Here is a 65,407-nt window from a genome sequence, read left to right as displayed (position 1 = left end):
AAAAAATACCAGACGGCCACAATGTAGATTTCACTACTTTGATAGGCCGACTTCTTTGGGAGTGATTTTGGATCTTGGCTTTTTTTCACCATTAGGTTTGTTTTAAGGATTTCATGTACTTGAAATAATTCTTTTCAACTACTCAGCTATTTAAATACATTTTTAAAACTCAAATAAATCAACGACACAAGCACAATATATTCAAAGATGATTATAAAATTTCCAAAACCATTTCTTTACTATAATAGCATCAGTCGAAAAACACCAAAACAATCTGAAAAGAAATGTGATTGTATACATTATGAATGAATTTGTCCCCACGGATCAAAATATCCTCAGGGGACTATTTGATATTTTTGGAAAAACTTTTGTCTACTCAGCAAGTTAATAATTATTTTCAAAACAGATCAATATTTCTCCGAAACGATTAAATTATCCCTATCGTGATGCATTGGTTAAAATATTCCGTAAAACTGATCTAATTACATGTCATTCGAAATTTCGCAAAAAATCATCAAAATTAGAGATTTAATTTTCAAATTTTAAGAACCGATTTGCATTTATTTACAAAGTATTAGTGATGGTTCCAATTCAATCGGTCAACTTAGTTGGGCTACATGAAGTTAGCCCCCTCCCTCATCGAAACATGTTAATTGGAAATTGAGGGGGGATTTGCGAATTCTATAAATAAATTTGCAATTATTTGCTAAATATTGGCATAGGTTTCGAGTTTATTTATCAACTTGATGGGGTTACCTTCATGAAAGTAAAATAAGGTTCAATTTTTTGATGCTGATGACTTATTTTAGTCATCAACTTAGATTTAAAGAAGAAAATAAAAACATCGATAGATAATTTATATTATGTATATTATGATATACACGTTCACAATCAGTACTTTTATGGTATTTTAAAACCCGGGATAAATATCTTGTTGGTTGCTCTACCTTAGACCTCACCGTCGTTCCTGCGGACATTATAACCCTGAGGAGGACTACCCACATAATGTGTATGTAGACATTATCGGTTCTAGCTCCTTAAAGTTATTTATTTATTTTTTCATTGTTAGTTAATTACATCAGATCCCAAACGGCACCCGTCTATTGTTCGCGTATTCCCAAACGGCTCCCGTCCAAAAAGGTCTAACGAACAGGTAAATTCCTAAACGGCTCTGGTTTTGTACACCACAAGTTCCTTCCCACGGGAGCCGTTTGGGAATTGACCTTTTTGTAAAACGGGAGCCGAATGGGCTACGACCAGTTAATTACATTGTGCTGTCTACCAATGGCGTAGCCAGGATTTTTAAATGGGGGGGGGCTAACCACTTTTTTGGATAAGTAAGGTAAGAGAGGATATGAGAATTCACCCTTACTCCCCCCCCCCCCACTATCTACCACCAAGTTTCTAAACGTAATTCAAGCATTTTAGTATAGTTTTAAAAATATTTATTAATATATAATTTATAATAATAATAATAATTTTGGTTTCAGTGTTCAGTCACTTGCTCCACTCTGACAGCTGCATCCTCTTAGGCGAATTTCTGGCAAATTAAGTTATTATTTCATTTTCATCGAATTGCTCTTTTTTATTTATATTAGCCATAGCTAACCCATTCAGTCTGTTTTCCGACATGGTGCTTCTTAAAAAAAATTTTAAGCGATTAAGTGCTGAAAACGTTCTTTCCGGAGTGAAAGAGGTAACTGGTAACGTGGCGAATAATTGTGAAAGTATTTTAATGTTAGGTCGAAGATTGGTGGATGAGAGAGTGAATCAAGAGCAGAATTCGGTTTTGGAATAGTATTTTGACTCCATTGTTGCCCCCATATAAACAGGTCAGCTCTGATTGTAGATGAGGTATCATCATGGAGATCTTGGACATATATTTTAGCAGGTTTTATAATATTTTTATCGTCATACATATTTAAATTGGCCGGAATAAGTCCTTCAAGTGGCATAACATCAATAAACCTTTGATTAAAACGAGCATCTATTGATTCTATTAAATAGTCAAGATACATTATACATATAAACACGGCCCATGGGAGGCTATAGCCCCCTTAGCCCCCCCTTGACTACGCCACTGCTGTCTACTCTTGTGTTTACCGAACACACATAGTTTGTATATAGCTCTCGAAATTTAATTGTTTAGTTATTCAGATTCCCCGAAACACTGCATAAGTCAGCTGATTATGTACCACAAGCTAACACTTGTATTTTGCAGTACAATTCGTAATACGAATACGTATACGTATATTCAATTTTCTCAGTATTTTAAAGCAAAGTTGTGACATGGTAAATTGTCGTACTATATTATGTAATTATTATACATTTCTGTATAATACCGAAACAATAAAAATAATTTGTCAACTCGACTATTATATAAAAATTATACATGATAATGAAGTTAAAATAATTGCTTATAAAAAAGTGTACTAGAATCTTGTTCTACATAAGACTATATGGAAAGAGAAAAAGCACCGATAACAATGATATAATTTAATTAAATTGTGCAAACACAATTCTACCATCGCATATAATTTCTTGTTATTTGTTAATATCGAGGCTCATCAAACCTTCAACACAAAAGATGTTCCAGTGTTTCGCAATGTCTTGTATTATTTTATTCATTAATTTTAAACCGTGTTTTATGATAAAATTATATTATCAATATAGTACCGCCAAAATAGTGTTTTATTACTGAATCATTGTTCATTCAACTCTCAAAAGTCAAAATATGTCAGATGACAGCAAGTCATATTGAAGATTTTTAATATTAGCTTATAAACCTTATACAAATAAAGCTTAAAATACATATAGTTGTTTGATTTATGTTAGTTATTAAATAAAAGTTTCAGGTTTATTAGGAAGGATTTTACTTAGGAAGCTGGAAAATTGATGTATTGGAAATTATAGGTTAAGAATATGCTTCTACACCACCAGAATTAGACCCAATTTATGCCACTGTCTAGGATATCTGGCCTGTATCTTGATGAGTACAGAAAATAAGTTGGCGTTCCTGGCGGCAATGATTGAATAATCATTTTGTTGGAAATGGTTAAAAAGTTAATCCCAGAAGGGATGCTTCGAGTTTGGATCACCTGCTATTATTATGTTTTCTGCTCCATTTGTTAAAATATTTAAATCTTTTAAAAGCAAAGTTGCCCTGTGTGGTTTGCAGACTGAAGAAATGAGAGGGGTTTGGTTATTTATTTAAGTTAGGATTGATGAAGATTAGAGTTTTGTTTTTAGTGTAACTGGTTGATGCACTATGTTATGACGAATTAATATTGTAGTACCATGGGCTGGGTTGTTTGGTAGTATTAAATCGTTTCTGTATATAGTTTGGGATCTTGAGAATTTTTTAAGGTGAGTTTCGTTTATAAGAATTATGTCGACATTAATTTTTGATAATAATGCGCCGAGTTCATTTATTTTCTTTAGTATACCGCTGGCGTTCCAGGGTACGATTTTTAGACTGGAACTCATTATTGGCTTGTGTAGAGAGAAATGAGGAACTTTGTTTGTAGAAGAAGAGAAACTTGATTGTAGTTATTATTGTTTCTTAGGGATGCAAGATATCTCAGGAGCAAAAAGAGAAGAATGGAAAAATGTTGATGAAATATACCATGTGTTCACCAATTTAGGAAACACTGAATATCTCGGCCAGATTATGTTTTTTTTACAAGCTAGTGGTATATAAATACACATTTTCAGATAAATTTCAAATTTTTAATCTTCTCGGTACGCGCATGTGCAATGCAACTTATTTTTTTTAATAACAAACGATATTTTTGATACCAAATTCGGATAGACTGAATGAGAGCCATTTCAATTTTAATAAATAACACAATTCATTATAAAATGCATTAAATCATTTATAATTATTTATTATTGGTTACTTTTTGAATATTTTTACATATTTTTTTTTATAAATACATTTTATAAACAAGATTAACATAATATGGATATACAATTATTTAATTAAAATTGTTTACATGGTTTAATGTATTTTATAACCCGTATTTGTCTGTAGCTGTCTTTCTCTCTCTCTCTAAGGTAGTCTCGAAGTATTCGTGTCAGTTAAAAAGTTACATTTTTTTGAGTTCTTCTGATTTTTTCCCAGGGTGTGGTGTTAAAGGCATTAGCGACATCGATTGACATTAGAGCACAGAGCTCTCTTCGTCTCCAGGGTACAGAATTAATGGGATTAATTATAGCCAGCACTTTTTCAATGGCATCCATTGTAGACTTCCCTCTTCTGAAACCATACTGGTTCTCCAAGAGCCCCTCTAGCTCAAGGTGTACATCTAGTCATCTCTTCAAAATGCGCACAAACATTGTAAATAATAATTGTGTTGTTTATTTTATTTTTTGTTTATACTTATTCAATAACTATCAGAATTGTTAGGAATTCTGTTTAACACGGGTTTCACTAAATAGTAAATATTATATTTACTATTTAAACACTGTATTATTAAAAAACTATAAATACAAGTTATATTATAAAATAAAAATAAATCAAATTTTTAATGAAAAAAAATAAAAATAATACTCATTATACACAAACAATAAAAGAAAATATATCTAAATTTTTTTATTATACATCAAAATAAAAAAAAGTTAATATTTTACATTTGATTCTTATTTTTATAAAAAAAAAAAATATAAATATACATATAATAATAAATAAATATTTATTATCAGTCTCTGAAAAAAATTATAATTCGTAAATCAAGACAGTATTCATTTTAGTAATTTCATCCAGATGATATTTCCTTTCTTGATGAAGCAGTTGAAATCCTATAAATTAAGTTTAAAATAAATTAAAATTATTTTGAAAAAAATATATATACATAATTAAAATTTAATTTATTTTCAATATATAAGATCATTTAATGACCTTATATTGAAAACAATATAAATTTGAAAATACCTGTGAATGTCTTTAATAAATTCCAATAACTTCATAAAACCAATTAGTAAATCTCCTGACCCATCAACATTTGATTGTTGAGATCTTATTTCAAATGAAGTTATACGTTTATCTTCTACATCTTTGCTTATTGTTCTATAAAGAAGTAAACTCTAAAAAAAAAAAAAATAATGAAAGTGATAAACAAATAAATTAGCAACATATATAACAAGCTACCATGTTTTTGGCAATATCAGCTATTTCAGTTAGTTGTTGATTATTATCACTGTTTTGTGATACTTTCATTAAAAGTTGACTGGTAAATATATACACACAAAGTTCTAATGCATCGTTCAAACTTGCTAAATCTACATCTAATACATATCTTTCGTTGAGTGCTGATATCAATGATGTAGAAACCACTCCATGCTAGACAATTAAACAATATTCAATAATCATACAATATTATTAATTTTTATTTGTTTTAATATTAATTTCAACTTTTTAATTATTATACTGGGAATAAATTGTTGCCCTTAATCATATATATATGAAAAAAGAAGATTAATTTTACTCACTCTAGTTATTTTGTCAGAAAGGAATACAATCATTTCAATCAGTCCATCAACAGTAAAAAACGTACTGAATTTTGAATCAATAATTACTTCATTGCTCACAATGTTCCTAAATATATTAGCATTACTAATACCCAACTGAAGCAGCGATACAATTTCATAAGGAGGAACCATGATTCGTGCAAGAATTGAATTACAAGAATACAACATTTCAAAAAGACTGAAAACACAAAAACCAATAAAATAAGCTAATACAAACATAAATATCAAAAAAATAGCTATACATTTTTCTTGTTTTGTTAATTTTGATTAAATCTTTTTCTGTAAATATATCCTCCCTTGTTTTCCAACCAGGAAGATTTAATTGTACTTTCTCATTTTTAAATATACTCATGATTAAACTATCTGGATCATTTAATTGTAAATATGAACCATAAGCACAATCCCATATACTTATCTAAAAAATTTAAATGAATTTAATATAATCATTAAATATATAAATATAATATTTAAATTATAAACGTTATAATAAGTTACTCACAATAATTTTTTCAAGAACAATAAAACATGAACCACCAATAGATTGCCAATAATAATAATATTCTTTAGAAACTATTAAATTCATTAATTGAATAACTGATTGTACAAGATTTAAATGAGGATTTGATAATTTCATATTCTTTGGCTAGCAGTTAAAACAAATATTAGACACATTTTTGTAATGCTTAATTAAAATACTCACAAAATTTAGAATTATAGATAAATCTGAGAAAATTGAAGTTAGTTGTTGTATTGCTACTTTCTTTACACAACTGTCACAAATTACTATAAAATTTAATAGTATTTTAAAATAATTTTTATAGACACATAATCGTTTAGAATCATCAAATTTCAATTCGCATTCATTCTAAACAAAAAAATAGTTTTACATTTTACAAAACTCATATTTTAAGCATTTACTTACTGTATGAGTCACAAATTTGGCAGATAGTACAGCACATAAATGCTTTACAATATATGGCTGTGTACCAAATTGTAAACGAAAATGCTTTGATGAGGATAAATATAAAAGAAAATCAGCCACTTCAACAGTGACAGAATTAATTTGATTTTCCTAAATAAGACATAAAAGCAAATGTTATAATTTATACATTATTCAGTTTAAATATATACAGACTTTATTGCATTTATCCACATATTTAAGTATCTGATTAATTGTATTTGTCAAAAAATATGATTGATAGCAGTTATTAGACAGTCTAGTAATAATAGGGATAATTTTATAAAATAATTGGTTCGTAAGTTTTAAATTAATAAGAACAGATCGAAATTCTTGATCTGATTCATTGATGTTTTCCAACTGTTTTTCAGCAAGTTCACAAATAGTAATATACATTTCATTACTAATAATATCTGTAGTAAATAATAAAATTAATTAAAAATATATTAAAATAAACAGAAAAAATAAAAACCTTCAGGAATAGTAGTTGATGATTCATTATCAGAAAATATAATAGTTGTGATCTCGTTCACTACTATCAAAACAGTAGTTTTGGATGTTTGACTTTTTGATAAAGTTTCATTATGATTTAGTAATTTTAATATTAATTGTACATCATCAATAGTTGATTTTGAATCTTTTATACAGTTCCTATTGATACAAAAAAAAATAAAAAAACATAAGTTTACTTAGATTTAAATCTAACCTAGATTTTATTTAATAATAGATTATTTGATTTTAAATATATATATATGAGGTTATCAATAATGTTTAAAAATAATTTTAATTTTTAAAAATGTGTTGGAAACAATTTTCGCTTAAGAAAGTAGAAGTTTTTATAAATGCCAATATACCAATTCTTAGATTTTAAATAAAAACCTATGGAATTAGTCAGGCAATTTGTTTCAAAAATAAACAAAAATAAAATTATATATATTTTTTTTTTATAATATTATTTTATTATTTTATCTTACAGACTTAATTTGTTTTCCTTATAAATACTTCTATGTTTATTGGTTAATTTTTAATAAATATAAAATACTAAAGTACTAAATATTTACAATATAAAATAATTAAATACATTTAATATTAAATAATGATTTACACTTACTTCTTCCATATTTGTAACATAATCAATAAGGACTCTCCCAAGCTGACAATTGAACTAGTATCATTACCTTTAAGCTCAATGATAAATAATTTTAGAATATTATCAACTACTTGATATTTATTGGTTACAGCAGAATCATGGTTTTTTAATACTAATAATGTAAAAAACTTCCAGGAATAAATTAACTTCCTTTTTATATCAATAAAATTATCATTATTTTCTTCAAAATAATCTAAAAATCCCTAAAAATAAAATAAATAAAAAATAAATGTAAGCATAAAATATACATATACATAAAAACACAAAGATATTAATAGTTTTTTGTTTCAATAATAATAATTTTTAAAATGGTAGCAACTTTGTTATAATTATAATAGCTGTAATACCAAATAATATACTATTTTATGCGATGTAATGTCATAAACTAATTAATTGCTTCATAGTTACAGTTTTAGAACTTAAAAATAAGTTAATAACCAAATAATAATTTTGATTAGAATTTAAAACTTACTTTTAACATATTGTTTAATCTTGTTTTCAAAAAAATATCAATTTGTTCAGAAAATTCTTTATTGCTCTCAATAGGGCAGTAATGTGCTTGAAGTGACAAAATTGAAAATATTTCTGAATTTATTTCTGGTATCATTCTATAAAAAAATTAATTAATAAAAACAAAAAATCTATATTTTAAACTAACCAATTAAAAATAGTCAGGGTAGACATATAACAAAAATACTCAATATATTGTTTTAGATCACTATTCCACAAGATCTCTTTATGTTAATTGCAAAGTATATCAAATGATAACAATTCATTAATAGCATAATTTAAATGATATTATAACATAAATGAATTAGGAAATATTTTAAAATAAGTAATCTATTTTTACTATTTTTTTTATAGTTGAGATTAATCAAAATGCTGTGATCGAGGAAGGACATCTGATAAAAAGCTAACCAGCAATGTGAGTTGAATATTTATTTATTATTCATATTTCTTTACATAATATGTAATAAAGTATAATTTTAATTTAAAGTATCATGTCGATGTAATAAAAATTTAGAAACACTGATTGAAAGAAAAATCAACTCAAATACTTTAACCAGTAAGTTATTTACAATTATTATTCTAACACATAAAAATATATTTGCAGACCTTAGTTTGAAAAACACTGGTTTTGAGAATTCTATCTCATGGTATAAAACAATATTTTTGCATTATAACAATAGTAACAATTATTGTTTGAAACAAAACTAAATATACCAAAATTGATGAATAAATAATACCTTTAGTACAGGTAGGGCAGATGATTAACCTAAAAATCTTAATAAAAAAAAATTCTTTAAAACTTACTTGTTATGAAAAAGTGGTTTAAATATTAGGTTCCAAAAACTTTTATTTTGTTGTAAATAATTCATTGCTAAATTAAATCTGTTATACCACAAGGTGTGAATAATTCCTAAGGTTTCAAGATAAATATTATTTTCTTGTTCTTGTTTGAAATCCTATAAAACAATATTAAATATATTAGTTAGTTATTATGAAGAATCTTAATTACAATGTTACAAATGTTTGTATTTTGGTCAAGATTTATCAATATTCAAATGCTAAGAAAAAAAGTAGTAACAGAGGCATCATTTCAACTTTTAAAAAGGTAGAACAACTGATTAAATTTTCCGACTTAATAATATTTAAAAAATTATAGTTACCTATATATTTGAACATTTAATATTTATGAACTATCAATTAATAGACTATCAATAAAATATTTTTTCGGAACAAAACATATAAGGATTAGTGATATAATGATGTTATGATGATAAACTAAGAACATGAAACATTTCAATTTACCAAAACTAACCCAATTAAATAATAACATTTAATATAGTAAAACATTATTATTCTATAGGCTATAAGTTACCTATCAATAGGTTTAATGGAATAATAATATAAATATAATTAAATAAATACTTATAATTTTATTATTTGTATATTTAATACTTTACAGAACTTATTTATAAAAACATAAAATTGTATCTCAAATATAATGTACCATAGTTTGAGATGAATAGGAACAATTTTAACGGTTTTTTATAAATTATGAGCTCGATTTTGATGGCATCGATATCACAAAAACTGTTTTATAAAGATCACATATATAGAAATATATAATATATCAAAAAAGTTTATAAGGTTTGCGTAATAACGATTATCGTAAACTGGGGAGGAGCCAGTTTCCCAACTTTTAATAAACCGTGAACATGTATTTAAAAGAGAATATTATCTGATTTCTGAGTACAAAATAGTAAATAAAAATTTATTGTTTACCGATTTTAGCATTTGATAATCGGACAAAGAATTTCTGATTTTTTAAAATTTCTTAGAGTGGGTCGATTGCCATAGTCTACCCCCCCCCCCCCTATATGACGCACCTGGTAGTGACTACAAATATTCAATAATATTCTACACAAGAAAAAAAAACTTACAATGAACTTTGTATCAAGTTTTCAAGATTTATCGAATTAAAATTATTTTATTAATATTTTGAAGAAAAAAAAAGTAATTAAAATATTCAAAATATCACACGAAAAAAATCAAATTTTTTTATAATTATACTAATCATTGTCATGAATGGGAAAAAGAACCAGGGATTCATCTTCAACCCAACAATTCGGTGGAAAATAGATGTTTCAACCCAGGACGAAGACGTTAAAGCGGAAAAATAAGAACAAGGAGATATATGTTTCATACATACCAAACCTAAGACAACAATACCAAATCAATAATTAGGACGTAAAAGGCTTATGATTTGTTGCTAGAAGAACGGCATCACCTTTCCTTCCGATTTTTTTTTTTAAATCCATGGAATTTCTAAGTATATATTAGTAGAAATGTGTCTAATAATGTTAACAGACACATTAGGAATAATCTAGTATCAGTTATAGTCTTAACTTTTATAAATTAGTAATTATTTAGGTACATTATTTTTATACGTTCTGATTTTTATTCATATTACATTTTTTTTTTTTTTTACTAAAATCATTATTATTTAAACATATATTTACTTTGCCAAATATTATAAGTATATTTTTAAAATAGCTATATACATTGTACTAATAAGTGAACTTTGTCTTATAGGCAAATGACATAGTGAGTAATTCACTTTAAATGATTTAATAAGTTTTTACTACTATATATTAGTAATATTTATTCCAACATCAATTAATTAACCTATAAATATTACTGTTTTTTTTTTTTTACTCAATTATTTAGAAAATTATTAAGAAATTCAAAAATGTACTTCCTGAAAGTACCAAGAAGACAAAATCAGATTTTTTTTTATACGATGAAATATTAAAAATTGTATTAAATTAGTTCCCATTGAAATAAAATATCTATGTCTATAACTGAGAAGCAATGCAGAACCCTTATTCTTTAAGAAAAGTAAATAACTTTGGATAATCTTACTTACATCAGTTTCTAGTTCTACTTCAATAAACCATAAAATGCTATTATCATTATGTTCAATTTGTTTTTTTTCTTTAATACATTTTTCAAGTAATTCCACATTCAAAATAATTTCAAACATCTTACATTGATACGCAATAGCATTGTGTAAAAATTTTAACATTTTTACCTTAATAACAAAATTAAAATATATGAATATTCAAATTAATTCAATTTTATGTATACATTACATACAATATTAGTAGAATGTAGTCTATGTATTTTTAAATAAGATAACATTTCTGTCCTTGCTCTTTTATCATTGTCAAAACCCATTGAAAGACTGAAGGAGACAAATCGTTTCTGAATATAATGAAATAATTATTGATATATTACTTAATAATAATTGAGATTTTTACTTACTTCTGCAAGTGTACCAAGAATAGTAAGGGATAATGTACTTAATTTGTTATGAAATGCAGTCAATCTATATGACAATAAAACTGAGAGCCTCCTTTCGGGATCAAATAATGCATTATTCATTCCTTGTTTTACGTCAGACTAAAATATTAAAAGTATACAGTTTAAAACAAATAAATTCCAATGAAATATAATTTGTTACATACAATTGACTTAGTGTCAATGATATAATTTAATAAGGATAATGCAAATATTAAACATTGTATATTTCTTTTTCCAAGTCCAACAGTCCAACTGTGATAATTATGCATAATTTTAATAAAATCTTTTTCTCCTAAACATTAAAAACATAATATAAATTAATAAATTAATAATAATATAAATTTACATTAAATTATGCATGCTAAACCACAAGTTAAGCTATTATTAATGGAATTATAGATTACATAAACAAATTTTTACCTATAGAAGCTATGTTTAAAATCATTAATGATGCAATTGATGTAAGACTATGTGGTAGACATAAATCTATAACTTGTTTAATAAGTATTATTGAATCATCTTCATCACTTTCTGGTTCTAACTTAGAAACAACATAAATTAGGCGTATACAAGCCCAACCAAGATTCATTTTTTCTCTGGGTCCAACAAAAAAATCTGATACACTCAACAAGGGCATAATAGTTTTGAACACAAACATTATACCAGCTGTTGCACACTGATGTGTAAGCACATGTCTGACCTAAATTTAGTATTTTAAATATAAATTATAATATATATTCAATCAATTATAAACATTAATATTTTTAAATAGAACTTACTTTAAGTGAAGCTTCAACTAATTTAACATACTGTGTTAAAACTGAATAAATTTCAGATCCATACTTCAAAATCATTAATGCAATAGAATTTTGAGAAAAAGGATGTAAATTTACAACAGAATCTTCAACACTACTCATTAAAAAAGGAAAAAAATTATTGGCATTAAAGTAACACATTGTTTGTTCAGGAAAGTAAACAAGTATATATCTTGCCAATTTCAATATTTCAGATACTATTTCTGGATCAGTCGCATAATTTGAATCAATGTAGGAAACACTAAAAAACATATAATAATATGAAAAAAGTTAAAATATAAATTATATTCAAAACATTATACCTAGGTACAAGTGTTAACAATGTTTCACATGTTCCCATAATATCATCATTCAAAGATGTTGCAACATTTGCAATAGACTGAATAATTTTTATAGAATTTACAAGCATCTCTTTTGTAAGAATATAAGAACTAGACTTACGATCCTCATCACGACACTAAAATAAATGGTATTAATAAAGTCCAATTTTTAAAACAAAATTATTATTTACCATTCTAAAGTTGTTAATAGCAGAATTCAAAAAATAGAATACTGGCACTTTAATATTAAAGCAAACCATATCTCCATTAATAATAAATGTTGTGTCTTTAGGAATTTCAATGCTATAAATTGAGTTGTTTACATAATATTTATCAGTTAATGAAAAATTATCCATTTTCTGTTCATAAATATACTGTCCATCTGGTGGAGCAATAGCATAAAATGTGTCAATACTATTCATCAGTGTCCATACCTATAAAATACATATTGCATTAAAAATAAATCTTAATACTGTATAATAAAATAGTTACTTTATTCAAACTTTGTGGAGCTCCTTTGATAATACCAGTAAATAGTTCAAATAAGCTGCATAAATTAACAGGATACATTTCTATAAATTTGTTTACAAATAAACCAATACCGCTTTCTAAGTTGTTAATTGTTTCAATCGATAATCTTGGGTTTTTTTTTAATAAATATGACAAAAGTTTAATAAGAATTGGATCATAGTCAACCAATTCAAATATATCTAATTTAATACTTTCTATAATTAGGTTTTCAGATAGCAATCTTCCTAATTTGTCTATTATTGGGTGATCCTAAAGTTTAAATTTATAAGTCTGACATATAAGTAAATAAAACAGCAATTAATAATTATATATAAATAAAAAATATTCACTTTAATAGCTGATGATTGACACATTTCTAATAAAGATGGCCACATTTTTAATGCACTTATTGCTTCTGTATAAACTTCTAGTTTTTGATTACTTTTGATGCCAAATTTGCCTTTAAGATGAAGGAGTGTCCAAGCTAATAGGACAATACCATATTCACTACTAGGTTGAATCATACGAATTTTTTTATCGGCTTCGTTGAATTCTAAATTAGTTGACCATACATAATTTTCATTTCTAAGAAAAAACAAATAATAAGTAATATTATATGAATTCAAATATTTATTATTTAAGAAATATACAATGGACTCAAATTTGATTTAATCCAAAAGATACAATTTTCATTACATGCTAAAATGATCTTGATTTCAAAACAAATACAAATACAGTTTAATACAATAATATAATTTAATACTACTCACTCCCAAAATATTGCTATCATTTGTAATGTATGTAATGTTTCTAAACTAGAAATTTGATTCATTATTGGCAGATATGCAGTTTGTAAATTATTATAATCATATTCCAGAGTTTGATTTTTTCCAAAATTATTATCCTGTAACAAATAAAATATTATGATTTATATATACAGTGTGTAAACGGTAATCGAGAATACTCAATCTTTGCGTAGAGACCTGCTATTTAAATTCTGTATTTTGGCAGTTGTTATGACATAAAAATACATATTTTTATGGTCTTTGAATTCTTTTTACCTAACTTGTCACGTGCATGCGCATGTCAACTTTTTTTTTTCAAATGGCAAACCCCTGCTTTAACCACTAATTATTTTTTGCCTATTTTTTTTAATGAATTTTGGTAGTTGAATCAAATTTCTAAGTCCAAAATTGACCAAGTTAGAGCAATTAAAAAAAAAAAAAAAATTAGAAAAAAAATGCCCTCGATTTTCAGCTTTTTGATTGTAACTCTGAAAATAATTATTATAGGATTGTTAAAGATTGACATTTTTACAACTATTTATTACGGTGATATTCATACGTTATTTTAAGTTCAATTACTGAATAATTTTCTATTATAACGTTAAGTTAGATATGCGCATGCAAGTGACAAGTTAGGTAAAAAAAATTCAAAGACCATAAAAATGTGTATTTTTATGTCATAACAACTGCCAAAAAAACAGAATTTAAATAGCAGGTCTCTACGCAAAGATTGAGTGTTCTCGATTACCGTAATCAAGTGCATTTTTTTTCTAATTTTTTTTTTTTTTTTAAATGCCGAAACTTGGTCAATTTTGGACTTCGAAAGTTGATTCAACTACCAAAATTCATTAAAAAAATAGGCAAAAAATAATTAGTGGTTAAAGCAAGGGGTTGCCATTTTAAAAAAAAAAGTTGACATGCGCATGCGCATGACAAGTTAAGTAAAAAATTTCAAACCCCATAAAAATGTGTATTTTTATGTCATAACAACTGCCAAAAAAACAGAATTCAAATAGCAGGTCTCTACGCAAAAATATTGAGTGTTCTCGATTACCGTTTACACACTGTATATTTAATAAAAATAATTTTTAATAATTGTAAATTATTCTCATTTAATTTTAAAAATACTTACAATTAGATTAGTGACCCAAACATTAAAATCACTTTTTGAAATTTCAACCATTTTTAAAGAAATTAACACCATCAATTGTAAAATTTCAATTTGCTGGTTTAAAACAAATGTAAGCAATTGTTTATGTATCACTTTCTGAAGTGGTTTGTAAACAATAGTATCAAAAAAAGTTAATGAACGAACATATGACAATTGATCTCGAAGAGAAGTATACCATTCATTCCAAATTTGTTTATGTACAATTTTTTTACAAATTGTCTAAAAATAAAAAATATTGATTAGAAATTGTAGAAAAATAGATATATATTATACTTACAGAATAATGAGAGTTATGATTTTCTGCTGCAGTAAGAATGTATTTCAATGAACGAAATAAGAACAATATTTCTTCATTGTAAAAATTCCATACATTAACACATACATTATGTAATTCATTTTCAGTCATAGTTTTATTCAAATCATTTTGACACACAAACTTATTATATTTATTATATACAACTTTAGCATCTTCCTCATTAATAAACTAAACAAAGAAACTTGATTGAATAAATGCATAAATTTCTAATTAAATTAGATCAAAAATAAAATAATAATTACAAGTAGTTGGGATAAAATAGGATATAAGTAGTCTGTGTCTGATTTATCATTTTTATAAAACATCAGACGGGATGAAGCATGAGATTTAAATTTGAGCAGGCCTTTTTTCATGTCATCTAAACTATCATATATCATAGACTCAATTGATTCATCAGAATAGTTTACATTCAATTTATTTAGCTTGTAGTAGAATTCTTTCCAACAACTAAATATATATGTTTACAGTATTAAATATGCTTTATAAAGTTAAAAGTTTATGAATCGTTTTATAGTTTCGCGTTTAACTTACATGTGTTGCTTTGAGTTCATTTTAAAGTCTTGCAAAAGTATTGTGGAAAGAAAAGAAACCAAGTTTAATATATACTTAATAGGAAAAAGAAATATCAATATACTTTAATCTAAAAATTGATAAAAAAGAGTAGTAAAAATTTTTTATAAATATAAACAAATTTAATAAATAATAAATAGTGAATAAAATAAAACAGTTTGTACTTGTAAAGTTTGCAAAGGAAACATTATTATTTTTACACACATATAAGTAATAAAAAATCAAATTCTAACTACTTTTTATCTTTTATTACGGATATTTGAGGTTATATTATAATTTGATAGTGGTTATCATGAATTTATTGGTGGTCGTCACGGTCTTAGATCTTCTAAGACCGTGGTGGTAGCATAGAACGTATGTTCTATGGTGGTAGTTATTTTAATTTGAAATTAATTTGTTTATGAAGAACAATTATAGCTGTTGCATTATCTTGAGAAATTTTTGCACGATAATTTAGAAAAAATTTTTTTTGTTTTCTTTTATGAAACATCATTTATTTTTTATCAAATATTTTAGAATAAATTAAATTTTTATGGTTTCTATTTAAATAATTTTGGGAAGTCCTCAGGCAGCAGACATTCATAATTATATTATACAACCTGTGGATATTCTATTCAAAGTCTATGACTCAGGATGTCATAGCACGGGAAGTTCCCATAATTCCATATGGAATGTACTTAAGACGTTTATATAACTACAGATTAGATTAATCTATTCTGTGACAGAACTTCCTTATTTTATTTAGTAATAATTCGATAAATAATAACATATTACCTAATTCGCATATTCTGGAATTCATTTTAAAAAGTGTAAGATTTACTTATGCTTGCAACGCTTCAGCCTTTCATCTGACAAATACATTTTCAATTATTTATCTAACTGAATAAGAAAACCAATACAAAAAAGAATGGAAATCTTAGGTTGTGTGATATATAAAGATGGATGAATATATTGCTGTATTATTCTTTTAAATTTGAAACCAAAGTATCTACCATCAATGGCGCCCACGTAGAGTACCAAGTGGTATAATTGCACTTGTTTCTCGTGAGTCTCAGGGCCTACATACTCGTACATTTGGGAGCCCCATCCTGAAACAAACACTATAAATGCATAACTATTCATCTGGATCCTTAGATCATTGAATAAAACGTAAGGAGTTGGTAGTGCCAAATATGCAAATATCTAAATATAAATGTATAATAATTAATATAGATAGGTAACTATAATAATGTTGATTGTGTTGGTAGTTTGTGTCAGGGCTCAGGAAGCCACCCCAAGATTTATATGCTATTATGTTAATATATTATTGAACTACTACATAGAAATAAATTATGATGAAGTTACTTCATTGAAGTAATAGATATATTTTATAAAGCAAGTCAACACATAGGTATTCAACGTTTTAAATTAAATCACTGATAAAAATGACTAGGTATCTATGTAAGTACATATGTTGGCAAGGGAGGGACATGCCCCCCCCTGGAAAATGTCAAATATTTCGGAAAATTGTTTACTATGATCAGAAAATATTTATTTAAATAGAATTTAAAAATTTAATTTAGTAAATGAGAATCTATAATTTGTTTATGAAAAATCTATTTAGTTCGAAAAATTATGTTATCAGCTATAAATAACAATCCGCTTTTTCGTTTCTATTCTATGGATAATTGTCAATTCTTAAAATATTGTGTGTTATCAGAAATATGGTATGTATATGTGTGTGTGTACACAACCATATTTATGGAATATTTGTAAATTAATATTTTAATTAATATAACTAATGTTTTAAGTGTCCAATTTATATTAGTAATTAAATAAAAATTTCAATAAATTACTTTTATGGTAAATTGGTTAAATAATTATTATTTTATAGTCTTCCAGTTTGATATATATAATGTAAAATTGTAAGCCTCTTCCTATATCGTGCGTCATTCCTATTTATGAATAGATTAATTAATTAAAATGTTGTCCCCCCCCTTGAGAATTTTCCTTTGGGCGCCCTTGTAAATAGTATATGTTTCGAGTAATCAGGGCCACATTTAGGGGGGGGCACTGGCTACAACTGCCCCGGGCACCAGTTTTTTGGGGTGCCAACATTTTATGGTCGGAAATTATTTTTTGTTTTTTTGTTTTTAATAGTAGTATCATAAATTAGTGTTAATGTATTATGCTGTTTGGAATTTAAACAACTATGAACTAATGTATTTATAGCAATATAGCTATCAGCGATCCAGAATGTTATTAATATACCTACCTAATATCATGGGTTTAAGTTGGAAATGTATAAGGGGGGACAAAAATATAATTACATACCTAACGAAAAGGATGCCCGAAACTAAACGCCGCTTTAACCTACCTACATATTATTATATAAAATTCATTTTTTAACATTATGTTAGATAAGCGAAAATTTAAAATTAAGATTTAAAAAAAAAATGTTATAGTAATTACTATAACAAGTTATTTTGTACTTATTTTAAAATACTTAAAAATTAAGATACATCAAATATCAGAGGAGGCACTGTCCCTCCTAATTTATTTTAGGGGCAATTGCCCCTCCCCAGTTTACGCTTATGCCTAATATTAGTTTCCAAATTTGTTGGTTAGTTATTTGTAAGTTATTTATTTATTTATATATAAAATTATTTATTAATTATTTATTAATTTATACTATAATTAGTTATTTATAAGTTATTTATTTTATTTATATAAAAAATTATTTATTAATTTATATTTATTTAAAAGTTATTTATTATAATAAGGCCTATTATGTTATCGCGTGCGGTGGCGTGCCTACTACACAAAAATAGCATTGATTCTAGATTATCTAAAAGGTTCATGAGAATCTATCTCCTGTATTTTCTGTGGGTAGGCCCCTTATAGGGGCGCCAATTTTTTTTTTTTTTGCACCGGGGTGTAAATAATTACCGAATAACTAGTATCGTATCATTGAAATTCACTGAATTACTGAAAATTATTATAAGTGTGTGTTTAATCCTGCCTTTCTCAAGAAAAAAATGTTTATGTGACCTACTAATGTTGATAATCTTTTATTGCGATTTTCATTACTTGAATTACACAAAGTTTCAAATGAGTATGCTATTTTAATTCAATATTATTAATACATATTTAAATAATATACAGATTGTATTTAAAAAAAAATTTTAAATCGTTCCTGTAATTTTGATAGTATATTAATTTAATTTTTAGCGTCTAGTTCTAACTATTCTTCAAGAATAATATTGGGCTTGCGTGACATTCTTTCGAAAATGGAACGACGTCATCGTGAAACATTTCGTTTGTTCGATGCGGACAACTGAGACCTATACTTATTCGAACCACACATGTGCAAGTATGCCTGAAGGTAAAACTTTACCACAGGTAAAAATATAATCTTTTTAATTAAGTTCAGATCATCAGTGCAGGAGATACCTGAATAGGTATACTTGTCAAGTATAACAATGGATGTATGGCTGATTTTAAGACTTTACAAATAGGGCTCATTGACTATCTTCTACATCACTGATACCTACTTAAGATGCATTTCATAATTTAAATTACATTAGCATTTAACAATATCTTATAAATAAAAATGTTATCCTAAACTATTTATTCAAAAAACATTTTTTTATTAATATAATGAAATTCTAGGAAAAATAAATTATTACAGTAAATAATTTGACATTGTTGTATTAATGGTTTATAATTATCAAATAACAGTACAACCATTCTTAATAATTAGTATCTTATTAAATAATCCTTAAATTCTAGTAAATAAATATTCAAGAATGTTTATGTTTCAATAATTAGATAAATTATTTAAAAATCTTACAAAAATAGTAAGTAGGTTAGTAAGCATACAAATATTTATGTTACAGCAACAATATGTGTAACTTTTATGACTCACGAATAACAAACAAAATAAAGAATATTTTTAGAAACTTCCCACATTATACCATCATCAATAACTAAGGTCAACCGACAAACACTAATTTTAAAATGAATAAAAATAAACTTGAAAATATTGGCGAGTATTATATATACAGAACATAACGTATTTATTACATAAATACTATTTCCATCACAAATTCTAAAACAGTTCTTCGTGAAAAACCATTAAGAAACCTTAATATTTTTCTACATAAAAATAATCAATTATTTACCAACTTAATTTTAGTAAGCTTTTGTTTGTTTATATCATTTACAATGCTGATATTTTAAATACATTTTGTTTGTATTTTTTTAACGATAATGAGATAACTTTATTACTTTATAGAAATGTCTTTAGTGCCGTTGTTTTTCCGAGATTGGTGGGAAGATTTTGAACGTGAGCGCTTACCTAGAAGATTACTGGATCAACATTTCGGTTTGGGGTTACACAGAGATGATCTATCGAATTTGACATCAGCTTTGTCCACACCTTCCATGAGGTCAGGAACATATTATAGACCATGGCAAGGTATACTTAACAGGCAAAATAGTGGTACCTCAAATCTTAAATCTGATGATACACAAGTGCAAGTTATATTGGATGTTCAACAATTTGGACCGGGTGAAATCACAGTTAAAACGTCAGAAGGAGCAGTGATTGTAGAAGGAAAACATGAAGAAAAACAAGATGAGCATGGTTTTATATCCAGACATTTTAAAAGAAGATATTTATTACCAAAAGATGTTGATTTAGACAAGGTAGTTTCAAGCTTATCATCAGATGGCATACTTACCGTCAGCGTGCCTAAAAAGGTAATTTAAAGATAAAATATTAGTTAAACTTATTTTGAAATAGGTAGGGTCGGTCGTTTTGATAAACACATGTAAATTATTTTAAATACCTACAAATTGTTATACTTTAGATTTTGAGTGAACTGGAAAGCAAAAAATGTTTTGCAACAATTTCTAATTCCATTAGTCTTATTTCTTTATTTTAATTCAATTTACTGGGTAGTTCAATAGTTATATAATAAAAGATTTTAAATTATTCAGTTACAACTCATTTATCTGTTTGAACAGTAGTGGAACAAATTTAAACTTTTTTGTAAAGTATTCATTTCCTTTTTTCAAATAGAAAAATGTCTTTTGATAATATAAGTAATTTTGTGTTTTAAGACCAATTGTAATTACTAAAAAAAAATTTTATAAAGAATAAAACTTTTTTACTCTTGAGCCCAATCATTTTTGATTAAGATAAAAATATTCATTAAATATTTTAATTTAATTTTTAATATACTTTGGTGTGATTGTTGTAATAATCAATTAACTACTTTGTTGTATAAGCGGTTTTCATTTTGCTCCTTCATATAAAATCAGTTCAAAATGAAATGAAAATATTTTGATTAATCTGAATTACTTTATGTACGTTAATATATTTTAACTGATTTATTTTTTATTTAATCTGTGATAATACTCTATACTTGTATTTCTAAGATTTAATTAATACTTATTATTGAAATTTCAGGTATGAGTACTCCGTTACAAAATCATATTTTCAATAATTTTAGAATATAATTATTATATTATTATATTATTATATATTATTATTATATTATATATTATATTATATATTATTATATTATTATTATTATTAATAGTACTTAGGATTTTTTTTTCCAAATTCAGTTTGAACATTAAGTTAAACAAAACTTAAAATTAAAAACAAAATATAGTACAGTCAATAATTTTAATTATAATTTAACATTATAAAAAAAAAAAAGAAATGAAAAAAGTTAATTATATATTAATTTATATTTTTATTAAATATATAACTGCTAAATAATATTAATTTTATATATTTAATTTTTTAACTAAATTGTTTATTTATTTATTTTTTTTTTTTTTTGTTAGGAAATACAGCTGTCAGGTGAACGTAGTGTACCAATTATTCAAACAGGAATACCTGCAGTAAAAGCAAATGAAGCCCAGAAAAATGATGAAACTCCCATAGTAACAGAAATTAAAGTTGAACACCAATAATTTCTTTTTCTTAAATATATTTTTAATAATGTTTATTAAAAATATTTGTTAAAATTACTGCTAATCATTTTTAATGTATTCCATAAAAAAATGTAACATTTGTATCCATTGAAGGAGATTTTACTTTATGATCTAGCAAAGGTTACAATTATAAAAAATAAATCCATAATAGTGATTGAAAGTAGCTTAAAGTATTTTCATGCTTGATGTTAATAAGATACTTCAAAAGTTTAAAGAAGAAATACATTTTAAATTTTATACTTGAAAAATAAATAATGCAAAACCTTTGAATTAGTTTAATATATATTATTAAACTAAAATCAAAAAAAAACTTCTAAAATCAATACATATTAAATATTTATTTTAAAAATATAAGTTATTTTAAATGTATAACATTTTATCAATATACTAAATAGATAATAAGAAAAATTATTATATTAATAATAATAAAACGAAAATTTAATATCTAAAAATTCAGTCAGGAATCAGAATATCTTCTAAAAATGAACAACTGATTGAATAATAATCTTCATCATCTAAATTTTTCACAACAGTAAATTCACAATCAGTATTTTCGTACTTTTGCAATAATTGTAATTTATTTGTTTGTATTGGTTTAGTGCTATCTAAAAATAAAATATTCATAATACTATAAAATTGAATTTACTACTATAATAATAATAAAAAAAAAAAATTGTACCTAAAATACATCGAAAAACATGGCTTGGATGAAATAATAACTCTGCAGGTAGTTTTTTGATATGTCTAAAACTTAAGAAGGCAACGATTCCTAAGTCTATGGAATATACTTCTGCCAATTCACCAGCTTTAACATTTTCACATTTAATTCTGTACCACATACCATCTAAAATTAAATAAATAAATATAATTTTTTTTAAATATTTACAAAGTATCTAAAAATAATAAATACCTGGAAATTGGCCAAGACATACTTCCCCATTGTGTGGTAAATATGGATTTAAGCTTAAACTACAATATTCTTTAATCATACTAGATAACAATGAAAACGATTTCCCAAACAACTTATCTCTCATGTAAAATATTCCTTCATGATACATAACAAATTTCATGTTGACAATAGATTTTTCGACCAATTTGTTATGTTTTACATGAATATCCTTACAGTAATTACTTGATGCTTCCACTATTTTATATTAAAATATTTCACATTAAAATCTTTATAATAGAATTCAAAAATCACATCCATTTCAATGTTTATAGCTTAAACTACAATTGTTATTAGTTAAATTTTGGTATATGAGGTTTTTTAATAGTTGAGTGGCAGAACATTTTTTTGTTTTTGTTTTTGATCAGTTGCGAGGGTTTTTTTCATAAGATGGTTGATAATCATTATACTTGAAAAGCAAAGTTGCTGATGGTCAGGTTTTAATAGGCAACATGTGTTTAAGCACAGCCACCTTATCCACTTGGCCACAACGATCCCTCAAAGAAGCATATATTTTAATATTCAAAAGCATCAGGTTTATATACTATATAATATACCATATGTCCGCGGAAATAGGATACACTTTACCACTCATTACTCTTTATATATATTTTCAATTCTGTTTTCGGGACATTAAATTAGACTATTGGATCTTTAATTTCGATGACTTACAATTTTTTTTACTCACATATTTTGCGCATGCGCAACACAATTTCACTTTAATGGCAACCCCTATTTTGAATATCATTTTTGGATTAATGGATTTTTTTCAAGTAATTTTGATCCAACAACTACTACTCTCAATCCTATATTGACTGAATGAGAGCTATTTAAATTAAAAAAAAATAAAAATATTTTGTTGACATTTATTTTTTAATTTTAATATTATTATTTTAAACTCTGCTACTCATTATTTATTTACAATTCAATTTACAAAAATCACAAACATAAGTTATTCGATAAATTGTTCGAAAGTTCCTCTATTATTTTGAATGCATGCTTCAAATTGACATAATCATACAACATAAACATATGTATATCTACCTATTTTATTTTTAGTTGTATTTATTTTTGTCATAATTTATGAATATTAAAAATTAAAGAAATTTTCGTAATCTACCCATACCTATCAAAATGCCATTACATAGGTATTTTCATATTTGAAGACCTATTATGAAATACATTATCAGAGTCGTATGCATGGGCGTCCCCATGGGGGGGCAAGACAAAGCACTTGTCCCCCCTCTGGAATAATGTTATTTCCATAGAAATTGGAAAAATTCCAAATGATAAATTAGTTTCTAAAAATAGGTCTACTAAATTTCCATAATATATCTCAACGCACGGCTGACGGCTATCTATAAAAACTATCATTAATAATAATCGGACCATTTTATCTTAGTGTATTTTTTGAGTGATGTTTTAATTGTACATAATATATGCATGTCAATAATGTTTTAATTCATAATTTTAATAATGACGAAATATAATAATTTACTATAAATAAAATGTATAAAAAAATTTTCATTTATTTTTTAAATTAATTTTGCCCCTCCCCCTAGAAAAATGTCTGGGGACGCCCATGGTTGTATGCCATTGCGGTCTTAGTAGTTCTACGTTTTCCGTTAGTTATTCTCAATTGGTATTATAAAGTTAAAGTTTGAATCTAATCAAATTAAAAATTTAATCATGAATAATCATGAAAAAGTTCAGTTACTGTTGATTTACAGAAAATGTAACAGAAATGCACATGAAACAACAATGAAGTACTCCTGCCAATATTCAGATAGGTACCATCCTCATTATACTTATATTCAAAAACTTGAAAATTCATTAAAAGAAAATGGTTCGTTTAATAGAACAAATACTGTTCAAAAACAAACCTCGTGAAAATCAAAATTTAAATGAGGATATTGAAAATCAAGTGTTGGCATATGTACATCTTAACCCACGTTCATCTGTTAGACACGTTAGACTTGAAGTTGGCCTATCCAAAACTTTAGTTCATAATATTTTAAAGAAATACAAACTATACCCTTACAAACCAGACTTTGTCTAACATTTACGTATAACAGATCCAGAAAAAAGATTAATTTTATTTCTTGGTTTATGGTGACATCTGAGGATGATTCATTATTAATTAATCATATTTTATGGACTGAAGAAAGTAAATTTACTAATAATGGAGTATTAAATAAGCAAAGTAATCGTTATTGGTCGATTGAAAATCCTTACTGGTCTGTTCCTACAAACTTTCAAACATGGGGTACAAACGTTTAGATTGGTATGATTGGTGGAAAGTTATTAGAATCTCATTTCTACGGCGGAACTTTAACAGGAAGAAGATATTTAGATTTTTTGCGTGATGATTTGCCACTTTTTTTAGCCTGATTTACCCTTAGAAATACGTAGAAAAATGTATTATCAAAAAGGTAGGGCACCTGCTCATAATTCCCGAATTGTACACGAATTTTTATAAATAAAATTTTGTGAAAAATTTATTGCAACACACGCACCAGTAGAGTGGCCTCCAGATCACCTAACCTTACACCGTTAGAATTTTTTTTGTGGGGACACTCCTCCAGTCAACATTCAAGACTTAAAAAATAAAATTACACACGTGAATAATCTCTTGAATGGAAATCAAATACTATCATCAACTAATCGTGAATGTTCACTTCGATTTAAAGCATGCTTTCAAAATAAGAGAGGGACTTTCGAACAATTTATCCAGTAACTTATGTTTGTGATTTTTGTAAATTGAATTGTAAATAAATAATGTGTAGCAGAATTTAAAATAATAATATTAAAATTAAAAAATAAATGTCAACAAAATAATTTTTTTTTTTAATTTTAAATAGCTCTCATTCAGTCAATATTGGATTAAGAGTTGTAGTTGGATCAAAATTACTTGAAAAAAACCATTAATCCGAAAATGATTTTCAAAATAGGGGTTGTCATTAAAGTGAAGTTGTGTTGCGCATGCGCAAAATATGTGAGTAAAAAAAGTTGGAAGTCATCGAAATTAAAGATCTAATAGTCTAATTTAATGTCCCAAAAACAGAATTGAAAAATATATAAAGAGTAATGAGTGGTAAAGTGTACCCTATTTCCGCGGACACCGGTATATTTTATTGGTGTTTAATTTATTCATTGTTTATATATTAAAAATAATTTATTTTAATAATAATTAATAAATTTAATATTAAATAATTAAAACACTTGTAGGATATTTTTTATTAATAACCAAGCTACATGCAACCATAGATCAAGCCTGGATCTCTACTCTTTGATATCCTTACTTATATTTCAGTATGGTTTGTGTGATTAAATTATTATAATTTTGTATATTTTATTATAATTAATGATAGTATAACAATTAAAATATACTCATTTATTTTATAAATGTTTTAGTGTCATAAAAGTTTTATAAAATTGAAGGTTGTAATGAGATTTTGTGGACGTTTTTATTTTTTAAATATTATAAAAAATGAATACAGCAATAAATTCATAAATAATTCTGGGACCTACACTGATTTATTGCTTCATGATTAACAAATGATTTTAATAAAAAAATATTTCATTGATGCATACCTGCTTCAGTACATAGATTGGGAAAGCTAAATTATTAAAATTTAATATTTTTATGTATCACTCGTTAAATAAATTGTATGTATAATACTTAATTTAATATGTATTCTATATTACATACATAGATCCTTAGGTTCATCATCAAACCATGAAGGTTCAGCTAAACTTAAAAGTATAGCATTTAGGTTTTCTCTTACAATTGTTATATTTAAATCTACATGTTTCCATCCATCTATTTTTGTTTCATCAAAGTTCTAAAACATTACATTAAATTTCAATGTTTAAAACTGTTTTATATTTTATTTTATTTTTAAAATATGTAAACTAACCACGGAAAGACGAATACCGATAACATGTTTAATAAATTTTTCAGCTTCAAATTGGATTGGATATTGTAATGCATTTTTCAATTTTACTTTTAAAAAACATACAGGCAACTAGAAAATAAATTTGAATTTATTTATACTTCAATATTTATTTAATAAATCTAATAATCTAATATAAGTGTACATATAATGTATGTATGCATATAATGTATATTTATATATTAAAGTGAAAGACCTCAACATAGTGAATGACATAATTTCCCTGAAAATTGGTAAAAGTTGTAATTAAAGATATACGCAAGTTATTAAGTTATTGACGTCTATTAACAATTAAGTTGGAAAATTATGCATATAGTGCGAATTTAACAACATAAAACTTGGAAAACATACAATAAAATGAAATAAAAAGGCCCAGTTTTTGATTTTGCAAGAAAAATGTAAATTTAGATAAATAAGTATCTTACACATCTTTATCTAATTTTTTTTTCAATTACGATTCTATAAGGTTAGCATACTGGTGTGCCAGTCTTGTTTATGAACATCCATTGATTATCATGTGAAATAGCTTTGTTAGTTAAAAATATCACAACAGAGATAGCTGAGCAAAATCCCAATTTGATGGCATTGATAATTTGTTAATCGCAATTCGTAGTAATACTACAGATTATATTATTATGTATGACAGCTAAAACCAAGGATCAATTGAACAGGTGAATAGGGATGTAGAAGAAATATTAGCTTCACGGATAGCTAATAATTAAGGTTGGGATTTGAATGCAAATGCATTTTAATCTGTTGATAACTCAAACTTTAATGTGTTCCTCTTAGTAATTATTTTATCAAAAGTTTAACAGAATTAAAATAGTCAAAAAAAATTGTTCTATTTACAAGAGTCCAACGATGATCATAACAACAGGTTAAGAAATAAAATAAATTTAAAAAAAAAAAAACTAAATAAAACGTAAATATTAAATAAATTGGTACCTATTTATTAACTTTATGTTAAATAAATACAATTAAATATGTTTGGTAGCATATATTTTATAATATAGTTTTTTTTAACTATAATAAATACAATTTTTATATTGTATTTTTTTATGATTTATAAATATATTTTTTAGAGCATTTTTTTTACTTTTTTTAGTGCATTAATAATACTGGCTAATGATATTAAAATTTGTGCAAATTCAAAAAAAAAAAAAAAATGAGCCATGAACTTGGATAAGCTATATAATGATTATAAAGTGTATTGCAAGGATAGGATTGGTTTTAGATGAAATACTTACAATGAATAATTATTATTTATTCATATGAATTAACATAGCAAAATAATATTTAGTTTATTACTACAAAAAATATGAGATTTATCACAATTTATCAATAGTCTAAATAAATTATACCATAAACCAGTGAAAGTAGAAAATTTTAATTTACCAATTATTGTCTTTGTACATCATATATATATATATATATATAAGGGAAATCTACCCTTTACGATAAGTTTGAAAGACGAAAAGCAATTCAGAAAATTCTATTGGAGATAAGTGAACATTTATTCAACAGTAGTTGGAATGCAAGTATTGAAAAAGAGAGGGGCATTTGAATAATTTATATTTATATATAAATTATAAAAAATATTAGCAGAGTTATATCTTCAGAATTTTCACACACAAAAAAAAATTAATATGATTTTGATCATTAAATTTAAGAAAATAATATGATCGGTAAACATTAATAAAATAGTAAGAAGAAAAGATACTTACACTTTTATGTTCAAATTGCAATTCTATCATTTCAGATAACTTGATATTTTCTTTATAAGGATTATCCATATGTTTCACAGAATAAATATTATTACCTAAATATTTATGAATTCTACCTCTGACATAGTTATTATTTAAAGTAGACTTAAATCCAACAATTTCTCCATAGACTGGTTCTCTATTTAGCGGATGAGCTATAACAAAATACATTTTGAAATTAAAATAATAACTATGTTTTTCACTACATGACAATTATTTTTTTTGTGAATATATCAATAATACAATAATTGCATATATAATGATATGATATTACATAATTTTATTATAAAATAAATTAATTACAGTTTTTATAGCAATATGCAGCTATTGAGTTCCAAAACGAAAAAATCAATTCTAATTGATATTTCTGTTTCGATCTTATGTATACAGAATTCATATCTTTTAATTTTAATAACTCTACAAAGCTACCGCTTTTAAAATCAATATATGGTACACCAAATTCTTCTACAGTTGCTTGCCATTTTTTTAATTGTACTTTAATTTCTTTTTTTTCATCAAACAAAATTAGAACAATTCTTTCAGAAGATGCACTTCGTACTTTAAAAACATAAGGTTTGTCCTAAAAAAAAAAAGTTACTACAAGTAAAAATTGGAAAAATTCAGAAAACCTACTTTTAGTAATAGAAAATTGTCTTTTGAATATATTTTAAATGAATAAGCTGGTATTTTAGAGTATTTTTCAGGTAGAACTCGAATTAGATTAGTATTAATTATTTTACCAAAATCACACATAGTCACATTTACGGTATTACCAGCTACTAATGTTACATATCCACGACCATACAAATTTGTAACATTATCAAATGCACCCACTAACATTCCGTTTTTCAAATTATATCTATATTTTTAGTAAAATAAAAATGTATATTGTCAATAATATGTAATAGTTTTCAAATAACAATCACTTACATTTTCAATGATTCTGAAAGTTCAATATCATTACTTATATTTTTTAATGTATCTTGTACATTTTCACCATCATTGAAAAATGTAGTCCAACCAGTAAAAATCTTTGGACCTAACATTTTTTCAATTTTAATTTGACCACCAGTACAATTTTCAAATCGATAATAAAAATCTTGATTGTTTAGTTCAAAAAAAGGCCTATAGTTTCATTAACTATAATTAGTACAATCTTATATGATATAATTAAATACTCATATACTTTTCTATTTTCTCCCATTTAGTATTCATGGGCCTTCCAAAAAGATCATCATTATCAAGATTATAGAGCTTGGTTTGACTTTTGAATTTAAGTTGATTTGATTCTTCTATTAAACTACTTCCTGAAATATTGGGTCCGAAATAAATCGACTGCCTGTAAAATAAAAACAATAGAGTGGATCTATCATACAATTATAATTGTACTTACTAAGGTGCTAAATTATAACAAGTTTAAACCTGAATAGTTTAATTATTTACAAACATTTTTTTAATAGGTACATATTAAATTTATAAATATATATGAATCATTAAAATAATTTACATTATAGGTGTATAAGTTATGGACTGGGTCATAACTGATAAAAATAAATTCCTCCTGCAAGTTTTTTTATACATTGTTTTAATGCATAGTCTTGACCTTTTCAAATAAATATTGAAAAATATATTTTTGAATTTTATTCACCAAAATAATTTACTATCATATAATCAAAAAAAAATGTGCATAAATGAATGCAAAAATATAATATTTTTAAAGGATAATTTTTTAAATTAACCAAATTATAATACTAAGAATTAATTATATATATTTTGTAATAATAATATTACCTAATATTTGATTCAATTTTAAAATTATCACTATTAATTGATTTTGCTGTTGAATTAACTGTTTCTATTTTTTTATTTTCAATACCTTCATGATTTTCATTTTCAGAAATTGAATTAATGATTTTTTGAGTTCGATTAGAGATTTCGACTTTTAAAAAAGATGGAAAATCTGATTTTTCACTTAAAAGTTTATATATGGCACTGTAAAAATAATAGGTGGTTATTAATACATACTATTTTATAATTTTTGGTAAATAAAAATCTAATTGATAGACACAAGAAAAACATTTATAAAACAACTAATTTAAATAAAGTGACATTCATAAATATAAAGTAAATTTGAAATATTCCAAAGGAAAGTCCTTTGTTTTTAAAAAAAAAAAAAAAAAACAGCTACTGATAACTATTAGTTAAAATATTATTCTCTTATCAAGCTATGTTAAACCTAATTACTATAACGCAAATTTCTTGAAAAATTATATTACTAACGCTTCATCTTCAAACTCAATAAATGCATGATTTTCTTGTATGTTTTTATGAAGGGTAACCTTTTTAATTATACCATATTTTTTGCATATATTTATAACGCCTTCCTAAAATTAAAATTTTAAGTAAAATAATAAAATTTACATGTTAATTTTTAAATGTGTTTAAAATTGTAATAGTTTTTAATTTAAAACTTACCTTTGTTAATAGTTTTGAATTATCAAACATACAAATTTCATAAATATTATTCCTGAAAAATATAAATACATAAGGAAGCCTTAAGATGTACATCATTAAAAAAAATTTATATTTATTTAGAAAAAAAAGGTTTATATTAACTTTTAGTAATTTTTTAACAACTACAATTAAATTGATGTTGTCAGAAATTAGATAATGCAAATAATATATATCATAGATAAATTATTCACATTTATTTTCATATTATTTATTATTTCTACATGGCATTATTGATTGACACCTTGAGTTACATAACAAATTCAAACATTTACATTAAATATTTTAGAATAATATATCCCTTTATTTAAACACCAATAATACTCTTATTCCTTAACTACCAACATAGACTTAAGATTTGTTTATTTTTATTTGAATATTAAAATAATTGTTTAGTTGCTTTCAGATTAAATTTGTTTTTAATAATTCATCCATAAAAATCACAGACATAGAAAATATTTTGTCAACATTAACATAAATTAACCTAACTTTTGTCATAGTTTGAAAATGTTTTTGGTGTATAATAATTAAGATAGGTAGTTATGTAATCCACAATTGACTGGCTAATATTTGCTGGCTACTTAAGATATCAAAATTTCCCATTATCATAAAAAAAGTTTATTATTCATTAATAGGTCAAAATATATTTATAGTAATGTTTTTTGTATTAATATAAAAATACCTATATTTCTGCTATGATGAAGATATAGATAATCAGGAAGGGTAATAAAATTTATTCAAATTATAAACATTCAATAAATATTACACTCATTGATGATTAATTAGTACAAAATGGTTCAGAAAGCAAAAAAAAAATATTTTCTTAATTTATTATAATTTATAATTTTAATTAAACATATCTTTTTCAGAAAATGTGTATCAATAAAATTATCAAACTAGAATTTAGTTTATTAATAATAAGTAAACTTATAACTTAAAGGAAAATTGAACCCTAGGATTTCTTAATGAAAGTGTTGGTGTAATGTTTATATATATATATATATATATATATATATATATATATATATACCATCATTAATTATAATTTATATATAAGTAATTATACAATGACAAATTAAATATTGATAGTTAACTCAAGCCTAATTAAAAGCATTGATGTATGAAAATACTAGTATATATTCAATATTCTACCAATCAATGGTAGAAATAAAGCTTAATTATATTCTAACTCACTTGTTAATATCCATTTTTATATGTAGGTATGATAACTTTTAATAAAACAAATAAAAATTATTTAATAAAAAATATTTTAATCTTATAGTAGTTATAAATGGCTTTAATAGTAGTTGAAAGTTACAGAAAATGATCGAAGTCAAAAAAAATAATCTTAATCATGATCTTATTGTTAAATCTTTAACTTGCTAACAGCGAACACACTATATTGTGATTAATTAAAGGTCTAGTTTTATATATATTTCACTTTAATTATATATTTTGTATCCGACAATGGCTCGTTATATAATATTAATTTAAAAATAGATTAAAAGTAGACAGTAGCCGGGAATTTGAATAGTTTTATCTGGGTTTGATATTGTAGTTTATCAACAACAATTCACATGTGCATTTAATCACTGATAACTTATAGCTTGTACCACGGTTTTTTAAGACCATGGTTTGTACAATAGAATATAAGAGTTATATTCTATGCTTGTACCAAGGTTAATAACAACATGGTTATTATCATAGAGTTAAGGGTCCCATACACGGAACACAGATATCTATATTATACTAGATGACGAACTTCCGATATCACTTGAAGCACGCATTGATTATGTTATCATTTGTCCGCCATGTTTTGGGTTGGCAAAATATTGTATCAACACTATTCCCCGCGCTTCACAATAATAATTATACACTATTTAGTAACTAATATTTATTAAATATGCCTTTCTCTTATGTTGCATACGGTTGTTTAAATCGCTTTAAAAATAATTCCTCAATTCACTTTTTTCGGTACGTATGAAGTATAGATAATATGATTTAAAAACACCTCAACATTTACATTTTTAATTGCAACGTATATTCTGTACATTTTCTGTAACTGTATATTCTCAATTAGCTGAAACATTCCAGCTTCATTCGTGCACCGATCCCGAAAACGATACAATTATTGAAATTCAACAACTTCTATCAGCTTCGCTACCTATGTCGCTACCTGCAAAACCCATCTTTCCTGGTGAAATGCAGTATATAATTAAAAAATTACCTCCCGGCAAGGCACCTGGAAATGACCTCATTACAAACAAAATTCTGAAAAATCTGTCTCTCAAAACTATATCATTGCTCACCCACATATATAATTCTATGCTAAGATTTTCCCACTTCTCTAAAATCTGGAAATTTGCAGTCATTATACTTGTACACAAACCAAATAAACCTAAACACTTATCTTCGTCATACCGTCCCATAAGTTTACTTCCAGTCCTTGGTAAACTTTTCGAAAAGGCCCTCCTGAAAAGATTACGTCCCATCCTTCAAAACAACCATATCATACCGAATAATTAGTTTGGTTTTTGAAACAGGCACTCAACAATCCATCAAGTTCATCGTCTTACTGATGAAATCTCAACTGCTCTCGAAAATAAAGAATACTGTTCTGGACTTTTTTTAGATATTGCTCAAGCATTCGATAAAGTCTGGCACGATAGCTTACTATACAAATTAAAACTTTTCATGCCAGCTCCCTACTATCTTATTATCAAATCTTACCTACAAAATCGTTCGTTTGTCGTACGACAGGGGAACGATATTTTATCTACCCACCCAATATATGCTAGAGTTCCACAGGGTAGTGATCTATCCCCTGATCTATATAATGTATTCACAGCAGACATCTCTCAATCTAGTAACACCCTTCTAGCAACATACGCTGATGACACAGCTATTCTTTTCTCCAGTCCAAATCCTATCTTAGCTTCAGCTGAACTCCAGGATCATGCTAATAAAATTGAAGAATGGGCCAAAAAATGGAAAATAAAAATTAATACGGAAAAGTCTGTACAAATAACTTTTACGTTAAAACATTCTCCCTGTGAGTGCCCTCAATTAATTATGAACAACGCCCCCATCCCTGTCCAAACCAAAATTAAGTACTTAGGCATAATGCTAGATAAAAGACTAACTTGGGGTCCCCACCAATAAGAAAATCATCGAACAACAGACTTCACCTCCTCCGACCACTCCTAAACTCCAAAATAACACTCTAAAACAAACTTATTACATATAAGTCAATCATAAGACCAATCTTGTACAAACCTACAAAAATATATATTGATAATTTCCTTATATCCCGGAAAACATGTGTCTGAATGAACTTTGATTGGGACGTGGGAAAATAACCTTAAAATAGTGAATGTCCCGCTAAAATCGAGACGGTTGGCAATCCTGCTCGAGACCCTTGTGTAAATCAAAATCTTAAGGCCTCTTATTGTTGTAAATTTTTTAGCATTTGACCTTTTGATGGCCTGTATTATGGTATGAGGCCATAGGTTAGGTTAGAGTGTTCAACTAGTCTTCAAATAGACTCCAAATATTGGGGGTACTGAAAATGCTGAAAATAAAGTTAAATGGTATACCAAATATAGTTAACTGTAATTACCATAGATTATATACATCTGAAAAAAAAAACAGAAATGCTACATTTGAACTCAGGAGTGCTAAAAACTCTATTGCGTCCCCTCTAGTTGCGCCTATGTACGAGGTTTAATAAATCCAAGTGAATTTTTTTGATTAATTAAAGATATTAATTTATTATAAAAAGAAAACATAATTATTTATTACAAAGAAAATTACACTTGCAAAATATCTAAAAACTATAACATTATGCAACGCCATGACAGTTGATGCTACTAGCCATAGATAAGTCTACTACTATATAGTATACAGTATAAAAGTATAATAAAAATAACCTACAAAAACAATAAGGAATTGTGTCTAACTTCAACAAATTTAACAAAAATTAAATTTAAAGATCATCTAAAAACATATCAATCAGATAATGATGTAGATGAAATAACTCCAGTGAGTGAATTCATAATATAGCATCAACAAATAAAAAAGGAAATATCCAACACAATAGAAGCATTAAATAATTGCAATGAAGATAAGGTATTCCCAACTATTTACATAATTACAACCATTACTTTTAATTATATTAGATACTTTGCCGGTCACATCTGCACCCAGTGACTTCGTTTTCGTTTCGACTTCCTTTTAAACACTTCGATGTTTGAAATCATATTTACGAAGTATCTACCTACCTACTAATGGTAAAAATCGTCTTATCTGATTTGACAGTTATGAATATACATCGTGATATATTAATATCAATAGAAGATGGATCAAACTCTCAATTATACTGTAATTAATTAAACAAGCTCATCAACAGTGGCGTAATAAAAAAATTTGGGTCCCTCAAATATTGTTTAGTTAGGTATATTAGTTTAAAAATATCAATATTTATATAAATAACAATATTACACAATTATTATTTAATGTAAAAATAACTAAATTTTACTGAATTATTTTATTTGAATTTCTGTGAACTTCTAGCATTTTTTTGGACATACTTGTCAACTAACATGTTTATATCTAAACTACGTTATTCCTCGTTTTCAATACTCATTACACTTAAATCTGATAAACGTTGTTGTGCTATAATACTTCTTAAATAACTCTTAATTAGTTTTAATTTAGAGGACGAACGTTCTTCTGTAACTGATGTTCAGGGGCGCAATTTCAATGAAAAAACAGGGGCTGCTGAAGTCCTTCTATCTTTTTCATGTTCCTTAATGGTAATATACACCCACAACCCGTACAATTCAACAGTTACTAAAATATTTAATAAATATTTGAATATTTCTAAGTTTAAATTGTTCGCTTTGATTTTATATTTTTATTTAGCATATAATGAATTATCCGTCTGTAAACACAAATATTTCATCACATGATCACTTTCAGATTTTAATTGAAGCGAAAAATATTATGGTTTTATAATGATGTTTGTATTTTATTTTTTTAACACTTTTTCGCATAGAAATACTGGTCCAAAAGTTTTTTCTAGGAAATGTTTAGATTTTAAATTGGCATGCAGTGGTACTTTAAATATGTAATTTTTTAAAATTTTAATAGTTTTTCTAGGCGTGAGGAAAAAACCGTCCTGAAACAGTAAAAATACGCCGTAAATGAGACTTTCACTTTTCAGATTTTTGTTATTAAGTCAAAATTCCAAAATTAATGTGGCTAGAAACTTGAAACTTTTACCCTGTAGCAAAGATATTTTTTTTTGTATTAATTTTCGTATAATAGTGATTTTGATTTAAATATAGAACTTCAAAAATACCTAATTTTTGGAAAGTATGAGTCATTCAATATAACTTTTTGAAACAATATCAATTATGTTTAATATTTTATTCTGTATTATTACATTTAGAATAAATTCGAAAGTTTCCATGTACTTTTTCAATGCATGTGCTTCATTACGTTCATCTTTTGATTTGTTTTTAAGTATTATACGGCTTGATGCTTTTATGATATCAGTGTATTTAAAATAAACAGCAAATAATGCGTCATGCCGAGAAGACCATCTAGTTGGACAAAGCCATTTTAATGTAGGCATTTTTTCTATTTTGCTATTTCTACTTCTATTATTATGTCTCGACAATGAATTTATATTTAAAAGAATATCCCATCTTTTTACACTTGAACTTTTTTTTTTTTATAAAGTAAGACATTCCTAGCCGTTGCAGGCTATCTATATCTATGGATAAAAGACAATATTAGTTAGTAGCTATTTAAAAGGATAATTATAAGTATAAGATATGGACAGATGTATGCAATTGAAGCTAAATTAACTAAATAAAATAAATATTCTAAATATTACAATATATGAATACGGTATAGTTACAGATACTTGAGATAGTATATAAATGCAAAACTATTACAATATATACAGATTAGACTGGAGGTTGATTTTAAATAATGAGGTCATGAAAGCGGCCACGTTTTAGACGTCGTTGGAGTGGTGGATGAATATGGAGATTGTAATGAAGTGAACCTGTTGAGTTGAGTAATGAGCTATGGAATTTTTTTGATAGTGTGCGTATAAGGTCTTCGATTTTAACAATTTGGAGGTCTTTGTGAATATTTTCATTCCGAATGAACCAAGGAGCATTTGTAATAATTCTTAGCACTTTATTTTTCAATATTTGGATTTTTTTTAGGTGTGTAGCTGAACAGTTCCCCCATGCTGAGCAAGCATAAGTTATTAATGACAGTAGAAGTTGCTTGTATATTAGGATTGAACATTTTTTTTGAATGACTGATTTTTTATTTATTATTGGAAATAGCATCGATAGACGTTGATATGCTAGTTGTAGTTTTGTTGATAAGTGAGACCCCCAGGTCAACCTCTTATCAAGAGTGACTCCGAGGTATTTGACAGTTGGTTTCCAAGGTATAGGCACGTTGTCGAATTTTAATGGTGGTGTGGAGTAGCGACGAAGGCTGAAAATGATAGCTGTACTTTTTGATGCGTTTATTTGAATCTTCCAGTTTTTACACCATTCTGATAATATATTTAGGTGGCTTTGTAGGTTATTAGTTACCGCTTCTATATTACGGGATTCACTGTATATCGTCGTATCATCTGCGAAAAGGGCAATATTGGTGCGTGGTGACTGTGGGATATCAGATATATAAATGTTAAATAAGATTGGGGCCAGCTTGGAGCCTTGGGGTACATCGGCAGTGATAGGCTGGAGGTCAGAGAGAGAGTAATTTATTTTAACTGAAAATTGTCTGTCCGAAAGAAAGGATTTAATAATATAGAATAAGTATATTGGTGTGTTTATACTTTTTAATTTGTACATAAGACCTGTATGCCATACTTTGTTGAAAGCCTTTGAGATATCAATAAAGACAGCACCCGTGTGCCAGTGCTTTTCAAAGGAAGTGCTGATATGCTCTGTTATACGAAACAGTTGTTGAACTGTTGAATGGTTCGATCTAAACCTAAATTGGAATTTAGGAATAGTGTCCGTGCTATTTATAAAATCTTGTAACCTGGTGTGAATAACTTTTTCAAATATTTTGGATAAGGAGGTTAAAAGACTTTTTGGTCTATAGGAATCCCGGTTCGATTTATCCTTACCAGGTTTTTTAGTAAGTATGACCGTTGCTATTTTCCACTTCGGTGGGAAGTGTTCAAGTCAACACTTGAACTAAAAAATGTATAAAGTTTTTGTATATTATCAAAAAAATATTTTAATCAATTGAATACAAACTGCATTTTTAAGTACTAAATTAAAGTGTGGGCGGCACAATGAACATAAACAGCATTAGGTTCTCTTTCACTAATTCGTTTTTGCAAGCCATTGTATATGCCACTCATTACGCTTGCCTCGTATATCCTTGACCTCTACATTTATTAATTTGTATGTTGTTTACTCTAAAAGACTTTATTATTGCTTCTTCCATTCCTTTAGCGCTCTGGTCTGTTATGTTAGTAAATCCTAGAAAACTCTCATTTATGTTCAAACTACAAGGAAAACCATTGGAATACAATTCCTCCGTCACATATTGAATAACTATGCTTAGTTGGTCCTGCTTATTAATATCATTGATTATAAATACTAATTATAATCAATGATAATAGTTTGTGTATTATCGTAAATCATAAATAAAAAAAGGACAATTTATTATTTCCAAAATTATATGATTTTTTACTGATAACGACAATAACCCAATAAGTTCGTTTTGGATTTTGGGACTCAAATATTTGATTTTTAAACTGTTATTTTTATCAATTGGTTTTGATAAAATTGGATCATATCTACTTAAAAGTTCCACAATTGATAAATAATTACCGTTAAGTATTAGTTTCTCCAAAAATTTCCCGATGACCTTGAAAAGAAATATAAGACGATGATAATGAATATTATATCAATAAGTCTTTTAAGTTCTTGTTTCCAAAAATTAATACTTTCTTTAAAATCATTATTCAACAACAAGTCTATAATTTTAGTATGCTTCCATTGACTATATATAGCACACGCATGCATATGATTGTATGATATTTCATGATCTTTAATTGTCCCTGCCAATCAAAAATTCCATCTTTCCAATTATTATTAGTATTTTAGTCTGAAAAATGCCAACATGGTTCACGATAGGCTTTATTTAATTTCATGGAGTAGCATAACCAAGTTCTTGGGAGTTTTTTTAAAATATTGTCGATAAAACAATAAGAAGTAGAAAAGCAGCGCCCTTTAATATCACGATAAAATGAGCCTTTGGGTTTGAAAGAATCAAATTTCAAAATATTTAATTTTAATTTATAATAAAATATTATTTAAAAATTCCACGATTTGTGGGATAAGGGTCACTTAAATTTAATTCATCACTGTCAATTGCGTTTTGAGCTTGATCAACATTCATACTAATTATTTCATCATTTTGAACCTTTAAATTAAAAATATATGATTATACTTCATATTAATAATTTACTTACAGGTTTTTTTTTTTTATTTTGTTCATCAATAATAGTTGAAGATATTGAATTAGGTGTATTGTTTGCAATTTGCTCAATAGTAACTGTTTGAATATTATTAGATTCGGAAATATTTACTAATGACGGATCCTAATACTACAAGGTTATGGACCCCTCCCAGATCTCAAGTTTATGCTGTAATACATTTTTCGTTCGTGGCGTTCGGGTTTTGAGTAGTTATTTATATGCGGGTATACACGCTTACTTATACAAAATTCTAATGATTTCATCATTGTTATTCCGTATATTAGAATGTTTGCTAACTATTTAGGTATTTATATTTCTCTGACATTTTGACGTTTACGATGTCTATTATTTGTGATAATAATAGCGTTAGGCCGTTTGAAGAATGCACATTAGTGGTGATTGCGCCGCAACCGATCCTACAAATATGGCGGTTGTAGGCAACCACTTGCATTTTGTGTTGAGGACGGGAGTGTAGGAGGGTTAATCACGACAGCACGATCTTTAGGTCGGAAACACGTATATTTTTATAATAAATAATAAATTAGCGGGCGCCCAAATAAAAATTAATCGTAAAATCTAATTAACATCAATAATACATCATATAAAATAATAAAACCCGCTTTGATCGGCCCACTGACCACGTGGGGCTAAATAATAAAAATTGTGACCCGGTGGCGACTGCACGGCTCTTGAAATGTTCCTTGGGTTTTACCAAGGTACAGACCTTGGACAATTCCACGTATATCCTCCGTGGATCAAGGAAAAACCAAAAATTTCCACAAGTGCCCGGACGCGGAGAACCGGAGCGCGAACTTTACGCTCAGTTACACCGCTCGAAAAAGACAAAATGGCTCGGCGGCCAACAGCTAAGCTTACTGCCGAGACACATGAGCGGGACCGCGGGAGGGGAGAGTATCCATAAAGATATCGTAACTCGTTTCGTGTTAAAACAAGTGGATTAGCGCAACGAAAAACTGACAATCACTTTTCACTTTTCAATCGACTGCGACGCTCCCGTTGAACGCATAAATTGTAGACTTTTAATCTTGTATAAATAAGTTACCAATTACTATTTACGAGTTTATTTACAAATATTATTTTAATCTAAGGACTAAGATTACCATTCAATTTGAATCTAACTTGAATAGTATTAAAAATTCAGGTTAGTAAAATATATAATAACAATTTTAAATTGTTTTGCTTTTTAATTTACTAAGTGTTTATCCATATTATTTGACTCATAATAATATGTAGTTAATTTTAATTTTAATCTAAATAAATTATTTTGTATTATAAATGTAATTTTTAATGTTTTTTAATATTAATTATTTTCACCACAGGCCAGTCAGCAATTTTAAAACTTTCGGCCATCTTTCACCGAAAATTAATAAATATAATATAGTACATTTTTTTATCAAAATATTATTATATTTTCCTACCAGTTACCACAGTAAATATTGAATATTATAAATAGTTTAAACTTTATTTGTATGTATTAAAAGATAATGCTTAAGGACTCTCCCCCAGACAAAAATCAAAAAACGCCACTGATTCTATTTAAAACATTTCCCCGAGGTAGCCACCGTGCTTCGGTGTGAAATAGCAGTGTTGTATGCTCCAAGCCCATTTCTTCACATAAAACTTTAAACAACCTTGACTGTAGTGGCTGTGCTTTTATTAAATTCACTGTTTTAACGAAAGTTTGAAGGATTTCATATATGTTGGGGCTCAAATCTCTTGAGGATAGAGCCTCTCTATGAATGATGCAATAAGTCCATTTGATGTTTGGGGCAACAGCTTTAACTTAGGGTTGCCATACGTCCCGGTTTGGCCGGGACAGTACCGGTTTTGAGTATGACGTCCCGGTGTCCCGATAATGTGTTTCGGGACAGCATATTGTCCCGGAATGAGACTTTAATTAATTATAAGTGTCTTTTATTAGACATTTGATGAAAAAAAGTAACAAGTAAGATCTCAGATAATTATGAACAAATATAAAACTATAAAAGGTATAGTTATAAAATAACAAGTTGAATAATTGACAAAATCTATTTTTAAATTATTTTCCCGACTCTGTGACGCACGTTCGTCGTATTTCAGTTGCGTTGACCGTCACGATAATAAGGTATGTCCACACTAGTGCGTTTTCGTTTTCACCACTTGCGTTTCAACTTGCTCTTCGTCATTCGATAAGCGCATGCGATTGTTGAGTGCTTTAAATGCATGCTTCTTTCTGTCCACATCTGTGTCTACGCCAGCAGTCGTTTTTCACCGTGCGGTATAGTTAAAACTAAAAGTATGTCAGATTCAAATTTACTTTTAGGTATTTCTGCAGCGTACTATATTATCGCGAATGCGAAAAAAAACGTGAGAAAAAGCGTTCCAAATGGATAAAAAATTATTTTAAAACAAGAAACTTCAGTATTATTAACGATTTGCAATTGGACGAAGACTTCCTGTTTGGAAACTTTACGCGAATGTCCAAAACAAATTTTTTTTCGTTATTAAAAATGATCGAGCCCGAAATTGTAAAACAGAATACCAAATTTAGAGAGGCAGTACCGCCTAACATAAAATTGTTAATAACACTTCGGTATTTAGCTACTGGTGATTCATTTTCATATCTTATGTATCATACCTATTTAGAGTTTCCACACACTCAATATAAACGAAAAAATCAAAATGATATAAATCAAAATACTGAAATAAAAAAATAATTACAAAAGTCGCAATCAAATCGCACGAAAAATCCACTGGGCTTGGAAACACGTGCTTTGTCGCATGCTGAACAAAACTTTTCTCCGTTCAACTCGATAGACGCATGCGTTATTAAATGCGCTTCGTTCGTCATCGCATGCTCTACGACGCATGCGCTTATCGCAAGCAAAAACGCACTAGTGTGGACGTACCATAGTCTGTGTTTGCCGTACGGTATTTCGTGAAAACAGTGCGATATGGCCCCAAAACGTCTATGTAAATTTAACAAAACATTTCAAAGTGAATTTAATTTTATTAAAAAAGTTAAAGCAGATAACGACTATGACGTTTATTGTACAATTTGTTCAAGTTCGTTTTCGGTTAGCCATGGTGGGCGATCTGACATAAATGATCATCTCAAAACAAAAAAACATAGAACATGCAAACATGCTACCAATAGCTCGGTACATACATTTTTTACTCCATTAAAAGCAGACGAAAATGCGTCAAAACTTGCGTCTAAAGAAGTTACATTTGTTTATCATACAATTGTCCATAGTCAAAGTTTCAACTCTATGACTTGTACTTCTGAATTAATCAGAAAAATGTTTGATGAAAAAAAATTTACTGCTGCCCGTACAAAAACTAGAGATATTGCAGTAAACGTTATTGCACCGTATGCTGTAGAGTTAATGAAAACCGAATTAGAAAAAGCTAAATTTGTTTCAATTTTTGTAGACGCATCAAATCATAAAGCTATTAAGTTAGTTCCTGTAATTGTTCAACCACTGCAGGCGTAAAAAACAAAATTCTTGAATTTTCCAATTTACCTGGAGAAACTGCAGAATTAATACATAATCATATTATAAAAGTTATTAATAATTTTGATCTTAAAAACAAAATTATCAGTTTTTCTGCCGACAATACAAATACAAATTTTGGAGGAATTATTAGACAGGGTAAAAATAACGTTTTTATCAAGTTGAAAAAATCATTAGAACGTAATATACTTGGTATGGGATGTTTTGCACACATAATTCATAACGCTATACAACAAGCTGCAGATTCACTCCCAATTGATGTCGAAAGCGTTGTTTGCAAAATATATGGATACTTTCATATCTATACTGTTTGTGTAGAAAGTCTAAAAGAGTTCTGTGATTTTGCAGATGTACAATATAATGATTTGTTATCGCATTCCAAAGCTAGGTGGCTTTCATTATACCCAGCTATAGACAGAATTATATCTATTTATAGTGGGTTAAAATCGTATTTTTTGTCCCAAAATACATGTCCAACTGTTCTAAAATGTTTTTTTGAAAATGAAACTTCTTTCTTGTGGTTCAAATTTGTATCATGCCAACTTAAGACTATTACTAGTTACATTAAGAAAATTGAGAGCCAAAACTTATCAGCTATTGAAATTATGATGCTTGTTGAACATTTATTAAATATAATTAAGAATAAAAGGGAAGAAAAATTTTTGACAACTGAAGTTGAAAACTTATTGGAAGCAATTGAAGAAGAAGGACACATAACTAAACGAGATTTTGACAGTAAATGTGATCGTTTTTATGAAATCTGCTATAACTACATTTACAATTGGTCTGAATCGAACAATCATAATTCCGGATTAAAGGACTTGTTATGGGTGACACTCACTCCAAAAACAATTGTCACATGGAGTAATGCAAAGAATTCAATACGATTTTTAACTACAACTTGTAATACGATTTGTATTGACGAAATAATTTTTTTGATCAATTTAAAATGTTCGAAAAATATTTCAAAGAACAAAGTGAAGAATGGCATAACATATCACTCGAAGAACATTGATTATCAGCAATTAAACATTTTATAGAACTTAATATAGAATTTGATTGTCTATTAATAGTTGTTGAATTTTTTTTCTCATTACCTGGTTCAAATACAGCAGTGGAACGTGTGTTTTCATTAATGAATAGCACATGGACAAAATCGCGAAATAAATTGGATATAACCACCGTTGAGGCTTCGTTAATAATTAAAACAAGTTTTGATAACATGTCTTGTTGTCAATTTTATGAGTCAATATTTGCCAACAAAACATTGCTTCAAAAAGTACATAGTTCAGCCAAGTATCAAACAACACAAACTTTTATACCGACGGAGAACACATCAGACATAGATTAAAAATTGTGTATTTTATTGTGTATTCTTTAATTTTTAAAGTGTCAAATATTATTATCTATATAATGTGTATTAAAAATTATATTGTATAATCAGAAATCAATAAAAAAAAAATGAAAAAAAGTTTGTCCCGGTTTTTGCTAAATAAAATATGGTAACCCTACTTTAACTAAACCTTGAAGTCTATTGTACTGGCCTGCCATAGCTCTAGCTCCATTCGTGCACAAACCAACGCAATTCTTCCATTACATATCATGTTGTTTAAAAAATTGTCAATAATATCAAAAATGCACTTTCCAGTAGCATTGGTGGTTAAGGACTCACAAAAAAGTATTTCTTTTCCTACATCATTATCATAAATAAATCTAAGATAATCCAATAAATAAGATTGCCCATGATTATTAGTCGCTTCATCAACTTGAAGGGCAAAAATGTTATTTTTTAGTTTTTCAAATAATTGATCATTAAGATCTTCCGAAATATTTGATGTTCGCCATGACACAGTATCATTGAAAAGAGGTATGGGTTTTAGTTGTTGAGTCAAATTGTCTCCAAACATTATAGAAACAATATCAACAGCTGCTGTTAATATAAGAGTTTCACCTACTGTGTGAGGTTTTTTGCATTTGGCATTTCTATGAGTAACTTTATAAGACGTTAAAAGAGCTTTGAAAGGCACAGTTGTAATTTTTTTAAATGTTGGGTAGATTGAAAGCTGATATGCTTCCGAGTAAAAAATTCCTTAGGTTTATTAATTAGTTCAGCATGTTTTGTTTCTAAATGCCTCCTTAATTTATTAGGTTTCATGCTATTAGATGCTAATATAGTTAAACGTACTACACACTGAGGTCGTTCTTCACCATTTATAGGAGTCTTAGTAAATCCGAGAGATAAATAGTTTTCACCACACCTTCTTAATTTTGTAGATTTTGAGTTCGACACTAGGTTTAAAGTACCGGTGGCTGACTCGATTTTTACACTACTGACGTTATCCCTTTTAATTTTATTACTGCTGCTTGATGTTAAAGTACTAGTTTGATCACTTTTCAAAAATCTTTTCACTATGAAACGTACTGTGAACAACAAGTAGATCTAATACCAGAATAATCGAAATAAACAAAACTTATTTACAAAGACGTACTCACACGCATAAGGAAGCATACACGATATCAAACTGTCAACGTTATACCACCGCAGCTTTGTCACATGGTTCAACGCGTAGAACTGCGCATGTTTAAAAATAGAATGACGGCCAATAGTGGTTTATCGACAAAACAACTAACCTTTTATAAATAATGGCTCTTGTTGATTGTTGCTGCCTGTATGTGATATATAAATATACCGAATTGTATACAATACAGGACGTAATTATTATTACAGAAATTTTACAAATCTTTATCTGTCCTACCAATGCGATGTTGATTTTTTAAATTTTCTTTGTTACTTTCTTTCCCCCCCCCCCTCAATAAAGCTTTAGTGGCCCTCCGGAGGGTCGCGCCCCACACTTTGAGAAACTCTGAATAACACGATTTACCCAAATCAAAGAGAGTGCTTCCATTTAAGATTGTTACTAAATTATGTACAAGATTCTACTTCATTGAAAACTTGAAGACCATTAATAGAGTTATTCATGCTTTTAAAGCTGCCTGTTTTGCTCTTGGGCTTTTAGAAAATGATAAGCAATGGAAAAAAGCTCTAATGAATGCAACTATTTTAGAAAGTCCTTCTAAGTTAAGAGAATTATTCGTAAAAATGACCCTCTTGGAAAAATTCTTCAAGAAACCTCATTCGTTGTGTGGGATGAGTGTACAATGAGTCACAGATCAAAGCAACTGATCGAACATTAAAAGATCTTAAGTGTAATAATAAACTTATAAGTGGCATAACATTTGTTTTCGCTGGTGATTTCCGTCAAACCTTACCAGTGATCCATAAAGATACTCGAGCTGATGTAATGCCCCTATATGGAACAATGTCGAAAAACTTTATTTGCGAACAAACATGAGAGATTATTTATGTGGAGGGTACGATATTTTTCTAGTACAGTTGTTGAAAATTGGAAATGGAACTTTAGAAAATTAAAATGGTTACATTTCTGTCAACCACACGATAGGACGGGTGGTAAATAATGTGGAAGAGTTGATTTCTGCTGTTTATCCTGACATTTTTAATTTATCCAATAAATCTTATCAATTGTTATATGAAAGAGCTATTATCTCTCCGAGAAATGTAACAGCAGAAGAAATCAATTATATCATCCTTCTAAAATTCGATGGACACTCACGTGAATATCTATCTACTGATACAGTTACGTCAACAGATTCATTATCCACAAGAATTTCTCAATTCTTTTTTTACTTCAAGATTTCCTCCTCATAAGCGAAAATTAAAAATTGGTGCTCCAATTACATTATTACGTAATCTTCAACCACTAAACTTATGTAGCGTACAAGATTATAAATAAAATCGTTGCGAAATAATATTATAGAAGCCGTCATTCTTACAGGGCCAGCAAAAGGAGAAATTGCATTTATTCCAAGAATTTCCATGATTCCATCTGACTTGCCGTTTTCTTTCAAACGGCTTCAATTCCCTGTTAAAGTTTTTTTGTAATTACGATAAATAAAGCTCAAGGTCAAACATTCAGGTACGTTGGTGTAGATTTTCGAACAGAGTGCTTTATACATGGACAATTATACGTGGGGTTTTCTCGAACTGGGGATCCGAATCATCTTTTGATTTTAATTTCAACAGGAGATAAAACAAAAAACGTCATATACTCAGAAGTTTTATAAAATTCTTTATTAATCATAAATTAGGTACTCAGCATTTCTTTTGTATCTGTATTCAATTTTAATAAAAATATATTTGTCATTAACCCCGCTAGAAAAATTTCAATACGTTTTCATTTACCATTTTTTATATTAACTTGCCGATATTATTAAACGATAGAATTTGAATAAAAAATTCTATATATCATCGTCCGAAGGAAAATTAAACAATCAATCACGGATAAAGCCGTGACGGGTCGATTAGTACTGTATAAAAATGAAATCACTTATAAACAAAAATACATTTATGATTTAAACATTTTTAATTTAAATACAATCAAACAAGGAAATATAAATTATAAATAAATAATTGTGGTGTTATTTATCAGTAGCGGTGCGAAGTTTATTTTCCAATGAAACGGTTACGTGTATCGAGTACCCACCCGATTAAAATTATTAAATTTTTTTAAAACAAAAATGTCCAAACAAAATAAAATATAATAGTATTTAATGTCAAATGTGCAAACTACGTATAAAACTTTTCTGTCGTACAACATTACCTACCCACCCCGTTTCAGTCATGAAGCAGCTGCTTTAATGAAATCCACATCGCGCCGCCACTGCTATTTATTTATTTATTTTTGATTGAATCCTTTATGTGAACTTATTAATGTCAGTCGAATTCTCTTCATGAATCGCAGATGCAACTGAAAGACGGTTGGATTTATCAAATAAAATGTCAAACCACTTTGAAGGATTTGATTCAATAATAAAAAAAAAATGACAAAATCATCATTAAATAAATATTTACCAACAGCAAATTTTCTTCATCCAAAATATTAAGGGAAAGTAATAAAATCTGAACATAAAGATATCGTTGGAAATTTTATTTTAAATTCTGATATAATTGGATCTGAAGGCTTAAACAGTTGTATTGTGTATAAAGAAAAAACTGGGCTATTTAAAATTTTATTTGAAAAACAAGGATTATCAGCAACTGCATTTTGGTCTTTTACTAAAAATAAGCATCCAGAGTTACAAGGATTGACAAGTAAATTATTAAATTTACCAGCGTCAACTTCCCAATTAGAAAGAGTATTTTCTAACTGGTCATACATATACAGTTCTCTCCGAAATCGTCTGAATAAAGAACGTTCCAAACAATTATTAAGTACCTAATACACACTTAAATTAAAAAACTCAAAGTTCATCAAGTGAGTATTAAATATTTATTATTATTTTATAGTTAATGTTAATAATTTAGTTTTAATATTGTACAAGGGTATATATATTTGTATGTAATATTTAATAAAGAACTATGAAATGAAATAGAAAAATACTTTTATTATACATGTATTCAAAAATTCCTCATTATGAATTATTAATGTTTAGGTATTGCTAGTGCATTGTTAATGAAACTTGATAACATTTAAATGTTACATTAAAATATGAATATTATAATAAATTATTTATTTTCTGTATCTGTAACAATATTTTATTATTTTTTATTAAGATAGGGCAAATTTGAAAGAATAAGAAGAGAATATAAAAAAATTAAAAAAATTTCTTGCCAATAGAAACTGTGCGATTTTACCCTTTACGGAACACCCGAAATTATCATAAGTACGTGTAATATCGAGTATAATCTGCAGGTAAATATATGAGTAGTATTACAAATCATCGATATCACTGCAAGTTGAATATTATTACAGTGAATCCAAAAATATCCGGTAGTCAGATTTGTACGGAGACATTGCCGAACATTATTCATATGTAGATACTTATATTGGATAGTTAATAGGAATCTGTATTATTAATAGTAGTTGAAAAGGCAGTATTGTAGTTTGAGCTCAATTAAAGTAGGCTGATCACAGGTATAATTACTTACGATATTAGTTTATTACTCATAGGCTTTGTGATTAAAACATTATAAATTAAAAATTTCAAGGGGGGGGATACACCATTCGCCTCCCCTTTACCAAAGCTACACCACTGAAAAAAAAATTTAACACATTACCGACGACAAAATATACAATTGATAATACACTACACAGATATATAATTGTTTATTAAAACTATTATTATATTATTTACACAACCATACAAGTATACATAATTATTTAGCAACAATAGAGAAAAATATATTACGAAATATCAAATTCGTTTGCAATTATACATTTATTAAAATTAAATTATTTATAATTTATATAACAACACATTTAATCGAATTCAATTACGTTCTATCACTGATATTACTAGTACATAATTATTAAAAAATACACAAATATAACAGCGCAATTATTGTACATGCGGTTTACACGTGTCGACATTTTAATAACTAAACAGTCTCTCGCGTTAACACATCATAATAAACATTCTAAAATACGAATAGCTAGGTACACAAAATATATATAGGTACGTCGAGGATTTTAATTGTTTGGAATAATCAACGGACACCGCAAAGTTAAACTAAACAACATAAACATATTATTTTAAAGTACATTGTATTCTGTAAGCTATTTAAGTTTAAATACAGTATTATAAGTGCGTTAAAAATTCAAGTCGTGGCAAAAAAAAATAATTTAAAAAATACCGTTACATGTAAGTACCTATTGCACAAAAGAACAATGACTAGTGAGGGAAGATTGTAATGGAACCGGCTAGTCTCAAAGAACCCCCTTCCTACACACAATCAATAATATACCTAGACGTAGTGTCGGGTACGATGGATGCATTGACCGTTGTGTGACTGGCTACCTGAAAACTAGAGTTATGGTTCTAAACTATCATCGTTGATGATTTTTTCGAAAGAATCCAGCTCCGAGAGACTCGACTAACAAAAATTTTTTCATTCCTTTCGATGGATTTCTCATATTTTTCCGGCGATCAGATGAATATATTTTACGTTTTCGCAGGGGCTAATTAAGGTAATATGATACAGGTATTCGCCTTGGGTTTTATTAACACGAATATTAATATTACTTGGTGTAAACCGATATCGAAATCTCCCTTAGGAACTACAAGAAAAAGTATTGCGTATGAGGTAAACCGGCGATAATTTAAGGTCAGCTCCACATGATGCCATCAGAACGAATGTAAAAAGATACCTTAATTCGCACGAAACGGCTGAAAGTATAGACAAAAACATATACATTATTTTTTCCCGACCAAACAAGTTCATTGTCTGTCAAAATATCTATGAACCCCCGAAAATCAATATAAAATTGAACTCATTTTTACTCCTTTGATTATATCAAGGATGTTTCTGAATATTTGAAAATCTTTTTATATTTTTACGGAATTATAATAGATCTTTCAGTTTCAACCAATATTTAGACAGTAAAAATCCAAGTGCATAAAACTCATAATATAAACATCAAGTTTAAATGACTAAGTTCGGTATGTACCAGCAGCACTTTCAATAGGATAGGAAGACGTTTGCATCAGGGGCAGATCCAAACTATATGATAACCTAGAATTTTATAATTCAAAGGTCCCACATTTATTATGAAAATTTATATTTTTTCTATAATATTAATGATGATATAGAACCTACAAGAAATTTGTAACTACCCCAACTTTTATTTTCGAACAGAATAAAGAGGAAATTGTCCCAGTTATAAATGATATACCTACATTATATGTGATATCCAGTCAATCGGTTATAAGTAGCGGGGCCAGATATGGCACCTAAGAATGAACTTTACTTGTCGGAAACAAAGCAATCGTCTCAGACTTAAAATGTCTAAGATCTCGTTAATCTTAGATAAACTCAATGGTAATTATGGAATACAAACGGACGGAAATATGAAAACGCTAGGACAACACCTAGTTTAGCGTTATGGCTATGTGAGGAAGATGCATAAATAAGCATACAGAGATTTTTACCCAAGTAGGAGAAATTTATGTTGAAAATGCATCCTATGACTAGTGTGTGTAGGAGAGGACATCGAAAAGACTAAACGGGTAACGGGTTCAAATTAAGTGTACACTAATAATAATAGTAGTAATTATTTATGTTTTGGGACTTTAACTTATTCAAAATCCCTACATAATTAGAATCAAGATATCAAAGCATTGTATACATCAGGTTTTCTGTTTTCGGGTAAATCTGAAAAAGAGGAGATAATATGACAAAAACAACAAAATATATTTTTTAATATACCTATTCTAAATAATCACATGAAATACACACCAAAACATTTTATTTTTTTTTTTAATGCACAAAACAAGGTTAAAAAGTATTATTTTTCTCTCGGAGGAGTTTGATAGAAGCTGCAAAAGGCCTAAATGGCTTATAAAGCAAAAAAAAAAATATATATATATATGATAATATTGAATAAAAATAGTACATGATTGATGATTAAAGATATTTTTTGAATACTTTTAATTTTAAATTAGGCAATATGTAATATTTTCAAACAATTAAGTTGATAAGAATAATTAGTTTAACTATTAACATATGAGGGTAATGTCGTAAGAAATATACTGCACATACCTTCTTACTATTTGGTAATATTGTCACAAATAATAGTAAAAAAAATTATCTCGAATGTCTGTTTTTTTATAATGTAATAATAGTTTACTCGTGAATAATTTTGTAGAGTAATAAGAATTTCGAAAAATAAGAAAACAAAATTAAAAAAACACGGTAAATTTCATACGACAACACAATACAAACTTATTAAATACTTTATATATATATAAACTTTTGTAAATACAGTTGAACTCTGACAACAAACTCAATAGAAGTAAAAAATTCTCATAATCGAGGTAGATTTTGTAATTAAATGATTAATCATTATTACATCTCAGAGGGTGATTTTATTATTTATTACAATTATCAAAGTTCAAAAGTATTTCCGGTTTTAACTTATTAAATACACACTTACAACACTATTAAAAACATATTTTTGTGCAAACTCACAAACACAATTTTTCACAATAATATGCATCATAATATTATTTGAATACTTAAAATATAGTAAACACTAAACATTACATTTTAATTCTTATTGGCATTAAAAATTATAAGTTCATACTAGGGATAAGAATACATTAATAACTTAATCGTATATTAAGATTGTATGTATAAGATAAGTAAATATATTGAACTAACCAACTTATCAATAATTCAATAATGAAAAATATTATAATCATACATTTTAATGCATATTATTTTAAATGCATTTGTAATTAATTAATTTTTTAATTATTATTACAAGAGTATTACGATTATTTAAAATATTTAAAAAAATTAATATCAATAAAATTCATGAATTCATATTTAAAAATAAAATTTACAAAACATATATCCATAGATATGAAAGTGTAATAAATTAATTTATTACAAACAAAATATAATTGATAAGTTAGTTCACAATATCGAAAATTCATAGTAAGTACTACAAATTAAAATATATTAAAATTAATTACTTTTTTTTCCTTCGAAATCACAATAGGAACACAATAATTGAAAAATAAACAAAATATAGACAATTATGTTTTCAATATATATATTTTTTTTTTAATTTACAAAGTTAATAAAGAAGTTTATTATATATTATTTGTAATACATATATTTATAATTAGTAACTGTCAATAATTTGTATAAATAATATATTGCTATTTATAATTTTTTTTTTTTTATTATATAAAAAAAAAAAGGTTTCAATAGTATTTTTTTTTTTTTATATGAAAAATGAGTTCACAGTTTCATAGTCATCCATATAACACTTAATATTTTATGTTTATCAGTCCTTAATCAAAACTCAGTTAATGATTTTTAAAACTTGTAATAATTTAAATTATGTGAGATACGATCAATTAAAATATTTATTTTGTCAATTTTATTTTTTAAATACCAATAGTAATAGATACAACAGAAGAAGTTTAATTAATTAGACATTTTAAAAAGATTTTCATACTAAAATAAAAATCTATGAACCAAAAAAATGTATTTCAATTAATTTTTAAATAAATTGCATTTAGATGTGAATCATTATTAATACATTTATCATTAAATACAATATTGCACTGTATGCATAACATAAATCAATATGTTTTAAAATATTACTACTATAGTAAATAAATAATATTATTATATTTATGAAATTTCAATATTAATAGTTGTAAGACATTTAAATATAATGCTGTAATTTTGCATAGATAATATATAAGCATATTATCTATTTATCCATCATTTCAGCTATTAAAAATTAAATTATTATCATTAAATAAGCATATAAATAAACTTTGGGAATGTTATATAACAAATAATTTATTGATCACAGTAAATATAAATTAAAAAAATTAAAAATTGGCAGTGTAGAATAAATGAACATAAATCAAATTAATATATATATATATATATATATATATATATATATATATATATATATGTAGTAGTAGATTCAAATTTTCTAATTTTATTATCAGGAGTCTTTTGATAATTTTTAAGGATTTAAAAAGTAATAAAAATGAATTAACTGTCTTATTAAATTATTTAGGTTAATTTATTTTATACAAATAGTTTAAATACTTTTAAATATAGGGGCTGTAATTAATTTTTAAATTAAAATTCAATAATAATTCATGATTACATTGATCAATAAAACCAGAGATCATAATGAAATAGTTTAAGCCAGTCACCAAAACATGATTGAATTTCATGTCTAATTATTATATTTAAATTAAAAATCATTATTCAAAATAATATATCATTTTTAACATAAATTCCTTGTACATAAAAAAACTTATTTGTTAAAAAGAAAAACTTAAAACTCACAGGGACATTTAAAGCATAAAAACACTTCTGAATAAGAATACTGTTTGAAAGATATTCTTATATGTACATTAAAGGATATTCTAATAAGGATAGTTGAAAATCAAATTACAGATTTCCATTTAATTACAGTAATTAGCATGATTTTTCTAGTCAATAACTAAGGTTCATTTGGATTTCTCTTTTGATGTAAAATAATAAATACGCTTGTAAATTCTCCACCATGGCAGTATCCACTTCATGTACTTTTTCGTCATTATATTCATACCATTGACCTAAAAAGGAAAAAACCACCATAATATATAAATAAAATATAATATATATTTCCTTATAAAATAAAACATCTTAATTACCATCCTTGTCATCTAAAGCATATGCAGTATAATGTCCAGAGCCACCTCTGAAAATTACATAGATAAAATCATACATTTTTGAATAATAATTTAATATTGACTTACCCTTCTCCATCATGCACAATAACAGATATCAAATCAAACATATATGAAGAATCTTTGTTCAGAGTCTCCTTCTTATCATCGTCTAAATATTGAGACATATCTAATGAATTCATAGGAAATTTAATATGAGTATGAACTTTAGTACGATAATTTGTATCCCATCTAAAACGTTTGAGATGTAGACAGAGCACCTTAAAGCAAATACTCAAAATAAATATAAAAAACTGAAACCAACATTAGTAAGTAACCAATGTAAAGAATATAAAATTACATTAGGCAAAGAGTTAATCCAAAATCTCTTTGTGGACTTTTGTTGGCTTTCACATTTGCTACAAAGATAGAAATTGTTCTCATTAAGTTCTTCCACAGCGATGTATCTTGCTAAACAATCTATATCAAAAATTGTGTTTTTAGATATTATTTATAAAATAAAAATAAATTAGTTATTTAATTATTATAACATACCAGTCAAAAGATCAACTGGACGAGGTTCTGTTTCTGTATGTTCAATATTCTTATAATCTGGAATATCCAATGAAATATCCGAGAATGGATCATTTGTTCTAGAAGGAGTATTACAGTTCAAACAAAACACCTAAATAAAATCACAAAAAATCAATAATTTATATTTTCATTACAATAAATAAACTGATTTTTCCAAATTGTATATTAACAAAATAGACTTTAGTTTAAACTTAGATCAACTTATCACTGAGCTATGCAATTTATAAAACTCTGTATACAAATTAATGTATATATAAGAATGATTTAAGTGTCACTATCATTTTGATAGTGTTTTTTTTTTTTTTTAACTCTTTTTTAATGATTTGATAAGTAAATATAAAATTGAAAGCAAATCAAATGCTTAGTTATTTTAATTAAGAATATTTATAACTATTTATAATTGACAATCCACATTTTTATTTCATAATAATAAGGCCTTTTTTTCCTATTTTAATTTATAACTATAAAATATAAAATCTATGTTGTAACATTTAAAAAATAATTACCTATATTAATTGAAAATATATAACATTAAAAATGAAAGTATAATTTTTGTATTCAACACTAAAAAAAAATCATCCTATTAATTAATCTAAATTACTTAGCAATTGATTTATTTATTGTTTTTTTTTATTTCTAATACAATTTAAAAATATTTTTTTGAATTTACATCAAAAAGAAAAATTAATAATTAAATATAAAACTTAACAGTGAATTAAAGTAAAATATTACATGGATCATTCATATATTATATTGTATTGTATTGTATATGTATATAAATGTAAATATATATTTTAAAAAACATCTAAGTGCTTTGTAGCAGCATTTCCATGTTTCCCAATCATTATGTTAAGGCAGCCTATAAATGTCTTTTGTGTTGGAAAAAAAAAAAAAAAAATAAAAAAATTAAAAAAAAATAAAATAAAAAAAAATAAAACCTAGTATGTTTTAATGCAATAACTTTACTAATAATTTTACTATAAGGAATTTAATCATATATTTTAACGCAATACTGCAAACTGCATAATCTAATGTATATATAGTATTATTTTGATAACTAAAATATTTTTCTTGTCAAAGTTTATGGACATCAACTCATCAAAAACATTTTGTGACCCAATGTTGAGTCACAACCCAAAGTTATAGTTGATAGATTGGGAAACGCTACTCTGAAGTATCTAAATTATTATTACGAAAACCATAATACCAAAACATCAGAATAAAGAATGAAAATACTTTTTAAAATATCCAAAAATCCAGTACTTTGCCACCTGGGCCTGACCATATTTGCTGATAGAATAAACCAATAATTTTGTAAAAACTCTGATGGTTGAATCAATTTATCTACAAAATAAACTTAATTTTAGAATCCCAGATTTTAATTTTTCAGTGTTTTTCCTTTTCATATCCCTTTTTATTCTGTGAATTATCTGTGAAATAGTTTTATATCACGAATTATGAGAATAGCAAATAAAGATTTCTATTGAAGGACTAAACCAGTTCTTATTTATTTAATGTGTATATAAAAAATATATTGTTATTTTTATAATTATACTGGTATGTACTTTAACTTTCAAGATTAATATCTAAATTTGTGTTGGGCTCCTTTCATTTCATAATAATAAAAAAATAAATAATATCAATATAAAAAAAATAAATATATAAAAAAAAAAAATCAAAATAGACTTAAAATAAAAGGAATAGAAGCATTATATTTATTATGTATTTTAGTTAAATATAGCTAAAACTAAACTTGTAATACTGCAATAAATAAAATTAAAATTATTAGTAGTTAAATTAATCACCTCACTCAATAAAGTTCCACGAAATATTACGGACACAAGAGTATCAATTTTATTTGGATTTTCAATTTCAGTGCCTCTTTCAGTTAATTTTCTTATTTTTTCATCTCTCAACTCAGAATGTAATGTATCCAAAGTGAACATTAAGAACTCTTGAGCATCATGTTGATGAAATCCTCTAAAGATTTATTACAGTTTTAATAAAATATAATTATAGTACAAAACTTAATTCATCTATATTATAATAACTTATTAAATAATTATACATCTTTAGAATTATATTTATATTAAATTGTATTTATTATATTTCAAAATACATGACAGTATTAATTTTCTTATTGTATATTATACAACCATTTTTTTTAACATTTTCGTCAATTTGGATAGTTAAAGGATGTTCAGAATGAGATTGATCATAAACTGATATTTTCCCATTTTTAAATTAGCAAAGTTACTCAAACACTTGAATTTTTTTATAGCATTATTCTTGCAGGCTATTTTAAAATTTAAGTATTTCTGTGCCCTTTTTCATAAGCAGAAAACAAAACTTTTATAGCAGTGAACTGTTCACACAAATTAGACATTGGAAAAACGATAAGTTCGTAAAACAACAATCAAAGAAAAAAAAAGACACAAACTGAACACAATCTTTTAAAGTGACTGCAGTAGACATTCTCTATATTTATTATACATATATAAAACCTATGAGCATATTGATTGGTAAAGTTTCTCTGCATGTCTCTTACGGTAAAAACCATAAAAACCGTTTACTACTAAAAATCTGCCTTCCATCACATCAGTTTGGTTCCTCTTGGGTTAGATTAGTATTTATTATAAATATCATATATAATGATACCGTTTTATTCACAGCTAGTACAATGGAAAAGAACTGTAATTAAAAAAGTTTACACTATGTGGAAATTAAGACAAATTAGGTTACAAATTGTCTTAGATATTAGTTTTTGGACATGATTTTATCTAATCTAATCAAACCAACATGATGGATAAAATATCTATAACATGAATTATTTATTTGACTTTGAATTTTTAAAAAAAAATGTAATATTTTTATAGTAATATTTTTTATTATAAATAAAAATAATACTTATTTTAGTACACTAACTTGTAGCGAGGTTTAATTTTACAAACAATTGTATAAAGATCAGCTGGTGAAATAGAATCTCGATTTTTTTTGCCAGAAGGTTGTTTCCAATCAATTAAGGATGTTAACAATTTCCACAATTCTTCTCCTATAGTCAACTTAACGGTTTTTTGAGCAATATTATCGTTGTTATTATAAAACACTACATCAGCAGTTCTACACAATTTCAAGCAGTACATAAATGGCTTCAAATGACTGAAATTTAAAAATATATATATTTACAATTTACATATAAATTAAAAAAATATAAGCAATTAAAAGTTAAATTTATTTAAAATTCTAAAATACTTAAAATAAGATAATATAAATTAATTTTAGTTAACTTATGTGTAGCATTAAGTATTTAATAACTATAATATAATTCTTAATACTCAAATAAGTAATTAAATATTATAAATTAATTAGATTGATTCAGACTTAAGATAAGTAACATTAAAACTATATGGACATAAATCTGAAACACACTTATGATTTAAGTATGAAGTAGTATAAGAATATGTTAAGTTTTTATGAAACTATTAAGATACATCAGGGTGGTTCAAACCACGGCTTGCGGGCCACATGCAACCCTTGAAGCTTTTTTTTCTCGCCTTCCACCATAGAAAACTTTTATTAAAAAAAAAAAAAAGTTACAAAAATATTTTAACAAAATCGTTGTATGATTTTATACTTTTTATGTTTTTTACATAGGTATACGTGCAATAAGTAACATCCAAAACCATCATTAAAATCAGTTCACTTTGTACGTATGCAGGTATCTTGTTTTATAGCAGCTACAGCGAATTCAATTTCTTGTGGTGGAAGATTGTAGAAGTCATTATTATTATTATTTTAGTTATTATTAGGTGGTGATTATTGAATGCAGGTCTTACTCGATAATAATATATATACATTTTTTTTATGGCAGCCCTAACTCTTTTTATGAAAGTGTAAATTGGCCTGCAAACTGTGAAAGGTTGGACCATCCTGAGATACATAAATCAACTACGGGAAACTAGAGGTTCAAGTCTGGATGAACCAATGCATAATTTTTATCTAGTTCATGCATCATTGCTATTTCTTAAATACATTTTTTTTCGTTTTCGAAGCTCTAGCCTGTTCAATCAAACCAAATAAGTAATAAAGTATTATTTACCGTAAAACTTGCCAGATAGCATTCATAAAACAATTATTTCCGCTATTAGTTATGCCAACTTTTTTATTGGTTCTTGGACCTCGTTTAAAAATAGGCTTTTTCGGTTTTTTTGGTTTTGCTGCTTTTTTGGTAATAATTTTTTTTGGTGTAGCATTAAGTCCATTTTTCAACATGACAGTTTCAGGATCATTTTCGCTAAAAAATGTAAAGATATAAGAAAAAGTAAAATTAAAATTATAAGTAGGTACAAACCAATAAAATGTTTGATAATGCATTAAAAATTAATTCATTTTCAGTGTTGAAGGGTAACAATAATAGTTAAATAAAACTATTATAGCTATTTTATTTAAAAACATAAATTTAATTTATTTTACTATGTTTTAACATATATTATAAGTCATAATAAGTTATACATTTTATTAATAATGGTTTTAATAACTTTATAGTTTTAGATTTAAATAATTAAAAGGTAACTTATTAAAATTAATTATATTTATTGTTATAAAAATTTAACACTGAACTTTTTTTTCTTTTTTTTTAATCTAAAGAATTGTAAAGAATCTATAAAATAAGGTTTACAATAAGCACAAGTGAAGAGAGAATTAATACAGAAAAGACAAAATAATGGATAATGTAAAAAAACAATAAGTCAAGTTAAATCACAATTATTTACATCAGTTCAGGTCAAGGAGACTTAAGTGAACTGAACTAACTTTTAAAATTAATTTACTTAATAATGAAAACTTTTCAAAAAAATTAACAATTTACAACAAGAGCAAAAATGATCAAATATAAATTGAGTTACCCATTCGTTCAGTTTTACAAGAAAGTCTCATATTTTTAAGTAATGTTCAAGTGATAATAATACTAAGCAATTCTAAAAAGTCTATTGTATGGAAATATTTGCCTTATACCGAATTCATGCATATACATTTAAGCAATTGATAATTCATTTATACATGCTTAAGAAATAAATAAACTAATTCTTTAGAAAAAAAAAGGGTAAGACTTTTTCTGACTGAATTATAAATCAGTATATGATAATTATAATTAAAATCATGGTTATGATCTAGTAAGTCAATTTTAACAGTAAGTCACATTTTGGACCACAATCAAAATTATTAAGTTCATGTTTTTAAAGTATAAACACATTATATTTTATATAAATCTCATATTTTACCATTATTTTTTTTTTTTTTTTTAGTTATTTGATTTATTTTGAAACATTGACAAAGAGAAATTTTAATATTTTAGTTTTTTTACTATTAAGTTATATATACATTTTTGTTTGTTTAATTTTTAATTTTTACTCTTAACCAGGGAGTCAAAGTAAGATGACTTTTCATGGGTTTGGATTAATTAGTTTAATTTTTTCTTATTTTCATGTGATAAGGTATACCATAATTTTGTTAAGCAGGAATAGTTTCAAGGACTTTATTATTTTATATAATTATGTAAGTATTACATATTAAATAATATTGAATTTTAATTTTCTATTTTTTTTTTTTTTTTTTAAAAGCTTTAACAAGACAGATACAACTCTACAAAAAAGAACTAATTTAATTAATATAGACTATTTATTCTTTATAGGACTGACATTAAATAATAAAATATTTAATGAGTATAAAGTGATAATTGTATAAGTAAAAACTATACAATACCATTAGAAAGTTTTATTAATGAAAATAAATCAATTTGTATTGATTTGTGATTGCCATTAAGATAAACCAAACAATACTGTTAAGACTAGAAAGTTGCCCAAAATTATATTTAACTAATTATTAAAAAATACCAAAAACAACTAGTTTTCATACCAACTTCAAACTATTCAAACTAAAATAATTCATATGTTGCATATACACTACGGTCCATTATTTTAAAATATTTTGGTAAATGGAATTATGTGTATAGTATTCAAATAATTATAGGAATTTAGGCACTAGAAGACACATATAAATAAAATATTAATATTAATAAGGTACATAATAGATTATAAGAAGATATAAGTTAAAACCGTGTTATGTTAAATTTTTATTTATATATAACATTTTTATTAACATAATACTTTTTAGAATGGTTAAAGATTTCTGTGTAAATTAATTAATAATTTATTGGCTAATTGACCTTTATTAATGCCTACCCGCATTGTTGGAACTAATGGATAAAAATTAAATACCTATTTAATTTCTAATTTCCATTCCTTGAAAGTAAAATAAAGATAAACTCTTAATATTTTTATTTATTTGTATCAGATTAGTTCATGGTTTAATATTTTAAATTACATTACAATATTAATTTGAACTCTGGTTTTTGAATTGAAACTGGGTTTAATTTTTTTCCGGGTAAGGGCGTCGAGTAAAAACCCGGTTCATATATTTCTAGGGTATTGATTTTTAATTCATACACAGTTTAAAAACCAGGTTGTAACTCGTTTGACTCCCTGCTCTTGACACATTAAACACAAAACTTAAGTTTAAGATAAGAATAAAAAATTTGTTTTCAAATTATCATATCAAATTATTATAAATATAATATGGTAATCATAGAAAAAATATAGTGTCAGATTCACTTTAAAAAATGTAAACAGATTAAGATAATTAGTACTATTAAACAATTAGTTTGATTTGTGATCACACCAATTGCTTAAAACTTATATACTTTTGAAAATTTGAAAATAATATTTATTTGATTTTAATAAGTCTCAATATTTACCTTAGTTCTGTAGAATCAATTCCAGTTTTAGATCCAACAGTTTTTTTTTTGGACCTATAACGTCGTTTACGACCAGTCTTCTTTCTTGGCTTAGTAGATTTTTTAGGGGGTGACCTTTTTCTAAATATTTAAAATATGTTAAACTTCCATAGTTTAGAATTCTATATTTTTATTAAAATATAATAATTACCTTGGATTTTTTTTAGTATCATTTGCATTTGATCCTTGGTTATATAAAATAAATTGTCTCAATCTATTAAGCTCGTCATCATGATTTTTAGGAACAACATCCGAATCACATTTGAAACTTTAAAATAAAAACATATTCCTACTATAACAAACTATACAGTTGAAAGAGTTTTAAGAATTTAAATTTCTTCTTTACCTTCCCATTCACAATTTTCTTAACTAGAAACCTGAAGTCAGTCACCCCTATTCTTAGCTTTCACATCAAATGGTTCCCCTTAATATTCTATTTTTAACTACCCTCTACAGTTCATTCATTTTTATTAATTAATTTATCAATCTATTGTTTCTTCCTTAAAACTGTTTGCATGACATATCAAGCTTAATTTATTAATTTTCTCTATTATTAAGAGACAACATTAAATATTCCTGTTTATTAATTATCTTATATTCTCTAATCACTTAACATCTACAACAATTTAATATCTCCTAAGTTCATTATTTTTAACTTCATATTCTTAAATTTTTAATACCAATATTTTACTTAATAATAAAATAATTTAATCTATGATTTAACATATTTGGTTTCATATTTGGCCAAAGTATAGTGTAAGGATGAATAAAACTATTATTCATTATATGTGTTTTGTAGATATAAACTAAAACAAAAATAGTTTAACTGATTTTAAAATATTCACAACTACAGTAAATATATTTTATTTGTTACACTAAAAATTAAATAAATTATTGTACAATCACAAAGGTATAAATACAATGTACTAAAAATAATAATCAATTTCAAACATATCTACAGATTATTAAAATATGAATCATTGCTCTAAATTATTATAATTTATTACCTAATCATATATAATGTAATATATTCAATTACTAATGTAAGTAAAAATGTTCTCAAGGAAAAGCTCTCATTAATACCTACTCATAATTATTTTTCCACAAATACTCTTCAGTCTTAAAATATCCTCTATTAAACTTAAAATATGTACAAATGTAAGAATTGCGTTCTTTGTATCCAACATACAATCTTTGGAGACTCATACAATTTTTCGTAAGTAAATATACGAAAATCATACACAGCTTTATTTTGTTTTTATAACTTCAGTACAACCCTCATTATACATTATGTATTTCCTGTAGTGGATTTTCAATGTTTATGTAATCTAAACTGAATTTTGAAAATTCTATCACTTTTATTTACATACTTTCCACAATATCTTCCAAAATTGTCATAAAAAATAGGTTAAGAGTAGCATTTCCTTGATTTTTAATTAGCCTAGTGCTAAAAACCATTTAATATTACAATATACTAGAATATTTTTGTTACAAAAATAAAGAATATTTCTGGCAGATAATATTTCAAGCCATATAAGTTTTATTTGAAATCCATCTTTAGACCAGAAACGACATTTTTACTTACCAAAATATAGCTGCAGACTCAAGGTTTATAAAAATGCAATGATTTTTATGGAATTCATAATGTGCAGTATTATGTCCTAAAGCATTAGGACCACACAAAATTTGTCTACACTCCAAACAAATCCATAATTGATCAACTCCAACACATACTGAAAAATATAAATTGATTCTAATCAAATTTTATTTTATAAAAATGAATGTAAATTTAGTCTATTATAATAATGTATAATATTAATTTAAAATATCAGATTTATATTGAGTTTCCACAAAAATTCAATCAAATCGAATTCTACATGTTTTTAGAGTAATAAATATTGCAAAACGTTGAAATGAAAATTTTTTAAAATGTAGTTATATCTGTCTTATACAGGGCTAGCCCAATGCAGTAAAAGGCAGTCACCTAGGGCGATACTAGTTTATTTAAGGGAGGCAAATTTCGAATAAACCAAATCAATTTATATTCCCATTGGAAGTGTTACAGTTTATAGTAAATAATAACAATATTGTACCAAATGTAGCTGTAATACACCGAAAATTGTTTTAACAATGCCTGTATTGGTTGGATCAGGTAAACAAAACTTTTCCAAATTAAAAATTAATTAACCACTATTTAAGGTCTTCCAAGAACGAAGAAAGGTTAAGTGATCTTGCTATAATTTCTATTGAAAAATCTTGAATTCAAAAATATATTGTCTAATTTTACACAAAAAATTACTCCCAAAATTAATTTAATTTAATATATTTTTCACTGTATAATTAAATATTTATTATTAATGTATGATAAAGATAATAAATGTATTAATGTCCGTTATAAATATGATTAGTACTGTTTCAAAACATTAATTTTAATTTTATAAATTTTATATTTTTAAATAAAACTAAAGGCATCAAAACATTTTTTTTTTTTTTTTTTAAATAAAAACCCGTGTTTATAGTTAAAAAGCAAATATTCATGTTTTATATAACTTTATTCTTTCCAAAAAATTAACTTTTGAATAGGACAGTGTAAATTAAAATTTCCCGGTCTTGTATATATATATTATGCGGTGAGTTTTGATGATATTTTAGTAAAGATATTAAAACTTGTATTTGACAAATCCACTGACATACATATATAACTTAAGTATTAAAAATGATTTTTTTTCAGAAATACTTAAATTGACAATAATCAAACCAATATATGAAAATGGCTGGCAGTTTTTTTATATAATCAATAATTTTAATTGGTTAAAAGATTATTTTCCATATTTTATACATAATTGATAGAGATTATTTATACATTATGTGATTGAAAAATATTTTACAAATACAACAAATATAAAATGTTTTTCTAGCAATCATAGACTCACAATATTGTTATAGAAGTATTTATATTTTAATAATGGTAAAATTCCACTTTTACCACTGTTAAAATTATATGAACATGGCCGATTTTTACCATAAATATACTGATTTAATTGTTTTTATTTCCTTTTACAAAGAAAATTTAAGAATTTTTTATTTGTTTTCCTAATATATTCCTATTAAGCGTAACTATCAAATAATCCATTTATTTGTTACAGTTAATTTTCAGATAATAATCCTTAATCGTAACATTTTATCAATTATAGTTCATTGTATTTTATGTATAAATAATAACCAATTATAGTTTAAGTATCAGTTATAAACAATTATAATTTATAAACTGATAATAATCTGTCACAATTTATGAATAAAAAATAACCAATTATAACCGTTATAATTTTCTAAATATTGATTATATGGAAATTAAATAATCGTACAACTTTAATCAAAACAACAAATTAAGAAATATTCCGATAAACTGCTATAATGCCTTAACTAAAAAAACACCACTGGAACTAACATTTTCCATATGAGTATCCTGGATAGTAG

The 65,407-nt window shown here is 26.1% G+C and overlaps 4 protein-coding genes across 9 annotated transcripts in view; 1 reads left to right on the top strand and 3 right to left on the bottom strand.

The window, feature by feature from the left end:
* Positions 1 to 4,677: 4,677 nt before the first annotated feature.
* On the bottom strand, positions 4,678 to 16,094 carry LOC112694515. Its single transcript, XM_025570005.1, has 28 exons — positions 15,956 to 16,094; positions 15,667 to 15,871; positions 15,386 to 15,592; positions 15,070 to 15,327; positions 13,923 to 14,056; positions 13,503 to 13,737; positions 13,135 to 13,422; positions 12,834 to 13,076; positions 12,625 to 12,779; positions 12,287 to 12,563; positions 11,928 to 12,207; positions 11,672 to 11,799; positions 11,469 to 11,606; positions 11,301 to 11,408; positions 11,071 to 11,235; positions 8,952 to 9,103; positions 8,110 to 8,245; positions 7,599 to 7,840; positions 6,960 to 7,138; positions 6,665 to 6,900; positions 6,452 to 6,601; positions 6,230 to 6,394; positions 6,029 to 6,172; positions 5,772 to 5,944; positions 5,491 to 5,707; positions 5,150 to 5,341; positions 4,934 to 5,085; positions 4,678 to 4,800 (listed from the first exon to the last, which is right to left on the bottom strand). The coding sequence occupies exons 1-28, from the start codon at positions 15,973 to 15,975 to the stop codon at positions 4,758 to 4,760; spliced, it is 5,022 nt and encodes a 1,673-aa protein (XP_025425790.1). The 5' UTR covers positions 15,976 to 16,094; the 3' UTR covers positions 4,678 to 4,757.
* Positions 16,095 to 19,269: 3,175 nt separating this feature from the next.
* Positions 19,270 to 22,021, top strand: LOC112694500 (protein lethal(2)essential for life-like). Of its 2 annotated transcripts, none has more exons than XM_025569983.1 (3): positions 19,270 to 19,358; positions 20,271 to 20,737; positions 21,836 to 22,021. In XM_025569983.1, exons 1-3 carry the CDS (start codon positions 19,301 to 19,303, stop codon positions 21,962 to 21,964), a joined length of 654 nt encoding a protein of 217 aa, XP_025425768.1. In that variant the 5' UTR covers positions 19,270 to 19,300; the 3' UTR covers positions 21,965 to 22,021. The 2 variants fall into 2 exon arrangements, with proteins under 2 accessions (XP_025425768.1, XP_025425769.1); XM_025569984.1 differs by lacking the exon at positions 19,270 to 19,358 and adding an exon at positions 20,060 to 20,170.
* A 401-nt stretch (positions 22,022 to 22,422) lies between these two features.
* Positions 22,423 to 31,164, bottom strand: LOC112694531. Of its 2 annotated transcripts, XM_025570030.1 has the most exons (13): positions 31,126 to 31,164; positions 30,931 to 31,034; positions 30,442 to 30,642; positions 29,837 to 29,989; positions 29,581 to 29,775; positions 29,284 to 29,509; positions 28,954 to 29,230; positions 28,612 to 28,805; positions 26,852 to 26,959; positions 26,644 to 26,776; positions 22,896 to 23,129; positions 22,665 to 22,829; positions 22,423 to 22,590 (listed from the first exon to the last, which is right to left on the bottom strand). In XM_025570030.1, the coding sequence occupies exons 1-13, from the start codon at positions 31,153 to 31,155 to the stop codon at positions 22,439 to 22,441; spliced, it is 2,172 nt and encodes a 723-aa protein (XP_025425815.1). In that variant the 5' UTR covers positions 31,156 to 31,164; the 3' UTR covers positions 22,423 to 22,438. The 2 variants fall into 2 exon arrangements, with proteins under 2 accessions (XP_025425815.1, XP_025425814.1); XM_025570029.1 differs by lacking the exon at positions 30,442 to 30,642 and having other exon boundaries at positions 31,126 to 31,160.
* Positions 31,165 to 53,959: 22,795 nt separating this feature from the next.
* The window catches only part of LOC112694532 (ubiquitin carboxyl-terminal hydrolase 3-like), a 20,754-nt gene continuing 9,306 nt past the window's right edge, over positions 53,960 to 65,407 (bottom strand). For all 4 annotated transcript variants that reach the window (XM_025570033.1, XM_025570032.1, XM_025570031.1 and 1 more), the window contains 11 exons: positions 63,516 to 63,663; positions 62,082 to 62,198; positions 61,892 to 62,011; positions 59,180 to 59,374; positions 58,006 to 58,239; positions 56,886 to 57,060; positions 55,042 to 55,171; positions 54,848 to 54,966; positions 54,577 to 54,767; positions 54,472 to 54,518; positions 53,960 to 54,393 (listed from right to left, as the gene is read on the bottom strand). In XM_025570033.1, coding sequence (XP_025425818.1) covers positions 54,272 to 54,393; positions 54,472 to 54,518; positions 54,577 to 54,767; positions 54,848 to 54,966; positions 55,042 to 55,171; positions 56,886 to 57,060; positions 58,006 to 58,239; positions 59,180 to 59,374; positions 61,892 to 62,011; positions 62,082 to 62,198; positions 63,516 to 63,663 — 1,598 coding nt within the window. In that variant the 3' untranslated portion in view covers positions 53,960 to 54,271. The remainder of the gene's footprint in view (positions 54,394 to 54,471; positions 54,519 to 54,576; positions 54,768 to 54,847; positions 54,967 to 55,041; positions 55,172 to 56,885; positions 57,061 to 58,005; positions 58,240 to 59,179; positions 59,375 to 61,891; positions 62,012 to 62,081; positions 62,199 to 63,515; positions 63,664 to 65,407) is intronic.

This window comes from Sipha flava, unplaced genomic scaffold (genome assembly GCF_003268045.1).
Source record: "Sipha flava isolate LNK unplaced genomic scaffold, YSA_version1 130_pilon_pilon, whole genome shotgun sequence".
In the NCBI taxonomy this organism is placed as follows: Eukaryota; Metazoa; Arthropoda; class Insecta; order Hemiptera; family Aphididae; genus Sipha; species Sipha flava.
This window is presented reverse-complemented; position numbering and strand designations above follow the sequence as displayed.

What these genes read in the sequence shown, in the direction of transcription:
- LOC112694531 (XM_025570030.1), bottom strand. Translation starts at nt 31,155, where the DNA reads ATGTTTGATAATTCAAAACTATTAACAAAG. An exon ending in TGATGAACCTAAGGATCTAT is followed by an intron (nt 23,130 to 26,643) that starts GTATGTAATATA and finishes AATATAAAATAG; the next exon opens with TGGAAGCATCAAGTAATTAC. An exon ending in ATGTCTTGGCCAATTTCCAG is followed by an intron (nt 22,830 to 22,895) that starts GTATTTATTATT and finishes ATTTAATTTTAG; the next exon opens with ATGGTATGTGGTACAGAATT.
- LOC112694515 (XM_025570005.1), bottom strand. Translation starts at nt 15,975, where the DNA reads ATGAACTCAAAGCAACACAT. An exon ending in TTTGGGTCACTAATCTAATT is followed by an intron (nt 14,057 to 15,069) that starts GTAAGTATTTTT and finishes TATTTGTTACAG; the next exon opens with GATAATAATTTTGGAAAAAA. An exon ending in TTTATTAAAGACATTCACAG is followed by an intron (nt 4,801 to 4,933) that starts GTATTTTCAAAT and finishes CTTAATTTATAG; the next exon opens with GATTTCAACTGCTTCATCAA.
- LOC112694500 (XM_025569983.1), top strand. Translation starts at nt 19,301, where the DNA reads ATGCGGACAACTGAGACCTATACTTATTCGAACCACACATGTGCAAGT. An exon ending in ATGTGCAAGTATGCCTGAAG is followed by an intron (nt 19,359 to 20,270) that starts GTAAAACTTTAC and finishes ATTACTTTATAG; the next exon opens with AAATGTCTTTAGTGCCGTTG. An exon ending in CCGTCAGCGTGCCTAAAAAG is followed by an intron (nt 20,738 to 21,835) that starts GTAATTTAAAGA and finishes TTTTTTTGTTAG; the next exon opens with GAAATACAGCTGTCAGGTGA.